General features: G+C 44.6%; 2 protein-coding genes and 1 pseudogene across 2 annotated transcripts in view; all 3 read left to right on the top strand.

Moving 5' to 3' along the window:
- The window catches only part of Sec11c (SEC11 homolog C, signal peptidase complex subunit), a 17,662-nt gene extending 11,552 nt beyond the window's left edge, over window positions 1-6,110 (top strand). Inside the window, exons 3-6 of the mRNA XM_027949092.3 lie at window positions 774-923; window positions 3,085-3,204; window positions 5,195-5,252; window positions 5,918-6,110. Coding sequence (XP_027804893.1) covers window positions 774-923; window positions 3,085-3,204; window positions 5,195-5,252; window positions 5,918-5,971 — 382 coding nt within the window. The 3' untranslated portion in view covers window positions 5,972-6,110. The remainder of the gene's footprint in view (window positions 1-773; window positions 924-3,084; window positions 3,205-5,194; window positions 5,253-5,917) is intronic.
- Window positions 6,111-23,414: 17,304 nt separating this feature from the next.
- LOC139702154 (profilin-2 pseudogene) lies at window positions 23,415-24,190 on the top strand (annotated as a pseudogene).
- Window positions 24,191-45,931: 21,741 nt separating this feature from the next.
- Grp (gastrin releasing peptide) lies at window positions 45,932-62,700 on the top strand. Its single transcript, XM_071602834.1, has 3 exons — window positions 45,932-46,070; window positions 51,527-51,750; window positions 62,620-62,700. Exons 1-3 carry the CDS (start codon window positions 45,932-45,934, stop codon window positions 62,698-62,700), a joined length of 444 nt encoding a protein of 147 aa, XP_071458935.1.
- The last annotated feature ends 8,917 nt before the right edge of the window (window positions 62,701-71,617 follow it).

The raw sequence follows: 71,617 nt of genomic DNA, 5'->3' as shown, positions 1-71,617 counted from the left end.
GTCCAGGCACACTTCTAGGTCTTATTCTTTTCTCATACATTAAAACAAAGCAGGAGCATGTGGAAATGAATCCAGTTTTTAAATTCCAGCTCCCAGTAGGTTGCAGCTCACTTTATATCCACCAAACGCTTTGGCATGAGTTTGAACAGGTAGCGTGGGGATTATCTGTTGACCTCCACATCGAAATCAGTCAGTCCTTATTAACACTGGGCCTTTTTAGGAAGGACCTGGTTGGAAGGGTGCTGCTGCAGGAAGCAAGACCAGGGTTCAAATTTTGTCCCAACCCTCAGCAAGGCTGTAGGACAGGTCCTGCTCCCTAGGGTTTAGTCACTTTTCTGTTTTTCTTTTCTTAAACAAGTAACATTGTCCTGGGTGCTGGGGTATCAAGGAATGAAAGAATTGCCCTAAGGCACTAGCCAGTGGGTCCTGGCCTAAAGTTCTGAGTGAGGAGTCCCCGATTGGCAGAGGTAGGGCTTGTTGAAGGCTCAAACCGGCAGCTTTTACTGTGCAGAGTCCACATTCTCCTTGGTTCTTTTCTTCCCTGATGCAAACTGCAGAGGGGCCTGTTGGGACCCTTGCCTGCCGCAAGCTAGGTAGAAACTGTATCCTCTCTCATCCTGTCTCCAGAGCAGGAAGGAAACCACTGGGCTCCCTTTAGAGTGTCTGAGACTTGCAGACTGTTGACGGGAATTTCAGCTCTGACTGGTAAGTTTGTCATCATTCCCTTTTGGACACTGGGTGACACTGATGTTCACTTTTGTGTTTCTTTCCAGTGGCAGCATGGAGCCGGCCTTTCACCGGGGAGACCTTCTGTTCCTCACAAATTTCCGGGAAGACCCCATTAGAGCTGGTGAAATAGTCGTTTTTAAAGTTGAAGGACGAGACATTCCAATAGTTCACAGAGTAATCAAAGTTCATGAAAAGTAAAGAGGCCTTTCTTCTTCTTTTGTTTTTGTAAATTTTGGTAGATGGTGGATTAAAAAGTAGTGAAAGCATTGGGTTATGTTCCTAGTTCTGCCGTTTACTAACCAAATGACTTTGGACCAGCCGCCTCAGTTTGTAAGGCAAGAGTGATAATATTTTGCCCACAATAACTCATATGGTGATTATGAGAATTAAATGAACTTATGTTCACAAAAGCACCTAAAAAGTCAAATCACTACACAAATGTTAGGTGGAATGTGTTACATTAGTTATTTGAAGGAGTCTTGAACAGGATCAAATCACATTGTAACAGGATTCTTTTGATAAAGAATTATTTTCTGAAGTGCAAGAAAGCTAGCTGTTTCTCTGTACATTTGTCCAAAGTGGCATTTTCAGCAGTATTAATAGCCCTAGATGGATAAAAATTCCTTTCCCCATCTCGCCTCATTATTTGGTCATGGCATACCCTGCACTAATTCTTCTCCTACAGACAGCCTTGCCTTTCCCTAAGGTGCTGGGAGGACTTCAGACCTTAATAAGGTCTGATTTCCTTTTTGGAACCAAACATTTACCTCTAGTTCAAATATAGAAAGTTTCCAGGAGACAGTTGAAAATGTAGCATTTTATATACTTGTTTGTTCATTTCCCTTTTGTAGCTTAGTGTAGAATTTTTATCTACATGATTTATAGAATTATATTTAGGTATTTATATGTGTTTTTAAATAATGGAACATTTCTCTCTCTCTCTCTCTCTCTCTCTCTCTCTCTCTCTCTCTGTGAGAGAGAGAGAGAGAGAGAGAGAGAGAGAGAGAGAGAGAAACTATTTGTGTACTTCTGGTATTAGATTCTCATTTCATTCACTGCTTCCAGGTGTCCCCAAAGACATTGGTACTTAACATGTTCAGTGCACTTTGTGTTGAACATCGGGACCCTCCGTTTTCATTAGTGTCCCTGCACTGGTGCTGTTCAGTGGTTGGTGCTGCCTACTTGTTACTTGCTGAGGAAGAAGCACATTCAGTCATGACGTGGCAGTACTCTCACCTGATTTAAAAATAATTTCTGAAGATGAGACATTTCAAAGTTGAGGAAATGGTACTGGATTTAATTTGCATGAATTGTGAGAAGTGCCAGGAGTTTATCTTCTCAGTTTCCTGTATAACCATGACTGTAAGTCAAAACGCTCTTTTGGACATGGTTTCAAATCTTTGTGGGCTTTAAATATTTTATCTCATTATAATGGTATGTTTTTTCATTTGCCTTATTGAAGGACCACCTTCTTTACAGCACCAGACTGTATGGTTCTGTGTTTTAGCATCAAGGCCACCTAAGCGCCAGTTTAGAATGCCTAACAAATCACATCCATGGTGATTCTCATTTCCTTGCCAACAGGATTTTACACCGGCTTGCTCAGTGGTGAAGGAAGTGTGCATTAATACATCCTGTGCTTGACAAGGGAAAGTTTGAGGGCAGCAAAGAGCATAGTTGCTTTTAGATTTACTTTCTGCTCAAGTCAAGTAATTTTGGGGACCAAATTTATGTCTAGAGTGAAAAATAATATAATCCATGTTGCCTAATTGGCTCATGAGGTCTAAGAAGAAATAGAAAGAGTTAAGGTTCAACCCCTTTTTTAAATCAGCCTCGTGTCCTGACTTCTGACCTAGTCTGACTCAAGATGAGTGACTGGATCAAGCCTGGAGAAGCTCCCCCTGAGCAGCATCTCAGTGTGCTGTGAATCTGGATTTGAAAGAATTGCACAGGGGTTGTTCACATGTTTTGCCCACCGATGAATACCCTTATTACCAGATTGAAAAACAGGTTAGATGCTAGCCTTTCCTTCCTTCCAAGAAGGCGTGAGGCAAGAAGTGTAGCTGTACTGGAAGCCAGTCCTTGCCTTCCCCATCCCTGGCGCTCTGCTGTGCTTCCTGGTTGTCAGGGTTACTTGAGTGTTTTAGAATCTAAACCACAGAATTGTCATTATATTTGTGCTTCATCTGAATGTCTGTCTGTAAGCAGTCATCTTAGATCAATGGAAAATCAAGCATTCCTCAGCTGCTTTCTCATGTCTGCTCATGTCTGACCTTAATGTTATATGTGAACTAATTCTTTTTAATGGTGCTGTGTTAAAAATAATTTTTGAGAGTACATCATTTTGCTTTTCAGAGATAATGGAGACATCAAATTTTTGACTAAAGGAGATAATAATGAAGTTGATGATAGAGGCTTATACAAAGAAGGCCAGAACTGGCTGGAAAAGAAGGACGTGGTGGGAAGAGCACGAGGGTGAGCACCATCTTTTAAGACGTATAGACAGTTCAGGAGCCAGGAAAATATTTAGAAGGAAACTACCTTTAGAGGATAATAGAATCATTCATTGCAAATATGGCGTGTCAGGAGCATTCTAGTAGTTCTGGTGTGTACTGTGAAGACCAAAGAAAACTTAGAACTCTCTAGGATCTAAAACCAAGTACATTATTTTCATCATGGGTTAACTCTCTATCATATCCTCACATAGGGATTAATTATTTGTGAATTTTAAATTACAATTAATCCTCCCAGAGATGACCACTGCTTAACATTTTGGTGAATGTTCTGGATACTTTGTGCCTAACAGGTGTGTGTGGATGCATATATAATTTTACCTAGAAGGAAGTGGGAAAAACTTTTTTGTGTTAAACCTATGACTCCATTTTTTTACATGGCTACATGCTGTGCTATTGATAATGATAGCTTTTATAACCAAGCATCTTTTGGTAGACTTTTTTTGGGCTGGGGTGTGGCAGACATTTAAATGATGTCATATCTATTTTCCCCACTGAAAACAGTTTTTTTGTTTGTTTGTTTTACTGAGGATTGAATTTAGGCGCACTCCACAGAGCCACATCCCCAGCCCTATTTTGTATTTTATTTAGAGACAGGATCTCACTGGGTTGCTTAGCATCTTGCTTTTGCTGAGGCCGGCTTTGAACTCTCAGTCCTTCTGCCTCAGCCTCCCAAGCCACTGGGATTACCACGCCCAGCCTGAAAACAGTTCTTGATAAATCTTTTAATATTAATTTTATATGATTGTTCCAGCAGTGAGTTCTGCTACTAATTGACACAGCAAGTGTGTATCTTTTTTTTTTTGGTGGGGGTGGGAGTACTGGGAATTAAATCCAAGGGGACTTAACCACTGAGCCATATCCCAGCCCTTTTGAGGTTTATTTAGAGACTGGGTCTCACTGAGTTGCTTAGGGCCTTGCTAAGTTGCCAAGGCTGACCTTGAACTTGTGATCCTCCAGTCTTAGGCCTCCCAAGGCTCTGGGATTACAGGCATGAACGACTGTGCCCAGTTGTATCTTCTTATTTTAAAAAAAGGAGATTTTTTTCCCCTTTCAATGATCCTTTTTATATTTAACCTTGTTAGAAATGTGTTCTTGTTTTCTGGGTCTCATAGCTGTGTTATGCTGGAGACACGGGCCACAGTTGTGTGAGAGGTAGCTTTATTAATCAGGTTGTGGCTTAAGACCTCTTGCTATCCCTTTAACCACTCTGTTGCATTACCAAGTATCTGTGGGGAGATGAGGAGAATTTCAGGTCATCTTCCCTGTATTTCTGGTGAAAGGCTCTGGACCAGAGAGAGGTGGATGCTTCTGACTGGAGGGTACTGTAGGTGTGTTAGCTTGTTTCCCATTAGTAGGGATGATGAGACTGGGTGGACCTGATTCCATATTGATATTAATTTGGTCGGCATAATCACCAGCTGTGAACTTGGTCTCTCTGGGATCATAATCATATTTGCATATAGGTTATGGCATTCACATTTGTATTCACTGCCCAGTAAATGTATTTGTTAATCTGAAAAGCACTGAAATGAAAATTTTTTTTTAAAGTACAGACTAATTATGTATGTGCCTTAAAGCTTTATCTAACAGTAATTTTCATATTGGCCACCTGAAACTTATTTTTCCTCTGAAAAAATAAGATTTGTGGAAGTTGCCTATTCTGAATGAACATACGGTTCAACTGATGATCTTAAGTGTAGCAGATGAAGACTTGTGCCATTCCTAGGTCAAATCTGTGCTTGCTTGAGACAGTTGTCCCAGCTATTAGCTCTGATGCGTTTTACTGATAAAACATGTGAGACAGGGGTGAATGCTGTCCCTACAGCTCCAGTCAGTGGTGTGTCCATGGAAGATGTGTTCCTAAGGCTGATACACGGTGTGTCAAATGTCACTATCCTCATTATAAACATAAATTTATATATTTCTTCCTTTTTATTCCCACAACTTAGGTTTTTACCATATGTTGGTATGGTCACCATAATAATGAATGACTATCCAAAATTTAAGGTAGGAATTTATGTGTGTGTCTGTGCCTATTCATTTTTAAATATTGGAGCTTTTACTTGTACAACTGTAAAGAGGTCATCTTCTTTAGCTATTTTGCCATTAATTTTTCTGCAGAGTATTTGTAATTAACTATAAATTAACATAACCACTTAAATTAACATTTAAATTAATTATTTAAAATAGCTGCTTTTACCTTTTAAATTCACAGTGTGTTCTAAAATGGCACTTATATAGTTGTCGCTTATTATGGAAATTTTCAAACATACAAAAAAGTAGGATAATAAACCCAGTGATGTTTATCTAACAACTTCAACAGAAACATTATTTCTATTTTTTTTTAAAAATCACTTGAAAAGAAATAGGAGTCCTGCATTGGTACAAGCACTGCACTGTCTGTGTGTCGAGCGTTTGACCTGTTTGGGGGCCTTTAACCATATCATGCACTGAACAGCTAATTTGGAGAACAAGCCACCAGGGAAGAGGTCATCTTTTGATTCTGTCATCACTCCAGTATTGAACAGACTTTATCTGAATACATTTTATTATTTATTTAGACTTTATCTGAATACATTTTATTATTTAAAATAGCTGTTTTTACCTTTTAAGTTCATAAGCCAAATTTATTTGTAGACCTCAGTAATTTTCCATTTTGTTTCTGTTCACAGTACGCTCTTTTGGCTGTAATGGGCGCATACGTGTTACTAAAACGTGAATCCTAATGTGTGCAGCAGTTCCTGGGACCAGATTGAAATGAATTCTGTCGAAAAACTAATATATTTGAAATGTTCCACTTTCTGTATAAAAGGAAACCCTGTGGAGATGTTTTTGTCTTGTCCAAATAAATGATTCATCAGTGAAGATGGCTTTCTTTGTGGACTGTGATTGGAATCTGCTCAGTCTCTCTGCTGTTGTGGTAGTCACTTGAAGCCGAGTTTGAGGGACAAGGCCCAATCCACGTGCTATAGTCATAATGTCTGACTTTCAATAAACTCCCAGCTTCACCTAGTGGCATTTCTGATGGAAACAAGTAGGCTCATCAAAGGACATGGCTCCGTGTTTATTAAGGTGTCATTTTGACCATAACTCCTAAAACTTTTTAGAAGGAAGGAATCTGCTCTGATTTTCTGGTGATATATCTTGAGATGGATTGTTCCATTATTTGAAAGCATTTAATAAATTGGAAAAGCAGTTTGTACACCTTTGAAAAAAACTACAAAAGGGTGAAGGGGCATTTTCCTTTCCATTTCCCAGGGATCTCTGCTGTTAAGTGAGGTCTTTATACTATAGATAGTCCTGCATCTAAGATAGTCTCTTATTCAAATATTTAGCAAGCACTTACATCCCAGCCACTCACTGTCTTCGGTGCTGGAGGTACAAAGTCCCAGTGTTAGTTCAGGTCACAGTGCAGTGGGTGGAAGGAATAGTAAATCTATGATTCTAAGTAGTGCTCATTGCTATGAAGGAAAATTAATTGGGATAAACAGACAGAGGGTGACAGAGATGCTATTTTTCATATGGAGGTGAGGAAAGATGACCTAAAGAGACATGAGAGAGAGTGAGGCCCGTCAGTCCTGAAGAGCCTTCCAGCAAGGGCAGAGCCCTGAGAGGGGAAGCTGGTGGCAGGCTTGAGTGGCTCCTCTCAAGCTCTCCAGAGTATGCCGATCCCTTGATAACGGTAAGTAGGTTCCAGCTCAGGAGGTCTGGGCCGCCATTCTGCATTTCTGCCTTGCTCCTGGGTGATGCTAAGGCCACTGGTGCCTACACCGCGAAGTACTAGGGGGATAAAAAGGTGGCCAGGGGTGTTTTAAAATAGATTTCTCAGTTTTACAAAAATGTTTTCTTTTCATTGAACTACAGGACATGGACATCCAGCCAGTCAGGCCTCACAAAGCCGCTTCATTCTTTTAGGTTCTAATTCGGTTTCAAAAATTTAGAATCTGTAAAAGTTTCAACTACTGTGCTAGTCAGCTTTCCGTCTCTGTGACAAATTCCTGAGAAAAAACAACTTGGAGGAGAATTGATTTATGTTGACTCATGGTTTTAGAGGTTGCAGTCCATGACCAGCTTGCTGCGTTGTCTGGGCCTGAGATGACCAGAACATCATGGTGGAGGGGCATGGCAGAGGAGAATTGCCCAGGACAAGAAGTACCCTTCCAGGGCTTGTCCTCAGTGACTTACTTCCTTCAACCAGGTCCCACTGTCTACAATCTCCACCCACCTCCCAGCAGTCCAGTCAAGTATCAGTGGATTAATCCACTGATAAAGTCAGAGTCCTTGCAATCCAGTCCCTTTCCAAAAGATCTACCTCTGGACATTGTTGCACTGGGGACTAAGCCTTCATCACACAAGTCTCTGGGGCACACTCTATATCATAACAACTACTTAGGCAGTCTCAAGCAAGCGACTTACCTTCCCTTAGTTTTAAATGGGGGATAAGAACTATATTTGCCAAACTAGACTGTCATGAATAATAAGTAGATAATACACTAAATACTGCTAGCACAGTGCTTGGCAAGTATACAATAAATGTTACCTGGAGTACTTTTTTTTTCCTTTTTGGTGTAAGTCTGTGGCATATTACACACCCATACAGTCCCTTTCCCCAGTGAGCCTCTGATTCAGTAAAAGACCAGCAGGAGCACTCCGCTGGGGGCAGCCTGCCCTCTAATCCTTTCTCTCTACTAAATAGGCTTTTGCAACAATAATGGGCCCCATCCTGTTGAAATCAGCAAAGTGAAGGAAAAAAATATTTACAGAATACTTTCTAAAAACACTATTTTCTTGTGCCCTTTAATAAATGGTTTTCTTAAGAAAAATAGATTTTTTTTCTGCCCTTAACTAAAAATAGAATTTTAAAATGTTGGGTCAATACTTTATTATTTTATCATCATCTTGAGTTCTGTAGTTGGTTAACATAAAAAAAAAGGGCTCTTAACATGGTTGAGCTTTTGGGGAATTCTTTGAACATGCCTAACATTCTGAATTGAGCTTTGCAAAGACACCTGAGTCCTAATGTGGCTCGGCTGGTGCCATTTAATTATGATTGATTAAAAAGATTTTCTTTTTTTACCCCTTTGATGCTGTTGGTCCTTACAAAGTGGAAGTGATAGGAGTTGGTAAAGGCAAGCTCTTTTTCTCTGGGAATCTCAGTTTAGCCTCAATATCTGGAACACAACCAAGAACCATATCAGAGCTGGTCATTTATCCATCAGATAGAACCTCTTACTGGCTGCTTTTGATGCCATGGGACTGGTTTCTCACCCAATTAGGCAACTGTGTTTTCTTCTTTACAACCTAGACACATCATGGTGAGTTGCCTGTTGGACCCCTGCCAAACAGGTGATACCACTGAAAAGTGGACAAAAGCATAAAAATCACATTTCAGGACACCATCTGGTTTAGGGACGGTCCATAGAGACCTCACTGTGTTCTAAGAGGATGCATATAAAGAAATTAAATGGCATTTACTACACCGTGTTTAAGATCTATTTAGATTTCCATCAGAACCACAATGTGTCTACTATGGGATAAGCTTCAGATTTTGCTTTTGATTTTTTTAAGAGGTTAGTGGTAAGACCTCTGAGTTCCTAACCCACAGGCTGTAGCCCTGCCCTTCTACCCCTTTCCTTTTGGCAATCAATGTGTTAATCTTATGCAAAAGCACAACTCTGAGAGTACATGCCTACACACTCCAACAATGGTGCATACACTAATAAATGACTGAAAATTATGGAGCTATCTCTGTCACAGCAAAGCCAGGCAAATGAAGCCCTGATGTGAAGAGGAAGAAGTCTGATCTTTCTAAGTAAACAGGTATGAGAATCTTTAAGTTAAGGGAAGCAATCCCAGGCATTCCCACTCTCCAGAAACTCCCTAGGGAGCTAATGTGCAGGCAGCGTGAAGAACCGGCAAGAAACAGACGTCTGCACAAATTAGTTGGGAATAAATGTGATTAGGATGCTTGGCTGTTCATAGCTTCCTTCTCGTCTTCATGACGTCATCTTCAGATTGCGTGATAGGAAAAAACCAGAAACGTACTGTGTCTACATGCCACCCTCTCCCTTTCTCACCACCATTTCCTACTCGAAACTGATGCTCACCTCTCTATTAGTGGTCATCTGGTTTCTGTTTGAGCACCATATCTTCTGAAGCAGCCTTTGGCCCAGGGCTCTGGACAATCAGTTTAGTCTCTTCCTGAAATTCTGGGCCAAGATTCATCCATCACCACTCTTTGGGTTCAGCAGGCTTCTTCTATTTCAAATAAAAGGCATAGGGTGGATAGGGTAGGAGAGGAAGAGGGATTTTAAGTCCCATGATAGATAGGGCCCTGCCTTCACCTACTACCTAGGTAGTCTGAAACTAACTTGGGCTCAGTTTCCTTATCTCCAGAATTAGCATCAGGGAAAGTCAAGAGTTTATTGGATGCCTGGATGTGAACACAGCTTTACTATTTCTTCTCAAGATTCTCTCGAACATTCTTTCCTATTGTCTTTGGCCAAAAAAAATTCCACCTACATTTTCTCTGAATTTTCAATTCTGCTATACTGTTGCAGGGACATTTTTTTTCCAGAGCTTCTACTTTTAGCCACTTGAAGTTTTAGGATGATATAAGTGAAAAGAAACCCCTTTTACACTGAATCTTGCCTCTGCACCAGTTCTGTGCCAGCACAGAACAGTACACTTCCTCCACATGCTCTCTGAGGCTGGGCCTTCTGTTGCAGGATTCCCTCCGCCTTCCTCCCGCTTCAGTTACCACCCAAACACTCTCTGCCATATGACTCTTTCTAGGTTTCAAGATTTTCCTACAGGTGTGTAGCTTCTTCCATGCTGCAGGATTTTGCTTGTATTTTTTTTATAGACTTTATTTGTTTGAACAGCTTTAGGTTCATAGAAAAATTGAATAGGGAGTAGCTTTCCTCTGTGCTACCTGACCCCACACATGCATAGCACCTCCCATTATCATCATATCCCACCAGCCCAGACATATGTTACAACTGTTGACAAGACATCAGTATCTTTCCAAGTCCATGGTTTATATTAGGCTTCACTCTTGGTAATGCACATTCTGTGGGTGAAATGTCTGTACAATGGCATGAGTCCACCATTATAGTAGTTTTGCTGCCTTTAAAATGCCCTGTGTCCAACCTGTTTATGTCTTCCTACCTCCGACCCCTGATAACCACCGACTAGCTTACCCATGGTGTGCCAGAATGTTATATTTCAATCATATTGAAACTGGAGTTTTGAGATGAAATCAGATTCCCTGCTTCACCAATTTCCTTCTGGGGTCTTGTCTTGCAAATTTGAAGAATAAAATCCACGGACAATAAAGGAAGGGAAGAGTAAATGGAATAGGATTTACTTAAGTGAGAAGAGGGAGAACTTCCGAGTTGCGGGAGGGGGACAGAGGGCAGAAAACCCATTTAGGTGTGCTAGCTTAGGGGCTTACATGGTCTTGAGTAGAGCATGGAGCAAAATCTATGTTAAACAGGCACTGAAAAAGTATTGGCTGCGTCCTTTAGCTTGAGTTTTAATCCTTCCTGAAGCTCCCATCTGGGTTCACTCCCACCCTCCATTTTTCTGCCTCTCTGGGACAAAGGAGTTGGCTGGAGTGTTCCCACAGAGGAGCCCCGTGGTCTTTTACATTTGAAATAGATCTTGCCTTGCACAATAGTATTTCTACCATTAGCTTCCTGGTGTGGTCTCTGCATTTGAACCAAACCTCAACTGGGCCCATCACTTCTGATTGCTGACCATTAACTATTCTTACTCAGTATGTAGGTTCAGGTTGGCTTTTCTGAATCAGTGTGCTTTTAAGTTTCCCTCGTGTCTTTTCATAGCTTGATCAGTATTTTTTTAGTGCTGAATAATGTATTCCACTGTCTGGATATCCATGGTTTATCCATTCACATACCAAAGGACATCTTGGTTGCTTCCAAGTTTTGTCAATTATGAATAAAGCTGCTGTAAACATTCATGTACAGATTTTTGTATAGACATAAGTTTTCAGCTCATTTGGATAAATATCAAGGAGTGTGATTTCTGGATCTTATGATAAGAGTACATTTAATTTTGTAAGAAGCGATCACATCGCCTTCCAAAGAATAAGAATTCCAGTTGCCCCACATCCTCACCAGCATTTGTTGTTATCAGTGTTTTGGATTTTAGCCATTCTAGTAGTTATGTAGTGGGCATCTCATTGTTTTAAATTTGTAAATTCTTAATGACACGATGTTGGACGTCTTTTCATATTTATTTTCTCTCTGTATATTTTTTGGTAAAGAGTTTCTTCAGGTGTTTTACTGGGTTACTTTCTTACTGTTGAGTTTCAAGAGTTCTCAGATCTCTCTCTCTCTCTCTCTCTCTCTCTCCTTGGCAATTATTTTCTCCTAGTCTGTGGCTAGTCTCCTCATTTTCAACATTGTCTTTTACATAGAAGTTATTAATTTTAACAACTCCAGCTCATCAACAAACTCTTTCATGGATTGCATCTTTCATGTACTATCTAAAAAGCCATTGCCATGCCCAAGGTCTTGGGTTTTCCTCTTACATTATTTCCTAGGAGTTTTTAGTTTTGCATTTTACACTTAGGTCCAGGATCCATTCTGAATTAACTTTTGTAGAAGATGTCGTGTGTGTGTATTTGTGTGTGTGTGTATTTGGCAGGTGGATGTGCAGTTCCAGCACCATTTGTTGAAAGTACCATCTTTCCCCCATTGTTCTGCCTTTGCTCCTCACCAGAGGCCCATTGGCTGTATTCGTGGGGTCTGCTCCTGGGCCCTCTATGCTGTTGCATTGATCACTTTGGTTATTCTTTCATCCGTGCCTCCCTCTCTCGGTCGTGGTATCTTTCTAGTAAGCATTGAGTCAGGTATGATAAGCCGCCCTCTAACTTCATTCTTCTCCTTTAATATCATGTTGTCTATTCTGGGTCTTTTGCCTCTCTTTTATAACCTTTAGAATCACTTTATTGATAACCAGACCGCAGACTTTCCCCTAAGTATTCACATTTGGGGGGAAAAAAAAATCATACAACTTTCAGCCTCCGTATTCCTGTGTAAGTTCCAATCTTCAATCCCATGGGTAAGAGAGAATTCTTCCCTTCATTAAAATCTCCCATCGATTTTTACCTCCTTTTCCTGATTTGTGCACTGATGTGGGAACATCTGAATCTCTTCCTCCCCTGATGATCCCTGGGAGCTTCCTCTGTTATTTCTCTGCTTCGTTGTGGCACGCCTGGCTTCATCCGCAGCATCTGGTTCACCTGTTGTGGCTGGCAGACGTTCCCCCTCCCTCTTGGTTATCCCTCTCAAGCCCTCCTGATTGGATCAGTGGACTTCCAGGCAGATAGGTAGATTCTGACTTCTCACTAAGGAAGAAACAGATTGTAGCAGGATCAGCCTGACATTTAGAGCTCCTACCTGGTGGCACAGGGAACAGTTGCTCAGAGCTCAATAGTGGATTAAAAGACCCAAACTGAGCCTGGTGATTCACTCTCAAATTTAACAATTTTTAAGATCAGATGCTTCAGTCCCTGCCAGGGCCCAGCTCTGCCTATGGATGTACGTCACGCATTGTGTGCAGGCCTGATGCCTTTTCAATCAACAGGGGAAACAAAGAGGAAACACAGCATTAAGAGATCATTTTTCACATTCTTATGCTTTAAAGGTTATGTTTTCTACTTTCTAATATTTAGTGACTAAATGAATAAACCACTGTGAAGCATTTATAAATAAAAAGGTGGTCCATAAAAGAGTTCCTTTGAAGGAGTGTAGAAGGCAGTAGCTTACTAAGTACTTGCTTGTCCTTTGCTCTCTGGCCATCAGGAGGGAGGGAGCCTGCTGTGTTAGAAGGTGCCAGAAGTAAAGTTGATGATAAAGAAACTAAGTGGACAATAAATCCCACTATTAGGCATGATCATAGTGTACCAATAAAAAATTAAAGTACAATTAAGTGGCATAAGTTGATTCCATGGAAAATGTCCTCTGTGGTTTTCAATTTTATTCTCAAAGTTTTATTCTTGAATCCATTGCTTCACAGAGGGTCTTTCCTACCATATTCTGCTCACAGGGAGATGTTTCTACACTTTCCCTCAGACTGAGAGTCTAGAGCTGGAATATTTAGACAAGAGGGTCCTTACAGGGTCCAAAGAAGTGGTGAACTCCCAGGGAGTTGTGGATCCCTGGTGTTGAGCACATTGTGACTTCTCACCTCCCAAATGCATTCTGATGTGGTAAACTGCTATATTCAGTGAGTGGAACCACTCAGAATACCAGGTATTTGAATGGGGTAATAAACTGGGGCTGTCCACACAGCTTACTATTTCCCAGAAACAAAGAAGACAGAACCCTGGGTAGCATCAACACTGAAAGAGTAAGTAGAGAAGTTCACAAAGCATGACAAGGAGTGGTTGGAGTGGCAGGAAGAAGCTAGAACAGAAAACTGATGTGGAGGTCAGAAAGAAAGTCCCATGCTGTCATACGCAGCAAGCAAGTCAAGTTAAAGAGAAGGACCTTTGCTTGGTTCCTACCAGAGACCAGAATGAGAGTTGGGTGTTTTTTTTTTTTTTTTTGAGTGCCAGGGGCAGAAGGCATATTGTAGTGGGGTAAAGAGTGAATGTTGCTGGATGTTGATCAATGTTAACGTTTTATTGGGTGTTATATATGCAAGGCATTAAAGCTAGTAATCCAGCCTTGGCTAGAGCCCCACATCCACATCCCAGCACTTTCTAAACAAAGACTCACCTGACAATGCATTTGTATCACTAAACAAACACACTCACAGACTGTTGATGCTCTTGGCATACTGACTTTTTCACTGTGCACAAAGGCATTCAGCATTTGGGGAACATTCCAAAAAGATGAATCTTCCCACTTTGAGTTTCTCGAGAGATGTACCATGATGACAACTATCATTACTGGCCCAGGAACATTACTTGCAGTCACTGGCTGAGGTTTTTCTTTCAGGTAAACTTTGCATGCATGTGTTTCTGCTGTTGAATTCAACTAGAGAGCACAGAGCAAGGGCTCTCATTATTTTATTCATGAAAATAAATGACACAAGAAAATGTAGATTCTTAGGTCCAGGTCCCAAATATTTTGGCAACGTAGGAGATCCCAGGATGCTCATGCAGGAAAAAAAATGCAAAATGAAAGAAGTGGTCCTTATATGTGTTGGTGTCTCCTGTCATCTGAGGACTAGCAGAGACCAAATGGGTGATGTCTAAAGTCTTTCCCAGCTCAATTGTTCTATGTCTTCATTCAATAAATATTCATCGAGCATTTGATGGGTGCCAATCCCTGATCTATGTCCTGGGAACAGATCCGTGAACAAGAAAGAGAAACATCCTGCGTCCATGGAACTTACATTATTAGAAAATTTAAGGGAGGAAGAAAAATAAGCAAAATATGTGGAATGTCAGATAGCATTGAGTATTATGGAGAAAAAATAAAGCAGAGGAGGAAGAAGGAAGTCCTGTGGGGACTGGAATGTTAAAAATGATGGACAGAGAAAGCCTTTCTGAAAAGGAAGAATTTGAGCAAAGAGCTTTAGGAGGTAGGGGAGCAAGGTAGGCTATCAGAGGGGGGAGGATTCCCAGGCAGAAGGAACAGCAAGTGCAAAGGCCCTGGTAAGTTGGAGGAGCAGCAAAGGTCAGTGTGGTTAGATTTGAGGGACCACAGAGCTGCTGAGGAGGAGATGCAATCCAGGCAGAGACAAGGTCATGACCTTGAAGGTCATTGTAAAGGATTATGCATAAGAGTGGGATTCACTGTCCACTTAGTTTCTTCGTCATTCAGCTGCTGTTATGAGATTGGAAGAATTTAGAAAGCTTTGAGCAAGGAGGGAGTGTTATAAAAAGACTTCCAGAGAAGAGAAGTCAGAAAATGGGAAGAGTTAGGAGACCATTGCAATAATTTAGGTAAGGTGAGATGGCGGCTTAAACCAGGGAATAGCAATAGGGGTAAAGATAAATGGTCAGATTCAGAGTTGACCTTGAAGGGTTTTAGGAATGAGAAATACGAAGGATAATGTTGTCATTCACCCTGATGGTGAAGACTGGGAGCAAATCAGCGTGGGACACATAGTCTGCGGTGTCATTAGACACTCACGCTCAGATATTGAGGAGGCAGTTGTGCGTACCAGGCAGGAGTTCAGGGACGAGTCTGGGGCTGGAGACGTGAATGTAGGACTTGTCAATGATGCTCTTTAAAGCCATAAAACTAGATGCATCCATCAAAATGAATGAATATAAATATTTTTGTGCCTGAAAAATTTTTTTTTGTAGTGCAGGTCGCTGACCGTGAATTCTCTCAGCTATTATTTGTCTGAAAAAAGTCTCCATTTGCCTTGGCTTTTGAAGGGTATCCTATGGGTAAAGAAACTGAGGTTGAGAGCTTTGTTTTCTTTGGACTCTTTAAAGATGGATTTCCATTATCTGACGGCTTGCATCCTTTCTAACATAGAATTTACTCTTCTGCGAATGTGAGACTTTCCCTCCCACTCCAGCTGCATTTCTGTTTATTGCTGCCGTTCAGCAATTTGAATAGGATGCTCTCTGACACGGGTTTCTGTCCATTTATTCCTTTGGGGTTTATTTGGCTTCTTGGACTTGCAAGTTTATTGTTTTAATAAAATTTGGACCCCCTTTGGCCATTATTTTTTCTGTCCCTTGTCCTCTCTTTCTGGGACTCCAATTGCACATATATTAAATGTCACAGATGCTTTGGGTGTTTTTGTTGGTTAAATCTTCTTTTTCTGTGTTTCATTTTGAATGATTTGTATTACTATATTTCTAAGATTATTTGTCTTTTCCTCCGCAGGGTGTAATCTTCTGGTAATCTTATCCCATGTGGTTTTTACTTCAGTTATTTTATTTTTCACTTTTAGATATATCTGTCCATTCTAAGTTGTAAATAACAAAACTGATTCTCATTCATCCAGAAAAGCAATTTTCAGGAGGGTTGTTGGGTAACTCATCAATTTTCTGTGGATGTTGGAGATTTAGGCTCAAAAAAAAATAGTAGAACTGAGGGAGGTTCAATTTTAAAAACTTTAAAAAAAATCAGGCTACAGGGAGATAGTCCTGTGAATATAATGTGTTTCCCTGCATCACACAACTATGATGCTCTCATTCCTAACCCTGGCCCCGGCCCATGGATGCTGCCAGAGGCCTGGCTGACTCTAGAGACTAGATGTAATTCCCTTGGCCACATCTGTCTGTCTCTGCTTCTCCAGAGGTAACCATTCCCGATAGATTACCTTTGATGAACTGAAATCATGTTTTTGCCTTATGGAAAGGGAGGCCAAGAAGAAAATATCTCATGTTTTCAGCTTCTACAATGGGAAAATGACTCTACCTCCCACCAGGACTCATAATCAAGTCATAGGAAGACAGAGTAGGTTCCAGAAATGAAGCACATGTGGTACACCTGCCCCCTCGCCCCACCCGACGTGTTCTTCCAAACAACAGAGATGATATGAAGATGAAAGGTGACATTTGTGTGTTAGTGTGTGTGTGTATTAAGGTTCAAGCACATACGTCAGATAAACTGCTTTTCATTCTGTTATCTTTTGAGCAGTTTAAATGTATCAGTATACCTGATTTCCTTTTCAGTGGCTTTCTTTTTCTAGCTCAGCCATTAGCTGTTAAGGTCACAGGGTTGAGTCTTTCTTTGTGTCCCAGAGGACCCCCAACCCTTGGAAGCAGCTCAAGTCCTTTCTCATATGATCAGAATTCTCAGCAACCAACTCAGCAGCTGCTTTTGAGCAAGCTTTTACCTAGAAGAGACAGGCCCCCCCCAGCCTGGGCCCATGCAAGACCAAGACTCCCCTCTCCTCTCCCTCTGACCTTGTGAAGGAGTTCCCTTGCTTACGGCTCATGAATACCATCTCTTTGAAACTGATTTTCATGCCAGGATGCTTTCATTCTTCCAACACCTTATCTTCATGCCACTTTAAGTTACTAATCTCCAACTCTAATATTTTGAGGGTTGCATCAGTTTGAAACAAACTTCCCAGGACCCTCTGGAGGTCTCTGAGAGCTGCATCCAAGGGTTCCTAGATGATCAGACTGTTAAGGGAAGATGATCCATGGGCACACGTGGGTCTGCAGAGCCTATATCATTGCTCTTCCGGAGTCTTGGAGATTCCTCCAGCTCAGAGCTGCCTCTACCCTCTCTCTTCCAAGAAGCACTCCAGAACCAACTCAGCTATGTGGAAAGAGCGGCCTTTCTCGGTCCTGTTAATTAAGCCATATGGGCATGGACATTGTTGAGTCTCAATGGCAGCCACAGCCAGCCTCAAGGGCTAAGCTTGAAGTAGAAGGACATGGGTGGTGACAGGAGCCTTTGCCTGGTGTTCTGCACACAGAAGGCAGGGCCCAGAGCCTTCCAAGGGTGCAACATAACACACTCTTCCGGCTCTACCTGTGTACTGGGTGCACCTGCCATTTATTGCTGACAGTTCAGTTGCTTGTCCTTTAGGCTCTCAGCACCCTGCTAAGATTGTGGGGATTGATTCAGGGTCAGATCTAGAAAAAGCTGAAACAAAATAACAAAATAGAAACCTCCTTGGGCACCCTCTCCTCCATGCCTATTGTTCCTCCCAGGAGCTTGGGATTGCCCCTTCTGAGTAGTCTCATGACTTAAGAGTGTAGCTCCTAAGAAGCCCAAAGTAACCATTTACTGAAGCTTAACATCTACTCCATGGTGGTATTTACATAGGATTTTCATTTCAGTGGGAAACTTGTAAAGGGAACTCCCCCAATCTCCATGCGAGTATCATATAAATGGGGTCACTGTGGATACCTTGATAGGGGAGGTAGGGAAGTTTAGGGTGTGAAGCACTAACTCTTTATGCCAATGGAGTCACACATTTGCTCTCATTGAACGGTGGGGACAGTTTCTAGCTAGGTGACAATGCCATGCACAATCATACACACCTGCAAGCTATGCTTCCTATGGCCTCTGGAAAATGACTTATGTCAACACCTTCTTCCCACCCCTCTGCCACCGTGTATGCACACATGTGCACCTGCTCTCACCGGCTCACACCCCATATATGTGCAGGTACGTTGTTTTTGAAGCATTGCTTAGTTTATGATTTTGGTCCAAATTTGTTACATATAAAAATAACATTTTTATCATTCAGGAGACTGATAGGAACTTAGAAAAATGAGAAATCACAGGAGGGCCTCTGACAGGTAAGATGTAAAATGGTGATTAAGGGTTTTAAGAGGAAATTTGAAAACCAAATATCTAAAGATAAAAAGTAACAAATTGTCTGAGAGAGGATCCAGTCAGCCTCTAATTCTTCTTGACTATAAGTTCAACCACCCAGGTCCAGCTCCGGCAGGGAAGAGCCAGGCCATGTCTGTGTGATAGCTTTCCCATCAGAAATGCCTCCCACCTGCGGCCACCCCTGCAGCCATTGAAGACCAGACAGGGCCCAAACTCTGGGAGCTTCCATTACACAGAGAGCCAGGGACTCCTCCCTCACCTCTCACCAGTTCCAACTTTTGCCAGGTGAGGAGTTTGGGAGAGAAGGGAAGAGACTAGAAGTGGTCAGGAAGCAGCTAGAGGAGGCCTGGGGTTTTCCAGCAGGGACTTCATTTTCTAAGAGTCTCCAGTCACCAGTGGTTTTCAGCCCTGGCTTTCCCACTGGAGTCACCTGGGCACTTTGAACATGGCATTTTTTTTTTCTAAAGTACCAGGGAACTCTAATAGGCCACCGTGGTTGAGCATCACTAACAGAAGAGCAGCTTTCTTACCCCTGGGTGGGAGATGCCATCTCCATTAAGCATTAGTGCAGTTGGGCTGCTATGACAAAGTACCGCAGACGGAGTAGCTCATAAACAACAGGAATCAGGTTCTCACTGTTCTGGAGGTTAGGAAGTCCAAAGTCAAGGTGTCAGCAGAGGCTGTGTCTGATGAGGGCCTCTTCCTGGTCCATAGACTGCCATCTTCTCACCGTGCCCTCTTCACCTGGTAGAAGAGCTAAAGAGCCCGCTAAAGCCCTTTTTATAAGGATAGTAATCCCATTAATGACGGCTCTTCCTCATTACCTAATCACCTCCCAAAGCCCCACCTCCTAACATATCACCTTGAGGTTTAGGTTTCAACGCATGAATTTGGAGGGACACAGACATTCCATCTATAGCAGGTAGAGAGGTTAGCACTTTGCTTCCCACACATAAATGCTCCCAAATCAGTGCTTCTCAAAATTTCACTGTGCATAGGAATCATCCGGGGATCTTGTTAAGATCTGATTCAGAAGGTCTGGGGTAGCGTCTGAGATTCTGTGATTTTGAACATCCTCCCAGGTGATCTTGAGGCTGCTGGCTGCTGGACCACTTGGAAGAACAAAGCCCTAGACACTGTTATCTTTTCCCCTTATTCTGAAGTTTGGGGGCTTAAATTTGAACCTATTGGGTTAGATGGCTTCGTAGATGATTCAGGTGCCATGAATGAGAGGAACCTGGGATCCTTGCTTGGGGGTGGATGTGGCTATTGGTTTGACTCCACCATGGCAACAGGGCCAGGAGACACTCACAGAAAATCACCACACCCTCACGGAGACCTGGAGGACAGCCTCTCTCCTGTGCATGCCCTGCTGCTGTGACACCCACCTAAGGACACCCCTGCACTCAGCTGACCTGCTTTTACTGGTACACACAGGCTGCTGGCCTTCCACCACCTGCCAGTTCCAACCCTGAGTGTTTCCAGGAGAGTCTGCAGCTGAGAGTGAGTCCTCATTAATTAGATTTGTGGAGCGAGCATGAGTGAAATAATTTGCTCAATCTTGCACTCCCTATTTCCACAGCGCCAGCATCAGGAAGCAGGGGTGTCATTTGGCAGGAACTGTTAAGCAGGAGCCCATTCTGCAAACCCTCCATGACAGCCACCACTACTAAGGGGATTCATTTCCCCCTCAAACTCGGCCTCTCTTAGCTGCCCAGTTTCCAGTCTCTTGCCTTCCCAGCTTCCCTGCATGGAACCTGCTCCCCAGAAAAAGGATTAAAGAGGGCATTGGTGACCCTTTGAGGAAGGCTGGGCTATATGCATCTCTAACCATGAGGAAATTATTCCTTACAGCCCTAAATAAAGCACAATGTTAAGAATGACAATTGGTGTTTCTATACCAGAAGAAAAATGGAACATTAATAAAAAAAATTTAGAGGTCAGAGCATAGCTAGCTGTAAATGGTGAATTATGATCACATAGTTAAAGTCTGTATGAAAATCAGTTATCATTGTTCCTTGGAATATGCAAAAGTGTCTTAGGTCTCAGTTGGCTATTTCAGAATTCTTTCATTATGATAGCATAACACTTCTAATTTCCTTATATTATTATCCTTCAGAAACACTGGCCCCATCTGTATTTTTTAATTCTGCAAAAAGACAGGTAAGGAGAACATTTAGGAATTAATCACCCAATCTGTAAATAAATGGTTCAGATATTTGAATTTCTCTGCCACCTGCTTCTGGCTGATATATGCAAAAGAAGAAAAATGAAGGGAGATGAAATGCAAACCTGTACATTTTGTACTGATTCATTAAAAGTTCTCATGAAAAAAAAACCATGAATGGCAAAGAACACCAGGGTTAATATGACTTCCTATTCGACCCCAGGGCCCTTGGTTGACTGTGTTGGGTCAAACCTTGTCCTTTGCCAACTATTGGGTGAAGTCTGTGACGTGTACACATGATGTTAATTTGTTGGAGGTAAGGCCACTGATGAGCACAATAATAAATACTACGGATTAAATTTAAAAATCCATCCGCTGGTCATCAGGTCCTATTTTTATGGCCTAGTACAAAGGGCTTTTTGATGGCTTTTCCTGTGAGCCTGTGAATTAATTAAGGGTCAGCACTCAGAAAGACCAGCTCCTGATCTCGGCCACAGGTGAAACTGAAACATGGGAACTGAGATAGGCTCACTTGCTGAGGGGGGAGCAATGACTTTCATGAAGATCAAAAGGGTTAAGACCCACAAATATCCTTACTAAAATGTCTAAGACATTAATTCATGAATATAATCTTTTAGTTCCCCCAAAGTTTTTAGCTGTGGCATATTTAAGTAACTGAAATCAAATACGATATGAAACTCTGCAAGAAGATAAAATGCAAGTTCAAATATCTGTGGTCTACGACACTGAAGCCAGCAGCAACTCTCTGTCTCGTTGATGATGGAGTTGGCCTTTAAAAATGATTTCCTTCATCTTGGAATGCCAACTACAAACATAAAAATTGCACCTGTGTCTACCCCCTCTAAAGTATAATCTCCCCCAGCTTCAATAGAGGTAGGATTAGGGGAGTTGGTTAACTGTTGCACTGAGAAGACTAAGGGATTGGACCCAGCGGCCTTAACCACTAAGCCACATCCCCAGCATATATATAAAATGTTGAGACTGAGTTGCATAGGATCTTGCTAAATTGCTGAGGCTAGCTTTGAACTCGTGATCCTCCTGCCTCAGCCTCCTCAGTGCTGGGATTACAAGTGTGCCTATCTAGAAAGGGTATATTTTGATGGAGGCCTGGGGAGCCCTGGTCCAGTGTGAAGTGCTATGAACTATTCCTATCAACCTGAGTGTTGGGAAAGAATCTGCCAAAGTAAGGTGACACTTGGACTATAGTGGCACTGACAGTTCATATTTGAAGCCATTCCCCTTGTTAGCACCACCTCTGCACCGAACACTCTCAGATGCTGGCCTGAGGGGTTCTAAGTCATAGCAGGCAGGATGGATCTTGGGTACGGTTTCTGGGGAACCACAGGGATTCAGAATGTAGGAAAGGGAAGCAGCATCTCTGTCTAAGCCCAGTTGGGTGCGGCTTTCTCCATGTTAAAAAAAGAGCTGGGAAAAATTGCAGCACTAGCTGATCGGGTTTTGTTTTTCACATAGCTGCACACGCAGGGAGCAGGATTAGAGCACATGGGCCCATCCTTTCAAGCAAGACCTGAGTGAAGTTGCTGCCTGCTTCCACGGTGGTTTCTGCAATATCTCTCAGGTGTTTCATTTATTTATTTATTTTTTTGGTACCAGGGATTGAACGAACTCAGGGGCACTCAACCACTGAGTCACACCTCCAGCCCTTTTTTGTATTTTATGAAGAGACAGGGTCTCACTGAGTTGCTTAGCATCTCACTTTTGCTGAGGCTAGCTTTAAACTTGCGATCCTCCTGCCTCAGTTTTCTGAGCTTCTGGGATTATAGGCGTGTGCAACCACATCTGGCTTCTCTGAGGTTTTTATAAGAGCTGGTTCCATACTGTTTGCTGGAGAGATGTGGAGTGTCAGTGGAGCAAAGCACAGAGAGACTGACTTCCCACACAAGATGAGCCTAGAGGCGCAAATTTGCAATTTGAACTCTGGGTAGGAAAATCAATATCAGGAAGAGCAATTTAATGAATTGATTCCTTTTGGAATTAGATAATATAACAAAGTAAAAGGATTTTTAAGTAACTACATTTAGACTCATTAAGGGCCAAAGAAGGAAAAATCATATATAAAAATGAACAAAATGTCATGCGGCAACATAAGCAACATAAGTGAATGAAGAATGGAGTATATGATAAATAAGCAACCGGAACCCTTAGAAGTCAAAAGCACAGTCGTTATAATCGGAAACTCGATGGACAGGATAAATTCTGGAAACAGGAGAAGAAATGGCAAGCGAATTGAGGGGCCACAGAAGCTGAGAGACTTGGAAAGAGAAAGAGAGACAGACAGACAGACAGACAGACAGACTCAAAAGCTCCAAGATGCAACAGTAGAAATTCAAGGAAGTACAAAAGAGGAAACGTCAGAGAAGCCTTACTTGAAGATCTTATAGGTAAGACTATTCTGGAATTGAATGAAGCCATGAGGCCTCATATTAAAGACATTGTCTTGGTACTGAGAAAGATAAGTAAATTAAATCCATATTAGACACAAGTTGTCGAAAGTCAAGAACCTTGAGGGTAAACAGAAAATCTTTGGAGGTATCAGAGAGAGTGACCTGTAACCTAACCAACAAAGGAACATTTAGATAGAAAATAGACTTCTTACCAACAGCTGTTGAAGCCAAATCTTCAAAGTTCTGGAAAAATACCTGTAGAGCCAGAATTCTCCCCAACTTTACTATCATCCAAAAAGAGGGGTACGGCCCGCTGCAGTGCGAAGGGCTGAAGATGGCCGGGTGGCAGAGCTACGTGGACAACCTGATGTGCGATGGCTGCTGCCAGGAGGCCGCCGTTGTCGGCTACTGCGACGCCAAATACGTCTGGGCGGCCACGGCCGGGGGCGTCTTCCAGAGCATCACGCCATTAGAAATAGATATGATTGTAGGAAAAGACCGGGAAGGCTTCTTTACCAACGGTTTGACTCTTGGTGCAAAGAAGTGTTCAGTGATCAGAGATAGTCTATATGTCGATGGCGACTGCACAATGGACATCCGGACAAAGAGTCAAGGTGGCGAGCCAACATACAACGTTGCTGTCGGCAGAGCCGGTAGAGTCTTGGTCTTTGGAATGGGAAAAGAAGGGGTCCATGGAGGTGGATTGAATAAGAAGGCATACTCAATGGCAAAATACTTGAGAGACTCTGGGTTCTAGCTGCTAGGCAGACTGTTAAGTATTAGGGGAAATTGCTCTTAAACTTTCCTAGCGGTAAGCTTAAGTCTTAATTCTGGAAATTTTATTAGCAATGCAGGGTGATGGGGTATGAACCTGTGTCTCCTGTGTATCCCTCTGTTGGTGGGGAAAGGTGTCTTTCTTTCTGCCCGCCCCTCCTTAAGTAATGCTGTTCACTTTTGTTTTGTTTCCCTGTGTACTCCAGCCTTGGTTATAGTCATGGGAAATGAAGGTGTCCACGGAGGCACACTTAACAAGAAAGCCTATGAGCTCGCTTTCTACCTGAGGAGGTCTGATGTGTAAGCAGCCTCTCCCCATCTACCTAGCAGCTGTCTGCATTGCCACCCCAATTGTGGTCATCTGCTACCAGACTAGATAGATGGTAGCTAGTTTTCTTTACCTACTTTCTAATGTCATGGTTCCTATTTGCCCAATGATCATTTGTCTGTTAACCACTGTATGTAACCAACCCCTACTGGCAACATAATTGCAGCACAATAATGATTTGCATGATACCTTGAAATTGGGGGGAGGGGCATGCCAAGTTGGGCATCACTTTGTCTTAGCAATTAATGGGATATTGATTACTAAAATAAGTTAATATTAAGCAAGGTGCCGGTTGTACAATCTCTAATTTGATCGATGTCTTTTCAGCACTTTGAGCTTTACTTGGCTCACTTAGTCTTCCTTTTGTAGCGCATGTTTGGGAGGAGAAAGTGCATGCATCTCTCCTTCACTCCTCTTTTCTCTTGCCCTCCCTTTGCACATAAGGGATTTGGTTTGCTTCCATTCTCTTTTATGCAGTGCCTGGTTTATTTAACCAATTAATATCCCCTTTGTTGACGAGCTGTTGAGAGCTGCAATAGTTTGCTTTTAGTATTGTGGTTGCACTTGAGTAGACAGATCTCTTCACAGTTGTCTGCAGGACATGTGCAGAGTGCAACTGCAAAACAAGAGCAAAAGTCACTCCTCCCACGACCTCACAGTAACCACACTGACGAACCCCCAGGGACATTCCATCACCGCAATAGCTCACATTGTTGTTCCTGTCTTTTTCTTTGCACACCAGCTCTACTTGTTTTAGTAAAACTGTAAAAGGCTGCCATTATGGACATTAGGTCTCCCAACATAACCATCTGGAGTGTGTCCAGTTTGTTCTTCATAGGACCAATTTTTATTTGCAGCTTGAGTTTTTATATGAAGTTGCATTATTGTGGACTTGGCTGTCTTGTGATGAATTTTTTCATATGTATTCTGTGCCATACTATTGTTAAAATGAACTGTTGCTATTGTGAGATGGATTTTAACTGACCTATTAAGGGTTTCTTTCGAATGGCACTACTTTAGGGACATTCTAGTATTTGCTTCTATTGTTTGGGCCTTATGGATAATGTACAGATTTAAAACAAATCTTGTTGCTGATTTGTCCATTTCTTTCCCTGCACTTTGTTACATCTGGGATACAGTCTAACTCATCTGATTTAATATGCATTTAAAAAAATGCCATAGCTATTAAACACCTTGTTTACAGACAGATGAAATAAATTTATTCCAACCAAAAAAAAAAAAAAAACCAAAAAGAGGGGTACACAGATGATCCTTGGAGACATCCAAGACCAGTTGAGTTGACCCTTAAAACCTTACAGAAGAGCCACCAAGCAAGAAGAACAACAAATCCAGGCAACATAACAAACGGACTCAAGAAACAGCAACAAAGACAGAAATGAAAAGGGCAAATGGGTAAATTTAATTAATTACTGATTTTAAGAGATGAAAAATAAATGAGTGCATTTTATTTTATTTTATTTTTAACATGAAGCTCTGGACAATAACAAGAAGATGTAGGCTTGGCTTCGTCAGTTCCCCATGGAATAGACGTGCCCTCACACAGGATTTTCCTTTGCTCCCTGAGCTACCTCGACCCTAGCCTTAGCACCTGTCACCTTGGAGGTGTTCAATAAATACTTGTTAAATGACTAAATGAACAAGGGAGGGTAGCAGCAAACACTTAATGGGTAAGTACACTTGGGTTTTTGCTTCATTTTGGAGAAGACTAGAGATGCTGATAAGCTTGGTACATTGTCAGAAAAAAAATGCTCAAAAGAAAAGTTCATGCTCAAAGAAAAGAAATACCATCAAGAATTTCCAGTATCGAAAAGAAAAACTAAGAGAATATAGAAAACTCCATCATCCCAACAGAAACCAGAGAAGAAATAAAAGAGAAGTAAAAAGCTGGTAAAGAGAAACCAGATGATAGAAATAGATTCAAATATATCAGTAACCATAAGGGACGGAAATTGAATCAACCTACCTATTAAAGGACAGAGACCTCCAAATAGGATTAAAACAAATGAACAACAAACTAAATTTTTAGAAAATTTCTAAAAACAAAGTTACCAGTGAAAGGTTAAAAAGAAAGTTTTGAGAAATAATATTCAAGGTGCCTATTAATCAAAAGAAGTTTTTACAATATTAATAACAAATATATAGAATTTAATTGAGAAAGGAATTACTAAGGGTAAAGAAATATACGACACACTACAAAACAATTGACCAGAAGGTGCAGCAAGCATTGTTTTGTACTCACCTAAGATGCAACCCTGAATTATGTAAAATAGAAACTAAAAGAATTAGAAGTTAACCAAAACCTAGAGTGGAAACCTTGAAATTTCCAAGTTCAAGAAAGCCATAATTAGAAAGTTTATAGAAGACTTATTCAGTATGATTTAAAATTTGATATAAGTCATAGATGTGTAGGTCTGCATCCAATAAAGTAGAAAATATTTCTCATTTAAAGAACATGGAGAACATTTTAAGAAAAGGATCACATATCAAGACACAAATTCCAAACAAGTTTTGACTATTGAGTTTCTATTAAAAAAAGCAGCGAGGTGAAAAATTAATTTAATTGTCAACATGTTTGGAAACTGAAATACACACTCCTGAGGAACTCACAGGGCAATTCCTTAGCAGAAATGATAAAATAAATAAATAGGACTAGATATCAATAACAGAGCCACATCTTGTGAACCATGACTTGTGATATATACTTGTAGCACTCTTAAGAAAATGAAGAAGCTGGGCATGGTGGCACACTCCTGTCATCCCTACAGCTCAGGAGGCTGAGGCAGGAGGATCGTGAGTTCAAAGCCAGCCTCAGCAAAATCGAGGTGCTTAGCAACTCAGTGAGACCCTGTCTCCGAATAAAATACAAAATAGGGATGTGACTCAGTGGTCGAGTGCCCCTGAGTTCAATCCCTAGCTCCTCTCAGGAAAAAAAAAAGTTCAGAGGTAAAATGATTAGATTACGAGAGGTGTGACCTAATCAGTGGATTCATTCACTGATGGGTGGTAACCATAGGCAGGTGCACCTTTGGAATTATATTTTGTCCCTGGTGAGCACAGCGTCCCCTCCCTTCCTCCCCCCTTTCACTTGCCATGTCCTGAGCTGCTTCCCTCCACCAAACCCTTTCACCCTGATGTTCTCCAGGCCCTCTCTCAGGCCTGGAGCTATGAAGTGGGCTGACCATGAACTGATCCTCTGCAACCAGGAGCCAGAATAAACTTCCTCTTCTAAATTGTTCTTGTCAAGTATTTTGGTCACAGCAATAAAAAAGCTTAGTAAAACAAAGGGACTGCTTTTATATGTTTTATCTGTGAGTAAAAATGCATACGAGGGAATTAAAGGAACATCATGTTATGGATCAAAGAATTTTAAAGTGCAGTGGGAACTACTGTCTACCCTCTCTCCCACAGCAGGGCTGTCTTTTGCAGTGTCCCTGACAGGTGGTGAATCAAGCCTTGCTTTAACACCTAGCAGTGACAGGTGCTCTGTCTTTCACGGAGCAGTGTGTTCTGTGGAACGGCATGGAAAGTGCTCCACTCCTATTGAACAGAAGTCCCTGAGACTCTCACCCACTGCTTCTAGCTTCTTAAGCAACACATAAAAAGTTTACTCATTCTACATGACAGCCTTCAGATGTTTGAAAACAACAATATGGTCCCTCTTCAGACCCTCCTCCTCCGGAGAACACATTCTCACTTCCTTCAGAAAGGGAAGAATCTAGCAACTATCAGTCATGTATGCCAGGTGCTTTATATATAGGGTTTTATGCAGTCTTCAAATTCCCTGTGATTATCCAGGTAACAGGTAGGGAACCTGAGACTCGGGAAGCTTAAGTAACTTGACCTAAGGTCACAAGGCTAGTAAGGCTGCAAAGCTAGTTAACTAAAGCTAGTTAGCGGGACAGCTAAGCCTGCGGGTTTTCTCCTATTTCATGCGGCTGGTGAGACATGGAAATTTGTAGGTCACCCCAGCCTTCCCCACTTTCTCCGCTCCCTAGATGTTCTACCATGATGTAATAGGTACCATCCACCTACCAAGATGCAATGCTGAGAACTGGATCCATGTCAGGATTTATTATAAATAAATAATATTTTTTATTATTTGAATTTCTTTGGTTCTTTCTCCAACCCTTTGAGATATGCAAGAAAGGAACAAGAACTCACATAATACAGATCAGGAAATGGAGGCTCAATAAGATGGATTGTCTAAAGAAACCAGCCAAGCCTTCAGGGGAAGACCTGGGAGGCAAACTCAAATCTTCACCCTCATCTTCAGCCTCTTCCATTGCACCACAATGCCTCTCTGTGACCCAGTGTCTCATCAATAGTAGGACTCAGTCCCCTGCCTCCGCATCAGTTAACAGAGCCTAGTCTCGCCTCAGCCTCTTTAGCAGCCACAAGACCCTCTTGCCTTAGACATATTCTGTTCCTAAGGAATCCCCCATCTCTTTTTCTGTTTTATAAAAACTGCTGTGAAACCATATAGTCTCCTTGTGCTGCTGAATTTACTCTGGTCCTTGTAAAACTCCTTCTTCCATCGACCCCAAGGGCTCATCCCACAGCTCCATCCCAGGAAGGTCATTGGAATTACTGCTGAGTCAACCAGTGTGGAAACTACTCCTGTTAGAACTGGGCCATCTGCACCCTGGAGAAGCCCATGACTGCTCTCATCATGGAGCCCTTGATCACATGGCTGGAAAGCACATACCTGAACTGAACTCTGGGGTGTGGATTCCAAGTGGAGTTCCTGAGGAAATCTGATGGCAGAGGTGGGAGGTGAATGCATGCTCATTGCCATGGTTGCAACAGGCTGAGCAAAATCTGGGAGTGTGAAGGCGGGGTGTATGGTGTCACCCCCTGGAGGTATAGTCTCTCCAGACAGCAGGGGCTGATAGACTGGGAAGGAGTGAGGTGAACATGGGACACCCCCCACACCCTCCTGACATAGTCATTCTCCAAATTCATTACTGACCACCCTGAAGATCTCAGCAAACATTATTCAATGTCATTGCTTTCCCCACCTCAGCCTCATTGGTGGGGAAAATACATAGAAAAATCCCATCCCAGCCTTGGAGCTTCCTCTTAACTGAAGCAGATCCTCCTTCAACACACACACACACACACACACACACACAGCTTGCCTCTCTAATTGCTTAGCACCCTCTCCTTTTCCTGTTACCATTTTCCCCCAAACAGATGGTGTTTATAGACATGAAAGAAATGGAAGTTATTCAGCTGCAAGCCTGGTGATCAATACCCAGAAACCCACCCTCGGACGGCATCAGCCACAGCAGGACTCTCATGGATGCAGCAACTAGAATAGCTCTGAGCAGAGACCAACGTACCCGGCCTGAGCTGCGCCGCAGGGTCAGGATGCAATGCTGCGTGCTTGCCATGGGTTCCGTGGGAAGTGCTTAGGTGTCCTGGCTGGCTTTTTCTTGCTCCTTTTGGACTTCCAGGACTGTATGTGTCCATTTTATGTCATGCAGCCAATAACAAACAGACCCGCTCTTCCCTGCACCCAGGGGCCACGTGGCTAGGAGGTTTCCTAGCTTGATTTGCGTGTTCTACTCTCTCCTCGTTGCTGTGGGAGACCCAGGAGAAATGCCAAGGCCCTTAACTTGACGAGCAAGCTGCTCTGCCAGGGCTCTTTTTCCTTTTGCAAATGTCTGGGCAAAGGCAGACAGGAGATCAGAAGCAGGGAGGGAATGAGGGAGAGGATATGTTTGTGTTTACACACTGGGAACAGGGATAATCATTAAATGTGGAATAACATGCACGTGTGTGTGCACGCGCACTCCTTCAACTGCATCAAAGTGGTATAGACAGCCATGTCCCTCAGTATATGATTAGATCCCATCTGTCCTGTCCTTTGGAAGACACTGTAGCTACCATGCTGTAAGCCCAATGATGACAAATAGGTGGCAGTTCTAATCTTTTGTTTTTGTCATTTCCATACATACTACTTTAACGACAAAGCAATGAGATTACTGGCATTAATGTCTTCCTGTCCCCAGGCTCATTCCTGGATCATTTTGCCTGAGGTTGAAAAACAAAACAAAATAAAACAAATCAGTAAGCTTCCTTCAAATTAGGGGGCTCTTTCTTGGTATGCATATTTTAAAAACCAATTAAAATGGGTTTATCTGGTTTCTTTAGCATATAAGAAAGTTAAAAGGTGATAGCAGCGGGGAGGGGACTCAAATGGAAGAAGTTCCTCAGGACCACTGTGACTGTTAATTTCAACCTGCTTAGGACATTTAGGCTTTAGGTAAAGAATATAGACCCAGCACCAAGGGAGGATTAGAGGCTGAATTGTGATTACATTCACACCTATCCTCATGAATTATGGAAGATGATTGGGATCCCCTCTTGTCAAACTGAAGCCAGGTTTATCACACCCACGCCACTCATAAGGATTAACAGTTAATTTACTTCAACATTCTCAATACATGGAGGTGCTCCAGGGAGCCTCCCCAGCCCCACGGGACCCTCCCCACTAATTTGCTCTCAGTCATTAACTGGCTGTTTTGCCTGAGGATTCAGGACGTGGTGAAAGGCCAAGTGTTTCTGGCAGAAGTAAACCAAGCGAGGCATCCCCCGGCCCCAGTCACACAGCAATATCTTAAAGGTGTCCTCTGGGTCCTTTAATAATGACCAGCACTTGAGTCAGATGGGATATAATTGTCAAGATCATTGTACTGTCATTTGTAACTAATTAAAACAAATCAAAATAAATAAGAAATTTAAAAAAACAATGACCAGCAAAATCTAAATAGGCATAAATTTTGATACCACCATTCTACTTTTAGGACTACCAAACAGAGATGCAAATGTGTATGAAATCCTGTAATTAGGAGCTCATCACGACACTGTTTGCACTGGCAAGAAGTGGGCAGTAACTGAAATCACCGTCAAGAGGATCAGGGTCAAACAGGCGAGAGGTAACACTCCTTCAGAAGAACAAGGTGGACTTACGTGTTGACAGGAAAACAGCCTTAGCCTATTGTTTGGTGAATCAAGCCAACTTCTGGATAGAATGTGACCCTGACTAAAAAGGGGAAAATAAAACCGTTCGCACAGGCCATTGCGGGAAAGAGCAAACGCAGTCAGAGAGCCTGGGTCTCCGTCCTTGTTCCCCAACCTGCCAACTGGTCACCATGCAAATGGGAAAAGGCCTTGGTCTCCCCTCCTGGAAAGTGGGGTAATAATACCAGCCTCTGAGGCGCATGATAAGCTTTCATAAAGAACGTTAGTAATGTGTTTGTTTGTACTGGGGATTGAACCCAGGGGCCCTCTACCACTGAGCTACACCCACTGACTTTTTAATTTTTATTTTAAATTTTGAGATAGGGTCTTGCTAATTTGCAAAGGCTGGCCTTGAATTTGTGATCCTCCTGCTCAACCTCCAGAGTTACTGGGATTACAGGCATGTGCCACCGCACCCAGTTAGGGATGATCCACTCTGGGGAATTGGGCTTGGAGAAAAGGGGACTTTAATTTTTTACCATAGTCCTTCCCTGGATACTTTACATTTTTGACAAGAAAGTTCAAACGGATTTTTAAAAGGTGTTTCTCTGAACTAGAACCTGTCTATTAACAGATGACAACATCTGCCACACCCTCAGGAGGCTGAGCAATAATGAAATGTGAAGCTTTTTTTCAGGCCCAAGATAAAGAAAAAAGATACACCAAGACTCCTCTTAGGAGAAGGAAGTCCACAGAAACCCATGACCATGGGCAAGGAGGACGAGGTCCACGGGAGAGCCTACCCATCAACCACTGCAAGCCTCTGGGCACAAATGACTCCATCCAACTGCTCCACACCGAGGCTTGACCAAATGCCACCAGAGCTCCTACCAGCCAAGACTGTGTCCCTAGAATGGCCCTTAAACTGTCTGGTTGAGAAAGTTCAAAGGTTGCCAGAACTTACTGTTTGTTCCAACTGAAACCTGACTATATGCCCCCGACTTCCCATTGCTAGAGAAAACTTACTTTAGAAAACTTTCAATTATAAACTCTTAGAGGTGTAGGTCTTCTTCCATCCAGAAACATTTCCCGGAGGACCTGGGAGTTGTCCCTCTGAAACACAAACATGGAGGAAGAGGGCTCTCTGGCCTCCGCCTCTTCGGGAGGCTGAGTAGGCACCTCACCCAACCTGCAAAGCTACCTCTTGTCTAAAAAATATGAGAAGTTTGTTTCTCCCCAAGACAAGAACAAATTAGCAAGCACAGAGGGCCCAATTCCATTGGTGACACCCTCACTTACACACCTTTCAGTGCTTTTCCTTTATCAAAACCCAGGGGTTAAGAAGTCTCCTCTTTTGTTTCAGTGGAATTGAGTTCAGTTCCACAATGACATCAATCTCCCCGGCTGCAGCAGTCTCTGAATAAAATCAGTCCCACCACCTTTAACATCAGTGCAGCGGTTTCTCATCGACTCCACTGGTGGAGGACTTAGATAACAGGAGAGTCAGGATCAGGGGGGAGAAGGGCCAGGTGTCCACCCGAGTGGTATTTAGTAAGTCTCTGTTTCTCAGTATCCACCAGGGGAAGAAGTGGGCAGTGGTGGTTCATTGCAAAGGATAACATATGGGCAGGAGGATTCTTCTCCATATGGACATTATAACAGCTCCTTTATTGAGAATTTACAAAACGCCAAGACCAGTGCTGAGCCCTTAATATACACTATCTCTTTTAATCCTTAGAACAACTGTGCGAGAGAGATGTCATTACTTTCTTGGGAACTAAAGCTCCAAAAGATGAATAAACTTGCTGATGGCTACAGAATTCATGAGTAGAAAACCCAGGAGTCGAACTCCAGAGTCTGTCTCCGGAAGCTTCTGCATGGCCCAGATGAGAGGCTGGGTTTGGGGCCACTAAAATGAGTGGTCACTGTACAGATCAGAGAGTGCTGCCTTCTCTGAAGCACCTACACGCCTCTGAAATGCCTGCTGTGGGGCTCTATCTCACTCCCCCCTGTGGGCAGGGATTCTGTCTGTTTATGAACTTCCGCATCTGCAGTGTCTGTGACAGTGCTTGGCCTGTGACTGGAGCCCAATAAATAGATTTTAAAGAAATCAGGAAGCAAGAAAGAAGGGGAGGGAAAGAGAGAGGAAGGGAAAGAGAAAAGGTGGGTGGAAAGAAGAGTGGGAAGGAAGGAAGGAAGGAAGGAAGGAAGGAAGGAAGGAAGGAAGGAAGGAAGGAAGGAAGGACACAGGAGGGAATGGAAGGCAGGGAGTGAAATGGCATTTAAGAATTTGCAATCTCTACTACCGACCTGACTCCTTCCTAGATCTAATGGGGAAAGAGAGGTAGCCAGAGGGGGGAGGTGAAGAGCCAGTGGGCAGCAGATCTCTGCCTCTCAGTTAACTGCTCCCTCTTCCTTGGTGGCAGTGACGGGGGACAACTTTGAGAATGGCTTGGATTTTACAGGATCTCTCAATTTTAGCACTATTGGCATTTTGGGCCAGAAAGCCCTTTGTTGTGGGGTACTGTGCTGTGCGTTGTGAGATGATTAGAGATCCCTCCCTGGCCCTGCCCCAGTTGATACCAGTAGCACTGTCCCCCACCACTTGAGTGGTGACAACCAAAACTCCCTGCAGGCATTGCCGTTGCTCCAGTGGGGAGTGGGTGTGGGAGGGGACACAATTGGTCAAGACTGGGAATCCTGGACTAGAAGATAATGGAATGACTGACCACTAACTAGGTAAGGGGTACCTAAAATTTGGTGCTCAAGCAGAAGAGGGAGACACCTCAGGCTCTCAGTACCCAAAAGCCACAGCACAAGCTGGGGAGACAACAGGAACCTGGGGCCTGGAGGGTTCCAAACTTTAGAAGCAGAAGAGCATCCATCAATGCGGTAACTCAGGAAATGAGCGTTTGGTGGTCTGCCGTCCTTCCAGGTAAGAAGTTAAGAAATTCAATAAGAAAATGGATCTCTATGCACATGGTGAAAGAGAATCTAATGAGCAAGAAGCCAGGCAGATTCAAAAGCCTCCAATTATTCTCTCTAATATAGGCACAACCATTTTTGAATACAATTACAGCCTTGAAACCCCACAGGGGAATTCAGTGGAAATCATTTCAACATTTATTTGATGTGAAACCTCTGACCCAAGCAATTCATAGAGCAATTAAAGAAGTAGAGCCTGGAAGATTTGACTGTAATGTCATCTTGGGTTTTGTTGACAAATGGCCAATACAAATGATAATTGGTGGCATCTTAAATTAGATTCGAATGTGAATAGGAATCAAGAGAGATCCCATAGGGCTCAATACCGGAAACCGTATCATCCAATATACAGTGCTCATTAATAACCTGGAGGGAAAGTAAACTTGACTTAGATTAAATTTGCAGATGATGCAAAATGAATGAGAAATGGCAAATACGGAAGATGAATCAAAGTTTAATTTACCAAAGGACCTGGATATGTGAGAACCTTGGTCAGAACTCAATAAGATGAAATGCAATGGGAGACAGGTTCTGCAGTTAGGTTTGCTTCTGTGCGAAGGTCTGAGTAATCAATAGCACCCCTCCACGGGGGCGGGGCTGTGGTGGAGGCACTGGAGGGACAGCTGGTATCCTCCAACACACCTTGCAAGGTGGCCTGATATCCCAGCCTACTGCATGGTGAAGGGGATTTTGCAGCAGCAGGGGCAGGAAGTGGCAGCTGCAAACCTGCATTTCCTGTGATCTTAGTTTAGAGGTCCCAGCTTTGCTACAGGATAGTGGGGATGCAGGAAGGGGGTGTCCTAGTGCAGCTTCCACATGATTCCGAGCCTTGCACACCTTCCCCCGTCTTCATTGTCATCACCCATGGGGTTCCTGCAGATCCAGGAGAGGCTGTTAGGAGAACTTTATTTTGCTGTTCTATTTCCTTTAGATCCTCAGAGCAACCAGGTATTATTATCCATATTTCAGACAGGAAGAAATGCAGCTGCAGAGAGGTTAAGTGTTTTTCCCAGGGACACACAACAAATGGTAGAGAAGAGAAGACCCACTTACATTCTCTGGGAGGAAAAAAGAGGGCAGAAGGAACCAGAAAGAAAACCTAGGAGATTACTAGAAGATTTGAGAAGAGGTGAGTTCTGTTTGTAGGTAAGATTGGCCCTAGTCAAAGAAACATGACATTTATCTTTCATCTGCTCCAATGTTCCTTTTAGAACCTCCATAAGCTGGGCACAGGGGTTCACACCTGTAACCCCAGCGTCTTGGGAGGCTGAGGCAGGAGTATTGCAAGATGAAGGCCAGCCTCAGGGATTTATAGAGGCCCTAAGCAACTTAGTGAGACCCTTCAAAATTAAATAAATAAAAAGAACTGGGGATGTAGCTCAGGGTGAAGTACCCTGCATTTAATCCCCCAATACAAAAAAACCCAAAAAGCAAAACAAAACAAAAAAACCTTCCTATATAGTCCAAGGACTTATTTGGCTATAACAAAAGCCTTATTAATAGTAGCTTAAAGGGCTCGGGCTGTGGCTCAGCAGTAGAGCACTCGTCTCACATGTGTGAGGTCCTGGGTTCGATCCTCAGCACCACATAAATAAAAGGGTATTGTGTCCACCTACAACTAAAATATATATATGTGTGTGTGTGTGTGTGTGTGTGTGTGTGTGTGTGTGTAGAGAGAGAGAGAAAGAGAGAGAGAGAGAGCTTAAAGTAATAGGGGTTTATTTGTCACATGTAACAAGAACACAGAAGTGGACAAATACCAATGATGATTTCCCATTTCATCAGGGCTAAAGTTTCTCTGTGTTTCTTGGCCTGTCCCCCATTGCACAGGAAGGTTGCTAGAGCTCATTGGGAGGTCTACATTCAAGGCAAGGGGAAGGTAGAAGGGCAGTATCTTCTATATTTGTGCTCTTTATCAAAAAGGCAAAAGCTTTCTCAGAAGCCCCTGCAAGCTGACCTCCACTTAGCTCTAGGTCTCATGTCCACTTCTGCCCTTGGAGAGACCTGGAAAGGAGGAAACAGGATTGCCACCATTGAGCTGAAGCCAGATCGTTGCTTGAGTCTGGGCTTCAGGTTCTCTTTGCAAGGAAGAAAGGTGCAGTGGGTGCTGGGTAAGCTAGTAACAGTGTCTGCCACAGCCTCTTTCTCCACTTGCCTCAGCCAAGTACCCTGGCCCCTACTGTCTGAGCAGTTGACGTTCCAGCTGAAGTGTGGGCCAGAGGGAGTCAAACTGGGCTAAACCAGTTGTTGTGTTCAGTGGAGTTCATCCAAAGGAACCGAAATCACAAACCTGTAGGAGTGGAAGCCATGCCTTTCTGGAGGTGAGCACTCAGGGAGGAGCTTGAAGATTCACTGGAGTAAAGATCCACCAGGAATTTCTGTGTAGTAAACATAGAATTAGACCCATCCTCAAATATGGAGGAATAACTTGATAGAGTTTTTCAGACAGGGAGGATCAGTTTGTAGTATCAGAAAAAGAGTCTAGCCAACAAAACACAACAATAACAACACAAAGGTGACAAAAGAAAAATCACAAAAAACTGGAAACAACCCAAATATACATCAGTGGGCAGATGAGTAAACACATTGAGAGACAGCCACATAAGGGGACACTATTGCTCAGTAGAAAGAAACATACATCTGATAGATGCAGCAGTCTCTGAATCTCAAAAGCATATGGCACCGAAAGACACCAGATGCAAAAGATGACAGACTGTAGAACACCATTTATACGAAATTCCAGAAAAGACAAAATTGGTCTGTCATAGCAAAAGCCTATCAGTGATTTTCTGAAGTTGGGAGAACTAGTTGATGTGACAGGAATGTTCACTATCTTGATTGTGGTGGTTGTATGCACTTGTCAAAACTCAATAAAGCAGCCTCTTAAAAAGGATGCATTTTAATATGCAACTTATACCTCAATAAAGTTGACATATTTCTAAAAAATCCTGTCTACATCTCCATTTTCATGGTTTTCTTTTTCTTTTCACTTCCTCTATTCCTCGCCAAGTTCCTTCTGGAAAATTCCAATTTTGCTTTGGCAGAGCTTCAGGAAAAGTGCTATTTGCCTAATACCTAAAGGAAATGCAGAATGAATCAGGGGCTATGGCAGCATTGACAGCAGGTGCCCCCAACTCGACAAATAGGGGGGACATCATGATGGCTAATTTTATCTGTCAATGTGGCCAGGTCCCCATACCCAGATATTTTGGTCAAACATTATTCTTGATGCTTCTGTAAAAGTCATTTTTAAAAGATGCCATCAGTAAGCTTGAGTAAAGTCCATTACCCTACCAATGTGAGTGGGCCATGCCCAATCAGTTGCATGCTTAATAGACAAAGACTAACCTGTCAGGCAATAGGGAATTCTGCCAGCAACCTGTGTTTGGCTTGAACTTACAACATTAATTTTTTCCCAGGTCTCCACTGCTCACCTGCCCTCCATATTTTGGATCTGTCAGGCCTCCAAAATCACCAGAGTCAATACCTTGAAATAAATCTCTAATAAATAGGCAGAAAGATAAGTAGGTAGACATGTCCTGTTCATTCTGTTTCTCTGGAGAACCTGGGATAAAGCAGACAGGTCGTGCTTGAGATTAGAAAGAGTATTACAAGGTCCAGGCCTCTGTGAACCTGTTGTCACTCAGTGCTTAGCACTGAAGAAGAGTGTTTGATGAGAAGGGTCTATACCATACTTCTAAGGTTCTAATGCCAGCTGCTTGGCCATGAACACATGCTTCCCTTTTCTCAGCCTCCCCTTCCCCAAGAAAGGGACAATAAAATTACCTCTCATCAATAAGGATTAAATTAGATATCAATACAAAGCACTTCTCACTCTACCATAAGTGATATTTACTACCAAACCCTGTGCACTGTGCATGTCCCTGTGTTACCAGCAGAGCCCCTCTCTGTCCTGAGCCTTCCCAGGTCACTGTGAGGGGGCTCTATGTTCTTGTCCTCCCAGACACCCCCATTTCCGCCATAATGTAATACATTGGTCTGAATATCTGGGTGCCACCGTGCTGGGCGCCACCAAGAGGGAGAACAAGAGAGACTGATAGATGTCTCTTGATTTAATAAGTCAAATCAGGTTAAGCTAATGGCATTTCAGAGAATTTTCTGCATAATCTTTTCCTTAGGAACTTGCTACTAAACTTGGTTTGCAACTTTGCCTGGCCAGAGCTGAGAGGGTCTGGCCAGAAGCCATCGAGCCAGGAGGGTGGGGATTCACAGACCATTGAACTTCATATTTTGTGTTTGTGCATTCAGCTGTTCCAGTGTCTACGAAGCGGTTTTACATTCATGGTCTTCTGTGCGGAAGGTTCCTTAGAAGAAAGAATGAGTTGTTCAGCTCAGAACTGTGCCAGCCCTACCTTGGCGCCATCGCCTGCTCTGCTCACGCTCTACATTACCTGAGGAATGGCTGCCCTGGTCCTCGCCTCGGCTTGATCTGAGGAGCAGTCATAAGATCTGAGACCTCTCAGCCTTCCCGGCAGTGTAGACCTGGAGGACACAATGGCTTTCGTTTTCCAAGGTCTAGGTCCTTCAATTAGGAGTCTACCTGACATGAGAATAGACCTGTAGAAAGTTCTGGAAAATCATGCCCCTTGCTCACCAGATCTCTGGATCACTGCTCAATTCCCTCTGAGGATGGTCCAAGGCATCCTGGGTTTGTGGTCAGCATTCCTGTCTCTCAGCTTTTTAATGGAGAAACCATGACCTGGACAGTGTCTAATCTGATCGTCCAGTTTGGTCAGGGCAAGGAGGGGAGGTACAGCCCTTCTGTGTGAGGAGCTGTTGACGGCATGGAGAACTTCTAGTACCAAGAAGAAGCCGAGTGTGCCATGATGGCATCTGTAGGCATTGGAGACCCTGCCACGAGGCCCAGTGGTCAGGGGAGACCAGGAAGGGGTGATTAGGGAGCTGGAGAGATGCATTAAAGTCTCTAGAAGAGTCTCTACAAGGTGGACCAGAAGGAGGTGTTTTCTAAACTTAGTTTTCTCCAAAGCTGAGAACAAGTGAGTTCTCTCCAACCCTAGAGCCGTCCAAGCATGGACATCAGGACTGTCCAGCAAGCATGGGGTCAAGGAACCAAAGCAATTAGATGAGACCAGTGGGGACATTTGGCAACTTGGGACATTTGGCAACATTTGGGGATATTTTTGTTGTTACAACTGAGGGGGGCCACTGGCACCTAGAGGCCAGGACTGCAGCTTGGCATCCTACAGTGGGCAGGACGGCCCCCACAGCCAAGAGCTATCTGGTCCAAAATATGAATGGTACCAAGGTTGAGAGGCCCTGGATTAGACCAGCTGTCATCTTGGGTCTAGGGTACTCACCCCCTCCAATCTGCCTGGTAATCTGGAAGACCGTGGAAGGCAATGGGTGACACACGGAGAGCATCTACAACTCAAGGAACAGCGTGCAGTAAGATGTGCAAGTAGGAAAATCTCGAGATACATTTTCAGTTTCAAACACTGTGGGCTATATTTTGGGACTCTGGCCATCCTTTCTGTAGCCAAAACTATGAGCCTGTTATTCTCCAGAAAGCAAATTATATGCTCCCACTACTCCCGCCTACTTCCACCTGCAGGCTGGGAGGCAACGCAGGCAAATCCAGAGGCAGGGTGGGCTGGGGGTGGGGAACAGCACAAAGTGGGCAAGCAAAGGGGCCCACAGTGGGACTTCCCCCAGAGGATCGACCTCACCCCCAACTTCTGAAATTATCTTTTAAAATTCTTTTTCTGTTTTCTGGCTGGCAAAATTTATCAAACCCTGGAATAGCTCAACTACAAAGAAGTTCATTCCTGTCATATTTACTACACTCAGAGCTTGAGAATCATATAGCTCTGAGGTCAAATCTTGGCTCTGCTGATTGTCATCTGAGTATTGAGCAAGTTATTTAACTTTTCTGAGCCTCAGTTTCCTTATTTATAAAATGGATGAATAACCCTGGCTTCATAAGACGGCTGTGCAGATGACATGAGCAAATGCACCTAACAGCCACACAGTCCCTGGGACCTAATAGATACAAAGTGGCAATTATTATTGGCATGATACAATATCATGCCTCTATTTCTTCAGAAGACTTGATACGTGACATTGGGTTAGGCACTGAACAAGGACATTATGCCATCTTGAAACTCAAAATCAGACTGAAAGTCTCTTGCTCTATTGAGAGTTCTCCACTATTATTAATTACAAAAACTAAGTAGCTGTCAGTCAATAGATGCATATGGTCTCATTTAACCCTCTCAGTACTGGAGTGGGGAAGGCATTACCAACTCATTTCCCAGATGGAGAAACTGAGATGCAGTTTTGAAGTGGATGGCCTGAGGTCACACCGTACCTCCTAACTGGTAGAGTGAATGGACTCCAGGTAAGCCTGGGTCCTGAGCTTCAATCATTGCTCCTGTTCCCGCAGTTCTTCTTTGCAACTGCCTACTCTGCTCTAGCCTGAGCCTGGGAATCTGGGGACATCCCACTGCAGCAGACATGCCCCCAGACCCTTATTGGCATCAGTGTGCCCATGATCAGGGATGGCTTAAGTAGTCCTCTCACTAGGCTAACTTCATTTACAAAATAGCCTTTTAAACTTAAGCAGGGACTCCAACCTGTCATCTCCTAAGGCAATGGTATAGATGCATGAGCCATTTTCAATATTTCAAGAAGTCCCTTTAAACATATTCAGTTACTCTTGACACAGCTGCAAAAACCTACTACTATCAGTGTTTCAGTGATTTGGGTTGGAATTACATCAACTCTGGGAATACTGGTTATTTCTACCTACTTAGAAATGCTAATGGACAATTCCTTATGCTCCAGTAAATTGAAACGGGAAATTAAATAGGACCTTTTTCATAGTAAAAATCTTGAACTTCAAAACTTGAACTTCATAGGAGAAAATAACAAAAATTGCCCTGAGAGATGAAATGTGTGGGGCTTAGCTAAAGGATTCAGCACAAATCATGAAACATCAGGCCCAAGACGACACACCTGAGGGTCTAGGGAAAAGAATGTTGTGTAAGAGACGTCTGGGTGCCTGCCTCACCTATGCACAGGAACACAGCCCTGCCCAGAGTCCTGTGGAGTGAGCGTGGCCACGGCTACCATCATGCATTGCTAGACCCTTGCCAGAGGCATCCACAGGACTCATGCATCTGTAAGATCTTGGGCAACTTAAACCTGTGTAGCTGGACCAAAACAGATAGGTTGATCCTATTTCTCTTGGAAACCTGGAGATGAGAAACTGAAAGACAGAGGCAGTTTCCAGTGGAAGCAGAAGGTAGGAGGCTATGGGGAAGTTGCTCCATTACAGGAGCCTGGGGTAGGTGCAGTGGGCTGCAGAGCAGGCTGAATTTATGTGGGAATGAGAATGCGTGGAGGACCTGAAATTAAGTCTACAGAGAGGAGAAAGGAGCAGATGCAAAGAGGAGGGAACACAACATGGAGTAAGGCTATGGGGGACCTAAGGACTAGTTGTGGTTTCACTGAGACTCGGATGGACCACCCAGTTCCTGTCTTTGGGCTCATGACATTCCCAGTGTGTCCTTACAACAAATCCCACTTTACTTGAGCTAGCTTAAGTGGGTCTCTCTTCTTAGCATACAAAGAGGCTTGATTAAATTAGACCATCCAAGTCTGGGTGGGGGAACCCCCTTAAAAATCACATCATACAGCCATGATTTCTGGAAGAGAAAAGTCATGGTACAGAGACCTGAAACCTACATAAACATAAAAAGAATGTATTTCAGGCTGGAAGCCATAGAGATTGCACAGGGAGAAACCAACATTGGATTTCCTGGAAAATACCACATGGGGTTGGAGAGAAAGGCCCCCAGGGGTATGGCCCTACACACCCTCCAACCCCAGAGATGCCAAGCCAAGGGTGAATAAACATCTTCCTTTGGGCCAGATTCTTTTGCAGGATGTCACTAAGTATCTGTTTCCCCCTACTCTGCATGGCCATAGGGACCCCATTGTTTACTTCTCCCTGCAGCCATCTCCTGGTCCCTGGTGCATGCTTCCCCACATTTTGGCTGTGATCTTGCCCAGGTGGCTTGCATGTGACTTCCAATAGCACCAGGGAGAAATGACAGCATGTGAGCCCTAAGTTCAGGCTTCAGGAGCCCTGCTGATTGTACTCTCTGCCCTGCCAGAAGAGGAACATGCTCTTGCCAGCTGGCTGATTCCAACAGGATGAAAAACATGTGCAGGCACCTAAACCTAAGCCCAACCTTGGCCTGGAGCCAAAACAGAGGAGCCCACATGCCACTGCTGAGCAGCACCAGCCCCACTGCACACACAGGAGAAATAAACCTCATGTTGTCTGCTGCTTGTTACACAGCACTTTTGTACTAAATGGTACAGTTACTTGAAAAAAATTTAGATTAGATGTTTCTGAATGGAAGATTCAAGGAAGGGGTGTTCTAGTTTGGGCAATAGCAGCCCAATGAGCCTAAGGGTTACTGCCCATGGTGATAGCAATAGAACCCCTAAAGGACTATTATCTTTGGGGTGGAGGAGGTGGCTCAAGGTCAAGTTGCTCATCTCTATGAGGGAACTCTCCTCCTAACTAACCTTGTAGAATTTAGTTTTATTTTATTAAGTAAAAGTTGTAAGCTTCCTCCAGGCCTTCGACACCCTTAGGCTGGTTCTGGCAGATTCTTAGCTGTCCATCAAACTTCACTGGCTCCTTTCACAGTGCAGCAATCAGGGCTAGTATATCACTGACCGTCAACTGCAACCACAACCCCTCTTGCAACTACCTGTGGCCATGTGGCTGACTTTTACCCAAAGGAACATGAGCAAAAGAGATCAGAGCTATGTTGGAACTGGTATAGCAAGACAGTGGGCATGCCATCTTCCCTGTCCTGCCAGCTGCCACCCAGGCCATGCAGACAGGGACAGTGCTATAGGACAGAGGGAATCTGTTGGACTTGTGGTCCAACAGATCAGTTACTTGTTATCCATTCATAATGAGTTGAGGGCTTGTTCCAGACCACGAATCAACAGGCCATTGTTTAATTCAGGTGACAGTTTTTTCCCAGCGCATGACATTCTGGATGAAGAGCATCCGTTTGCATTCTGACACACTCTTCTCAGCTCCCTGTGGGCTAATCCTCTGGGGAGCACTGCTCTGGGGAATGGGAGAGGCACAGGATGGAACAGTTACTTGAAAAAAATTAGATTAGATGTTCCTGAATGGAAGATTCAAGAAAGGGGTGAATATCCATGAGGAATAGACCTGCCCGCCAACCTGGAATACCTGCCCTGGATTTAAAAAAAAAAAGGAAACCAACTTCTCTTTCAGGTGGGTCCCTGCAGTGAGATCTCTTTCTCATAGCAGTTAAGTTTCCCCTAACCAAGTCAGTGGGATTGATCATCTCTACCTGACACACCTTGGTGAGAACTTTAAAAGGCATTCATTAAGAGAGGGCATCCAAACAGGATCTGTTTGGGTTCATCAGGGGTTCTCTGCAATTCGGGTTCCAACACCTTCAGCAAAGCTGAATCAAATGTACATGGTTCTGTTCTCTGAAAACAAATCATTATCTTTTCTGGCTAGGGAACTAGAGTCACATCCTATACCTGCAAGACGATGTATCCATTTGCATCTATTGAGTCCCTTCTCTGTGCCTAGGACTGGGATGCACACTGTGAGTGCAGTTCTGAACAAGGCTGATGCAGTTGCTGTCCTTACAGGGTGCCAAGCAAGTCACATGGCTCAGCTTTAGTTTGGTGGCAGAAATCTTGTGGGCTGGGAATTTTGAGAGCAAGAACTGAGGTGAATGGAGGGACCCAGATACATCTTGCCCTGCAAGGGACACACACACACACACACACACACACACACACACGTGTATGTGTGTGTGTTGCCTGCATTAGCAGAAAAATTGTGCTTTCTGTAGAACTGTTCCTATACTTGAATGTCTCTACAGTGTTTTTTTTTTCCCTATCAATTTCTTGATTGAACTAAATGGGAAGGACATTTTTTTTTCCTACAAGTTAATGTGGAGAGAAAAGAATTTAGTGTTCCTTCGAAGACTTGGAGTTGGAGAAGGCATCAGGCCTAAGCATATCTTAGATAAGTTGTTCATTCATCAAATACTTGTTGAACACCACTGTGATCCAGGCACTCTGTGTGGGTACAGAGAAGCAAGCCCAAGTCCCCGTGTTGAAGCAAGCTCACCCAGTGGGAGGGAGCAAGCTATGGATGATCAGTCACCTGTCAGTGAACATCTGTTCACAGAGGAGTTGGGGGGGGGGGCTCACTGCAGAGGCTGGTAACCCAAGAGAGATGGAATCAAAGCCAACTGTAGACTCTTTCCTTTTGATTTTCACTTGGATCACTCCCCAGAATAATATTATTGTATTTCTTTGGCTACTAATAATGATCATAAAATCAGCCTTACAGGCAGACACATGCACAGAAAAAAAAAAACATGTTTTAATGTTCAGTCATGCAATATGTTGTGTGTGCTCACCTAAGAAAGGCAATATGCATTGAATCACCAGATACTCAGACCAAAGTGTACATTTTCAGCTTCAATCTTGTCAACACCATGTGGATAAGGAACATTAAAGACTCACCAGGGAGGCAAGTCACCAGCCCTTGGTGAGGAAGGACTAGCCCTCAACTATGACAAGCACAACCACACGAGCAGCTCTGGCGGCCAAATCGTGGGCAACAGCATCCTACCAGCTTCTATTTATTGTCCCATTGCTATGGCGCGAGCCCCTTTCACATTCATGGCATTTAACTGTTCAGGAATAGGGCGGGTGAACGGTCTTTAGACCAGAGAACAGAAAGACCAGAGGGAAGCTGAGCACCTCTAGAGACCTGTTCCTGCGGCAGTAGCAGCTGAGGGACAGTTGGAGCTCTCTGGCCGGCGCAGCCTAGGGAAATCAGCAGAAGGGCAGTTTCCTTCTCTATTATATGGAAGAAGTGTGCTTATGGAAGGGGCCCTGTGTTTAGTCCAACTAGCATTCTCGCTGTTCTCAAAGCGGGTCTTCCGTTCAGTCCTCCACCTCGCGGTGTGAGTGGGCAGGTGCGCCCGGGAAAGCCGCGGTGGAGGGAGTGCTGGGGGCGGGGCGGGGCGGGGCGGAGCGGAGATCTGCGGGAGGGAGGCCAGCCCGGAGGTCTAAGGCTGGGATGCGGGGAGGATGTCCCTGGAAGGGAAAGGTTTGGAACATCAGGAGTACTCTGCAATCACGGTTCCAACACTTTCAGCAAAGCCCAGTCACAAAACGTCCATCCTCCGTGCTCTCCCCTTTCTACCTCTGAGATCAGGCTGCCGGTCGCTGCTCTCTACCCCTTGCTGGATGCGAGCTCAGTAAAAGCGGGAGACCAGTGAGGCCAGAGAGGGGGCAGTTCACGAAATTGTGTTGGCGTCGAGGATGGGCGGACCTAATCCGGAGTGGGGAAGGCGGGCGCGACTAGGAGGGGAAGGGAGAGGGGGCACTGTACGCCCAGCCTCTTTATCACTCGAGGGGAGATGGATGGTTTTCCGGGCCAGGAGTCCGGGCGCCCCGGCTCGCGATAGGGAGACGTCAGAGCGCTCTGGTCGGTGGTGGAAGAACCCCCCAGCCCCCCCGCCCGGCTTCCATATAAAGTCGGGGCCCTAGTGGAGGCTGCAGCAGTGGCGCGGGCGGCAGCGGCGGGAGCTCCTTGGAGGTCCAGTCCTCCTTCGCTGCTCCGCCGGGGGCAGCGCACTCTCCGCCCGGCCTCGCCCAGCCTCGCGGCTGCGATACCAGGGCTTCCCGCCGGCATCATGGGCGGCCCCGAGCTCCCATTCGTCCTGTTGGCGCTGGTCCTCTGCCAGGCGCCCCTGGGGCCAGCAGCCCCGGTGCCGGTGGGCGAAGGGACCGTGCTGGCCAAGATGTATCCGCGCGGCAATCACTGGGCGGTGGGTGAGTGTCCTGGCCGCAAGAGCCGCGCGCTTTTGTCCCCGGAGGGATCAGCCAGCCCAAGGGGACCTGTCTCCGCATCTCAGCGTTTTCGCGGCCGGGCTGTGGGGCTTGGGCTTGCTCCGACCCTTCTACTAAAACACCGACCCCGATCTCCCAAACTCCACCCCACCTTTCCCGGTCCCGGGAAGACTGGGTCTCTAACTAACCGGAGACTGGTCCCTGAATCCTTTCCCGCTCGCTCTCTGTGGGTGCGCACCCGCTTCCTCCTCAGGGCGCAGAAGCCAGCGCGCAGCTCTCCAAAAATCCCAACCCTACGCTTCAGCGCATCTTCCCTCCGCACAAATCCGACACTTCCTTTTTTTTTTTTTTTCCCCACCTTATCTCAACCCGCTCTGGCATGGGTCTCTCCTGGAACAACTTTGGGGAGCGAGATCTCGCGATCGTGTCTCTGAGCCTAGGTCTAGCCAGGTCCAGGCTACGACTCTTTCGAGCTTGGGCTGGAGCCCCTGCTGCGAGGTTGCGCCTCGCAAAGCCACAGGTGTGGGGTCCAGGGACGCTGCGCTCCCGCCCCGGGTTCCAAATCTGTTCAGCTAACAGTGCCGGAATGTATACTGTTTGTGGCTCTCCTGAGTTGTCTGGGTCCTGCTCTTTCCTTTACAGATCTTATCCCCCACCCCGCCTTTTGCCCACCCTCTTTCTTTCCAGCCGGCGGGCTCCGCGCTACAGGAATCGCGCGTGCTCTTAGCGTTCACCCTAGCCTCTCTGTTCCTGGAGCCCCGCTCTTTCTCAGTCTCGGTCTATCTAAACGCACGACTTCGCCCTCTACCTTAGCGTCTTTCCCATCACCTCTGCCAACCTCCTGCTCTCCGACACCGGCGTGGTGATTCGTCTCGATTCCCGGAAGCAAGGCGGAAGAGACTGCCTGATGGCGGGCGGAGCCGGGCGGGAGGGCGCCTGCCAGGTCAGGGGTCTGCCGGGGGCACACCCAGGACAAGTGGTAGTGTGCAGCCGCCGCCAGCTTCGCGATCACCCATCACCCGCGGGCCTTTGGGCTTCGCTAAGCATAGCCTCTTGCAATTGCAAGGGGTTCAACATCCCCAGATGTACCCCACCGCAGCTCACTGCACCAACCTCAACCTGGGAGCGGGCCCATCTCTAAAGAGATGGTGTGTGTGAGACAGAGACAGAGACACAGAGTCAACCACTTAGGACCAAACAGTGTGTTGAAAAAGTACTTATTAATTCAAATATCAACCTCCTGCCACGAAGAGGAGGAATTTGGGGGAAGGGGTGAGGCTGAAACTGGTTTCCTGGGCCTCTGTGTTGCCTTTGGTTTTGTCAGAGGAGAGAGAGCCCGGGATTGCCCAGGGCAATTTTTGTCGTTGCTATTAGTATCATCCTCCCCCCAGGGTTGAAAGGATTTGTGATCTCCCAGGACCTGGAGGAACCCAGGAGAAGTTGGCCTGGGTGAGGCTGAGAAGCCCTGCACTTCCAGAATGAAGGACACTAACAAGGGGTCAAAGAACCCAAACTTAGAATTAGTAATTCTTAACAAGGATCTCTGGGAGCTTAAGTCCAGTGGCCATTGTCTGGTATAGCCACCATTCAGGAGGAGGAAAGGTGGAGTAGCCTTCGGATTTCCAACTTTTTTCCTCAACTGTATTTTTATACCAACGGGACTTTCTATGAGGTAATAAGCCTTGCAGGCCCAAAGTAGAAGAACAGAGTTAACTGGGGAGCATGGTCATTATTTCTGGTGCAAGCCAGGCCCAACCTGTTTTGCTGTAGTTCTGCAACATGACTGTCCCCAGGTACTTAGGGTGTCTGCATTTATTCACCCTTCCTAGTGGTAACCCCAAAGTACACAGACCAGCAGCAACCACAAATGCCACTTTGAAATTTATTATTAAATGTACCCTTTTCTCTTCCCCCTGTTTGTACAGGGTGTGAGGAAGAGCAAGGGAAGAAGGAAGTCAAGAATAATATAAATTTCAGCCTAAAATTACATTGTATATTTTAAAAGTTTGTTGTATGTACACATACCAATGTTGGAATAAGAAGTGTTGGCAGGGACAAAGGATGTCAAGTTTCAAGTTTAGCTTTCAGTTATCCCAAACCAATGCCAATCCTCTCCAATCACAAAGACACACAGTTTAGTTTTAATTAGTGCAAAACTAAAGACACATATTGCTGTCTACAAGGAAGCTGTCAGCTTCATTGCAGGCCTGTTAACTGATTTGCTCCTTCCACCTGACAAAAGCAGAGTGTAGCAACGGAAAAGGAGATGACAGCTAGAAAATGTAGCATGCTCCTCTGTGGCTGGATGTCCATGAAAATGTGTGTCAACACACACTATTCTCAATGCTTCCATGCAAAGTTCTTAGTGTTGGCTCTTTGATGTGATGCTTGTCCCAGAAGGTGGAATTGGAAAGCACCACTATGAAGCTGCAAAGTGGCTTGACACTGCAGTGCTGACTCAGAAACTGGGGGATTTAAAGTGTGGCTCCAGGACTGGGGGGTATAGCTCATGGTAGAGCACTTGCTTAGCATGCACAAGAGCCAGGATTCAATCCCAGCCCCACAAAAGCAAAACACAAAAACTCCATAAAAACTAGTTCTTAGAAGTACTCAGTACTTTAATCTACATGTTGATGTATATATTTTCTTAAGTTAGGATAATTTTCAAATTTTGACTTCAAGGAAATTCAGACCTGTCCATTAGTGGTTTCTTTAAATGATTCAAAAGAACAGAAGCTCTTTTCTCTCTGTCTTTCTGACCAAGGTTTTGTTTTGCAAATGCCTGTCTTTTGTCTATGCTGAGATCTCCATTATTTTGATATGGACATGTGACAGATGATGATGGGAGGAGAGGTAGAAGTGGGCATATCCTCCATGTTGCCATGGAGACAATGATTTGGTTGACAGTAGCCAGCACAAAAGTGAAATAGGACCCAGGAAATGAGTGCTTCCCTGGGATGTTATAGATGGTGTGCTTTCCTTAATAACCAGCTTGTAGATCTAGTGATGGGGAGCTGAACATCACACACCCACCACACATGAAATTCAGTCCAGCGTCACAGGATCTGTGTTAAATTGATCACAGAATGGGTGATGACTTTATCCTCCCATTATAGAAAGTCCACAAAATTATTTGGCCATGACAAAATAAAGTTCTTGTTTGTAAAAATAATATCTCCATCACCCCTCTGTTTCAGAGCCAATAACTCCTTCCTCATTTCCAGCATCCTGACTAGATGATAGACAATTAGGGAGGGCAAGAGGGACTGAGGTCATTACTGGGAGCATCAGGGTTCCAATCCTGCCTTCCAATCATCATGATTCAATTTCCTCTGTATAAATGAAGCTGATGCATCAGAACTTCCTGGGAAGTTGTTCAACATAATCACTGTTATGGCCAAGTGCAAGGTTATTTAGTGGATATCCAGGCACCAAGTTGGCCACGCATATAAGTGAAGAGCCAAGCCTTCAGGATCCCAGGGCTTCAGCTTGGAAACTGGTCTCAGTAGGGTCTTAAAATCATGTGAAGTCTCCTGTTGTAAGTGACTTAGCAAGGACTTACACTGAAAATCTCATTCGAAGTCTCCCTCATATTGAATTAATTCTTCTCATTTACACAATGAGCCATTATATACTAATATACAGTCTCTGTGCCTTTTTATAACATTGGAAGGCTTTTTTCAGATCTTACTCTTTTTTCCAGACCCGGAATGATGTGTTGCTACCTTGTAGTTTTAGGAAGTTAAAAGGCACTTTGAAACAATATAATGGAATTTGGACTCTGAGCTGACTTTAATCCTAGGGGCCTTTGCTAATATCTGTGTGACCTCAGGTAAGCCTCATTTTCACAAAACCTATTACAGTAAAACCTACTGTGGTCTGAATCAAATGAAATAATCCACATTTAAACATTCTGGAAACTGTCAGTTGCAGTATATATGACAGTGATGAAGTTATAATGAGGCTTCTTTGTTGGTGGACAGTGCTCTGGGAAGGGGCCTCTTTTAAGTGACTGAAGGTCTTTCAAATATTGTTCCCATGATATTTGTCTTGAATACTTCTAATGCCAGTCTATGTTGTGACCATAAGGACTTTATCCAGTATATACTTTAAATCTAAAAAAAACTTTTATTGGTGTTGGAAATTTCAAAGAGGTAAAGGCCTAATTTCAGAGAGATGGGGTGAGAGAAAGCAGAAGAAGACAACACATGTGTGTAGCTGAAGCAATGGGTTAAAGTATTAAGACCGCAGACCCTGAATTCCCTGCCTGTTTCTTATCCTGTGTTAACTTCGCTTGCAAACGCGAATTTCCCTGTCTTTAGCACTTTGGCCTCCTTAATGATGGCTTTATTTGTACAGCAGGTGCGTGTCCCTGAGGCTACTGAGAGACACTCACTGACCATTTCAGACCCAAGAGAAAACCCTGCATTTATGTGGTTGCCAAGTGTTAGTCAGAACTTGTTTCCAGCTTGTTTTTCATCACGCTCTTAACTAATAATGTCCAGGTGAAGTTTCCTAGATTCAATCTCAGCTAAAATTCTGAGAAAGTTTAAGTGAAAAATTCCTTTGGTACATTTGTATTAAAGATAAGAGGAAAGCAACACTTTTCTTTTCTTCTTCTTCTTTTAATCACACAAAGAAACATACCAAGGCTTTTATTTTCAGAAGCAATTCAGAATTGGCTGAGGAAGATGTTTAAAGCCCATTCTTCTGTTGGGAATGGAATTTGGTGCACACAGAATTGATGATAGAATTTGAGATTTAGAGGGTTCCTTAAGTTTAATCTAGCTCACCCTATTAATTTTATAGCTGAGAAAATTGAAGACCAGGATATTAAACTACTTGGCTGAGGTCACCTGGCTAGTTCATAGAAATGATGGAACAAAAAACCAGATGTTATGGCTTGGATGTGACTTGTCCTCCCCAAAGCCCCTGTGTTCATGCAGGAATGTTCAGAGGTGGAATGATTGAATTATGAGAGCTGGAACCTCTCAGTAGTAACTGCAGACAGATGGGGTGTGCCTGGAGGAGGTGGGTCACTGGGGTGTGCCCAGAGCAGTGTCCCTCTGCCTTGTCCTTCTGCCATGATACTCTAGAGCACTAGAGCCTAGAATGTGACAGACTGTGGACTAACCTCTGAAATCATGAGCCAAAATACACCTTCACTCTTCTAAGTTGTTCTTGTAGGGTATTTTGGTCACAGCGATGAAAACTGACTCCCGCGCCAGGACTCCTGGGTTACAGTTCTGAATTCTGTCCACCTTGTTGCACATTTTTAACACAGAGCAAAATCTGTCAGAGTAAATAAAATGCTATTTACGCTGCATATAGAAGGAAACAGCACACACATAACTGGTTTTTTTTTTTTTTAATCTTTCTTATCTACTCATTCCCATTGGTTAAATGTGTGGCATTCTGATCTGGTTTTGTTTGTGCAGGGCACTTAATGGGGAAAAAGAGCACGGGAGAGTTCCCCTACGTGTCCCAGGGAGATGGCCTGAAGCAGCAGCTGAGGAAACACACTCTGTGGGAAGAGGCTGCAAGGAATTTGCTGGACCTTATACAGGATAAGGGGGACCGAAGCCATCAGCCACCTCAACTCCAGCCCCTGGGCAATCGCCAACCCACTTGGGATTCAGAGGAGCGCAGCAACTTGAAAGATGTAGGTGAGGCCAACATACTTGAGAAGTGGGGTGAAAGGTATTTGAGAAGAGTTGGAAAGAGAGGAAGCACAAAAGTGCTTATGATGTAAGTCTTAATAGCCACTCTGCGAGGCCAACACCAACATATGCTTACCAAAACAGCAGACAATTTCCATGCTGTCTTTTATTTTTGCCAGAATAGATTATTTTTCCTATGGTCCCATCAAAATGTTGTTGTTTCAAAACTTCCCTTTAGGAGTCCTATTAGCAATTGTGTGTATTTGAAGTTACTCATTGATGGCCCTACCAAAATATTTTGATAATGAGGCCATGGACTCTATTCGAGTAAATCCCTGTGGGTCTGCAGATGTGTTTATTTTTGATAAGTACCATGGAAGAAAGAGCCTCTTCCTAGATGTTTTTCAGAAGGGGGCATTTTTTGTTTGCATTCCTGTTTATATGCAAAGTAGTATTTCTTCTATTGGTTCCCAGATCATCGAGTTCAGGTTTTATCCTCATATTTCAAAACTTGGTGAACATATCTGAAGTCAACTGATTTGTCCTGCGTAGGATGTTATAGAGGATGGGGGAAATAATGATACCAAACGGTCAATGTTTAGATGCAAAGACAGTAAATAAAACAGAGAATAAATTTTATGGGACAAAAGCAAGACAACTGAAAATGAGATGATGATCACTTTTATGAAATTTCCACAAAATATACAAGAAAAGGTAAAAATATTTGCAATTACAGGAATGGCTAGTTTATTGAATGTTCTCCATAGTTCAAATACTGGGCTATACAGTTTACCTCCAGTTTTTCAACTTAATGCTCACAGCAGTGTTAGGGGGAAGATTCTTTTACTCTCTCATATTGGTGGGGGCTGGGGTGTAATAGGAATTGAACCCAGGGCCTCACACATGCTAAGTACATGTTTTGCCACTGAGCTATATAGCCCCAGGCTTTCTGTTTTGGAGATGAGGAAACAGACCTAATCACACAGCTTTTCACTGGTGAACTTGGGACAAGAGCCTGTCCTGTGCTTTGGTCAGCCCCAGACAGTGTGTGTCGTGCAGGCCATGTTCCGGGTAACGGTCCTTATTGATCTTAGATACACAGGATACAGGATGCAGCGGCAGGCCTTGCTCCTCTCTGTTTCTGACAATAAATAATATTGCTTTTCACTTATGGAGCTTGGAGACCTCCCAGCTTCTCTCGTTCATGGTGGTTAGCTCTTTGATTGATGGCCCCCTTGCAGAGGCTCTGGCTGGCTTTGCCAAGCCTTAGTCAGCCTCTCTGGAGGGAGACTTTCTGTTCCACTGCTCTTCCCTCTACTGGGGATTTTTCATGCTAAATGCAAACTAAAAGCTCATCTGTTGCAGGAAGCACCTGGAGAGAAAGTCTTTATAGTAGCTTTTGTTCAGAAAGAAAATCTGGATTAAATCAACCAAGTCAGAGATAAGTGCCAACTTTGTACAAAGCCCTGAGTGAGTCTCTTGACAGATCTGTGTGATAGATGTTAGGTGATCAGCCCTCCTCTTTGCTGAAGGATCACATGCTGAGTGCTCTGGGAACTTGTGATTGGCTTCCGAGCCCTACCTAGCCATGCCCCACTTCTTGGTCAAGTGCTTTGCCTTCTCATTTGTTTGAAGAAAAAAAAAAAAAAACACCACTGCAAATCCCTCAGAATCGATTTCTACAGACACTGAAATGGACTTACTTTTGCAGTGCATTGGAAAAATACTACTCCCCAACACACCCACCATGTAATCAATCTACTATAGTGCCTCATTTGTTGAACCAAACAACAGTTCTAGTTCAAGTTGCTTATTTTCTGAACTTGGTTCACATCTTTAAATCTTTTGAAAAAATTCAAATCCTTCAGGGATCAAAACTCTTATATTCAGAAAAATTTCGGAAGCTTCCAAGACAATTGTGAAAGAAAATCTCCAAAAAGGTCTCTGAGTGGTAGTATTATAGGATTCATGGAGTGGGCAATAGTGGGGAGTAACTGCTTAAAAAGGGACTTCTAGCCTAGTGGGTGGCACATACCTATAACCCCAGCAGCTCCAGAGGCTGAGGCAGGAGGATCATGAGTTCAAAGGCAGCCTCAGAAACTTAGTGAGGCCCTAAGCAACTTGTCGAGACCCTGTCTCAAAATAAATAATAAAAAGGGGTGGGATGTGGCTTAGTGGTTAAGGGACCTTGGGTTCAATCCCTGGTGCCAGAGAGAGAGAGAGAGAGAGAGAGAGAGAGAGAGAGAGACTTCCCCCATCGTGAGCTAAAAAAGGTAATTTTTTCCTAGTCTGGCCTTGCTCTCTGTTTTTATGCGTTGCTTTTATTTTTACAGGTTTAGAAAACCCATCCCATTTGATCCCACTTCAGGTTGAAAAATAGCAACTGCAGACCAGTCGCATAGCCTTTCCCTGGTGAAACCAGGGCAAGAGCCTGTGTGCCAAGCTTTGGGCATATTTTCCAGAAATATGAAAAACAAAACAGAGACCAAGACAGTGTATCACTCCCCTTGCTTTGGAGATTCTGCCTCAATGAAAGTGTGTTGTTATGAAAACTGAAAACGTCTTATAATTATCTTATTCAAAAAGAAGGGGTGCCAAGAGAATAATTCTATTAGAAATCCATATATCTCGTGATGCTGGAGAGAAGCTTAATAACTTAGCCAGAATTAGCAGCAGGAGCTTCAGAAGCTGAAGGACTTTGCTTAAAATTAAAAACTACCCACATATGCTCTCTTCTCCCACCGTAGTAATAAAGCACCAAGTCCTGCTGCCAACTCTCCCGGAGCTGGAGGTAGACATCCAGAGCATTTCCTATGTTCTGATGACAAAGACATTTACTTAATTCAGGAAGATGTGTGGGAATCTGCACTGGCTCTGGATTAGGGCAAATGGGCACCATTTCCAAGCATAACTTTAAACTTTCGCCTGCACTTTCCCCATGAATCTTCTCATCCTATCCTGAAATCAGTGGAAATTTTACCCCATGGTTTCTAATAAAGCCAGACAGCGTCGGGGTCGGCTCCAGGGTGTGGCTGTAGATGGTGCTGACTTCCGGTGCCAGTATTAGTTAGCCTTGGGGGTCTCTGTGATTGGGTCCCAGGCCACTGTTTTCGGTAGCCTTGGGTTTTTCTTTTTAGTGGACATGAAGAAGGGGTAGAGGGAGGGACTCCAGAAGCCGTTCTGGAAAGGAAGTAGAGGTGCAAGTTTGTCCTCACTTATAAGGGACCCCTCTCACTGTCCCATCAAATCAGTATGAACAGGATGAAACTTTTCTTAATCTTTGCAATGCTCTGAAGGAAGCTTGGCACACAGAACAGGCAGCATACAATCAGGAATAACTGACAGTCCTGGCTGTTTCTATGGAGGAAGAATGAAGGCAGCCCCCATCTCCAACACAGCTCCTCCTTACCCAGCCGCCTCTGTCCCGGGGTACCCTGATGGTGCCAAGCCACACAGCTCTTCTTCCTTTCCCCGCCTTGAGCCAGTCCTCCCAGTTCAATATTTTGAGCCAAAGGGGGACATCTGTGTCTCTTCCCCAATGTCTCTGACTCCTCCCATGGACAGCAGCTCGCATGGCAAGATGGATGGTCTCATCTCCAGCAGCCTGGCAGCTCTCGGGCCCTTAGCGCCTGGGCTCTGGGAGGAAGGAAAAGCTAATTGGCCTGTGTGGGAATTGAACCCAGCCCTGGGCTCATTAGTACCTGCTTTCCAGTGGAGCCACAGGGCAGGTAACCGTTTGCCTCAGAATAGCAGTAGTGTCTTTATTAGGAACAAATGGCCCGTCTGGAAGCTGGGGAATCTGAATTGCCGGGGAGCCTTGGGAAGAGGAAGGAGCTCTAGTTTCTCATCTCATTGGGTAAACACTGCTATGGGACCAGAGAAGTGTTTTTAAATTCTAACTTCTCTTTCTTCAGTCTTAGTTAAATTGAGCAGAAGCAGCAGCAAGCAAACCACACTACATTTAGAGTGCTGGCAGAGACCCCGACTGAGCTCCCCTTCCCGAGGTGCCCCACGACTACCAGTTACAGTCTAGGTTTGGGAGCGTTCGATGGTGCAATTTGGAAACTGGCTTTGATTGGTGTTACCAGGCTCTGCCAAAGTCAGCCAAGAAAGAACGAAAGTGCCTGTCCCCACCCCCCACGCCACCAGCTGCTACCCTAGGGGTCAAGTCCTGGGGATCACACTTTTCACTTCCAACACTGGTTGCAACATGCCTGAGAAATCACAGTAGGGACAAGGTAGGCAAATGCAACAACAGACCCCTCCCCAAATACAGCAATTCAAAAAGCGGAGGTCAGTTTCTCTCTTGGGGGTGTCTGTGGTGCTCAAACACTGCGTGGTCAGAATCATCCCTAGGGCTCACACGGGCAGGTCGAGGCCTCTCCCCAGAGTTTCCGAGCCAGGAAGGCCGGGCTGACCCCAAAATTCATCTGGTTTTCTAATGAGCTCCCCAGTGAGGCCAGTGGTTTCTTGCAGGAGGATTTGTCTTCAGGGTTGATAGTATGTCCGCTTCACTCTCTCTGCAGTTTTTCCAGTTGGCAGACTCTCTGTTCCAGCCTCTCCAGGGGAAGGAAGGGATGCCCAGCTGAGGGACAATGACGATGGCCTCAGAGGAGCCAAACAAAATCCCTGAGAGACTGCCTTCCGCAAGTGTCACCTCGGCTGGATCGGCACCATCTCCTTTGTGCAGAACATCTAACCGTCCTCGTATCTCTCAACCTTGGCTGAGTCCGCGATTTCCCAGCAGCATCTTCTGGTCTGAACTTGTTTGCTGTAAGATTGTCCCAAATGAGTCTTCCAATGAAGCTTTTGCCATCTTGGCTCTTGGTTGATTAGGTCCAGGGCCCCGATCTGTCATCGTTCACAATAAAAGCTTAAACACCTTGTCTGAGAGGCAGGTTGCTCTCTTATTTCAAGTCCAAGTGGGAGGAGAGGGGGCAATGATGAACGGGACAGCTAGCGCGATTGCGTGCTTCTGGGTTTGCTGGCTAAGTCAGGCCGAATGGTCAGCTCTGCCTCTGAAGGCCACTTACCGAGGCCTTGGAGTGACGAATGGCCTTTCCAGGATCTCACCAGTCTCTCTATCATTGCCAGCCGCTGGGCTAGGTTGGAGATGGAGGCTGGCTGGCCCTCCTTGTCTCTTAGGAAGCCCCTTATAGTCAGTCCTTATCACTACCCATCAGGTAAGTTGCTGATGTCATCGATACATTCCCCATCCCACTCCTATAAGCTGAGACTGATCACCCTCATTTAATAGATGAGCCAACAGAGGACTAGAGAGGGCAGGTGACTTTCTCCAGGCCACACAGCAGGTGGAACTGGGATCCAAATGTCCATAGTCACAGATTTTCCCCAGCACCACATTTTAAACCTCCCGTTCATCATGTTTACCAAGTATCACTGGTTTTGTTTTTGTTTTGGGGTTTGTTGTTGTTGTTTTTTTTTTCCTCAAAACTTCTTTGCCAATCTTAGAGAAGTCATCCCCAACGCCAGATTTGGTCAGCAAAAGGCTAAGATGAACTGGAGAGCTTGCCTTCCCTTTGCCTGGAAGGTGGCCCCGCAGGCCACTGATGCCCCTGGGCTGCATTTTATCAGGGTGTTTGCACATCAACAGGTTGAGAAGCTTCCTGACAGAGGTTTACTTTCTTCATTTAGGAAAATCACATTTGAAACCTTAGAGAGATTTATCTTGTTCTGGTTTTGATTGTTGAAGAACCACAAAGAGGTGACGTGTTCTTTCTCATTTCTTCTAAACTATGTCGATTCGAAACTTCCCCAAAGTGAGGCCTGGGGAACTGGGAAGACGAATCTCCTCTTCCAGGCCCCTGTTCTCTACCTCGGGGTCCTCCTGGGCCTCTCTTCCCAAGAACTTGATCCTGGGTTTTGTCAACTGAAGCCCACGCAGCTGCTGATGGAGGGTAAGCCCTCGGGAGGATCCACCCTCCTGCAGCACACACCCAAAGATGAAAACATCTTCCAGAACCAGGCTAAGCTTTCTGTAACCGTGGCCTTGCAGGTAGGGAGGACAAGGCTCCCAGACAGGTGGAAACCCCATCTAGACTGTCACTGCTTGCATCATCTCCAGAGAGCAGACGCCCGTGGGACGTTTTCTCTGTGACATCAGGCTGGGAGCTCAGAATAGCTCCCTAGAGCTTCTGACCCTTGAGGACTCCCCTGTGCCCAGCCCAGGTCAGCACTAGAATCCCTTCATTTGAGAGAGGCTCTTCCTGACCAGGAGAACTGTCTTGAACTTGTTTGTAAGTGGAGTGACATCACTTATCTGTGAGGTCTGGTGGGTCCTGGCACCCATCTGGGGTAGCTGGAGTAAATGTGAATGGACATGAGATGGGAAAGGCCAGGAATCTGGGCTCAGGCCTTGAGCCTACACTTTGGTCAGTTGATGGGATGGTGATGCCAGAAGCACTCTGCAGAGCTGCCCGGGGGGGACAGTCCTTCCTCCTGCCTCTGCCACCAGGTGCCCCAGCCCTGAAAACCTCTCCCTGGGGGTCACTCCCAAATCAGTCCAGAAGGAGTGTGGTCTGATTGGTGGGATCTAGATCACATGCCCATGGCTAGCTGCAAGGGCAGCTGGGAAATGTAGTTTTCAGGATTTTAGCTTGGGAATGTGGGACCCTATCAAAGCTGAGAGATGGTCACATAAGAGGTGGTGAACACAGGTGACAGCTGTCCCCTCCTCCGCTGGAACAAAAAGAATTTCCCCTTTGATTTCTGCCCATTCTGCCTTAGAGAACAGTTGGCACCGCCTGGGAAAGCAGGAGCCCAGTGACTTGTCTCCACAGCAGGTCGGCCGGTGTGTACCCAGCAAGGAGAGGGACGGCATCTAAGAGGTGACGATGTTTAGAAATCCTGCAGCAAAGCAGGATAAGCAAGAGGAAGAATCCAAAAGGAAGAAAGCAATAATAGACTTCAAATTTGGTCTTTTAAAAACAGTCTCTCTTTTTTTTAAGTGCTGCGGGGTGGATTGCTGTGGGTGATTGAGCAATCTTTGTTGATGATCAGAGGTTCACTCACACACTAATGGGCATTTCAAACAGCACAGTACAATTTCCAGCCTCAGAATGCCCACCTTTCCATTCCTACTGGGGGTGTTTGATCATCACAGAGCATTTTAACCAAGCTCGGATACATGGGGAGTCATCTAGGCAGAATATGAGGATTGCACTATTCACTTCCTCAGCCACGGGCGGCTGTAATCAGAACACCTCAAGAACTCTTTGAGGGAGATCCACCACGATGAACCGTGGCCCCTCCCCCAGCAAAAGAGAGATGTTCGCATGGGCACCAAAAAGTCTCCTAGCTCCATGTCTCAGGTTTTGTGTCTTCCAATTAACCATCTTAAATGAGACCCAGATAAAAACTAGAAACCTCTCTCCATTTTCCTTGTCTTCCCACCTTCTCTGTGTGGCCCACATAAATTATACAACATAGCCAGGTGGACAGAGGCAGATCATTATCGTATGATAAAGAGAGCTGGCAAGACAGGCCAGAGCAGTGATCCAAAGATTCAGAGCCAAGGTCTCTGTGATGTTCTTAAGATTGCCTTCACAAAATGGCTGCTGAAGCTCCAATCAACACACCTTGGCTTCCTTCAGGAAAAATAACAGAAAACAGAAAAGAGAGGGGCCCATATGGTGAAAATAAAGCTTTCTCAGAAATCCTCAACCTTTGTGTTTTTATCATAATATGTGACATGGCCTCTTCTAGTAGCAAAGGAAGTGAGAAATGTCATATTTCAGCTGAGGACAGTGCTACTTTATCATTCTATCCACCTTCCCACCCCCCAACCCCCCAAGAAACAAATCCCCAAACATCAAAACTTCCTTCTCTTAATAAGTAAAAGAAGAGGAAGGCGTTGGGTAGGCAGCTAGCAATGTTTGCCATGTGAGCTATTGTGAGATTAAATCCTGGGAAAGAACCAGGCTGGACACAGTGGGTCTTAAGCCACAGTGACCAGGAGGCTCCAGGACAGTATTACTCAGAAGCTGCCGGGTCTCAGGCCTCCTGAATCCCGAGGACCAGGAGGACCTCATGGCCACAGACACCAGGACACTTTCTCCACGGCCTTGCCTTGCCTTTATTTCTGGAAAATAGTGACGGCAACCAGGTCTTGTAGGCTGGGCGTCACCTTAATTTGTAAAATAAACCCCGAGACATGATGCTTCCCAGTACCTGTTTACATGGGCCAAACCTCCTCCTGCTCCCTCTGCATGTGTAGGGACCACGCGTGTCTGATGCGCATGTCTGGGGGGCAGTTTTCACTCCTCATTCACAGCACCCCCCCCCCCGTAGATAAACGGCACCCCAAGAGCAAGATGGACTTCAGCCGAGGGGACCCACACACGGCTCTTCTTTTCCTTGAGCTCAGACTCTACACTAATTGCCAGATGATGAGTGAATGCTTCCACATGACTCTTCATTCCGTAGTCCTTCAGGAATGAACATCAGAGTGGTTAGGATTCCCGTGGCTGTTGATAACAGCAAGCTCTCAATTCAAATTGGCATACAAGATAGATGGAGTATCTCATAAAAAAGAACTCCAGAGGGGACGGGGGTGCTCAGGTTTGTTTAGTTCAGTTTAATTCTCTGACTTAAATATATCTCCAGGGGCATGCGGGTCTTTCTCTTTTCCCACTCAGCCAGCAGCAGTTCAGATTTGTCTTTAAGTGGACTTTTCTCACGGTCACAAGATGGCTGCTGGAGTACCAGATATCACATCCAGACATGACAACATTCAGAGGAAGAAAGGGACATCTCTTTTTAGGCTTCACACCATAGTGACCAAATCAGTTACACATTTTCCCTAAACCTGTCACTAAAATGGGACCAGACCACTATGATTAGCCTCACCCAATGAGGATTTTTCCTGAGCAGTCCTATGGGAAGAGGGCAAGCATCTACAAAACTAAGGCTCTCAGTAAGGAAGGAGGGTGGCATTGATCTGGGTCGGACCCTTGACGGCATCAGCCGTTTGCATGAACTTCATTTCTGATGACCTCTCACAACCCTGTTTCTATCACTATCAGCAACTTTAAAAAATCAGTCACTGCAATTCAGTGCAAATAGTCTAGGTTTTATTTCACTCTCAGAGGCTCCCAGGAAATCCTTTTGGATAGTGTTTAAGACCTCAGGACTTTCAGAGCAAGCAGCAGCCGTTTCCCTGGCCCCAGGTGCTGACAGCGCAGCCAGGGTGGACAGGCACGGCTCTCTGCCTGGCGGTGTCTGCCCTGCGCCTCTCTTTCCCTGCAAGACGAGTGTCAACTTAATTGCTGCCTGAAGGCACCGCAGACATCTACAGACATGAAAAGGAAACACAGCTTCCGATTGGGCTTGCCTCCCCCTGGCAGGGTCCCAAGATGCCTCCGTATCGACAGCCCGAGTGGACAGGCTGGAGTTGAACTCAAATTAAAAACAAAACCAAAAAGCAAGCCAGATTGCAGAAGGAACGGCTTTCTTCTCACTAACGCCTGGGGACGGAGGGGAGTGGAAGGTGGATAACGTGAAACTGATTTCGCTCAGGAGTCAGAAACTGGCAGCCTCCTGCTCGGATCTGCTCCTAGATATGCTGGTGGCCTGAACAGTGTCTTAAAAATTAGAATTAGCAAGAGACATTTTGAAATCAAGAGAAGTCATATAAAAATCCACCTTTTGCAAAAGAAGACCTGCCATTGGGTCTTCTTTTCTAGGAGACTCCGTGACTTAAATACATCTTCAGCACCCACAGGGCGCGTACCCACCTTGCCACAGACCCCACCCTGCCCTAGTGCTGCCCCTGCTGACGTTCACATCACCCACCTGCCCACTCTGGACACTTGAATTTGTGAGCCCAGTTGAACCCCTGTATGTGAAGGGCAATGAGACTGCCCTGTGGTTGGTTCAAAAACCTGGTTTAAACTGCCCTTCCTGCTGCCCGCCTCCAGTGGTGTGCACCGTGTCTTAAGGAAGTTTGCTCCCCTTGCTGGTTTGGAAGATCCACTCCTTCCTTGGCAGGTCAGTCTCACCACGGAAAGAGGTGTGACTGCAGGACAAGGCGACCCACCCCAGAATGCTGCTGGTGAGCAGCTCCCAGCCAGTGAGTGGACAGGGCCCTGACAGAGCCGGGGAGGGGTAGGGGTGGACCCTCTGCTTCTGGGGGTTCCTTTGCCAAGAGCACTCACTGGATCTCAAAAGGAACCAGGAAGCGGGACTTAGGTAGAAGTTTGCGCGTCTGCGTGGCCCAAGCCCCACTTGGCCCCTCTGCTCGGCTCCACCTGATCTTGTGGCACGGTATGTGCTTGCGACGGCCTGATGGTGCTTTCCTCACGGAATAACCATCATTATTTAGGGATTTTAACTTTCCAAGGAGAAAATGTTACTGTTCTCTGGATATAGAGATGGAGAGAGAGAGAGAGAGAGAGAGAGAGAGAGAGAGAGAGAGAGAGAGAGAGAGAGAGAGAGAGAGAGAGAATTTGATTTGGTTTGACTTCAAGAGATTCCATGATTTTTCTTTTTTGTGGAGTGGGTTCTGGGATTGAACCCAAGGATGCTTGACCACGGAGCCACATCCCCAGCCCTTTTGTTTATTTATTATTTATTCATTTTGAGACAAGTTCTAAGTTGTTTAGGACCTTGCTAAGTTGCTGAGGTTGGCCTCCAACTTTCAGTCCTCCTGCATCAGCCTCCTAAACCACTGGGATTACAGGTATGAGCCACACCCAGCTCTCCATTGATTTTGATGGGTGATACATTTTAAGAAAAAGTGACATGAAGTGAGAAGCTCTCTGCCAAGTTTTGAAGGTGTCAATAAATGTCTCACCAACCTTGGCCCCCATGGGGCTAGGGCCTTTCCACGATCTCTGACTCCTGTCTCCTAGCTGCGGGGACGGCTCCAGCTTCCTGTGCAGCTAGAGGACTCCCTTTCTTCATCTGGGGTTGGCCTAGAGCACAAGATGTGACCCCAACCAGCTGCCACCTGAACCAGCAGCCATGGAGGGCTCCAAACGGAAACGACATTGTTACAGGCTTTCTAGCATCAGGAGATGCCTGCTGTGCCACGGGGGGCTGTTAGGGTCACCCTGACGCCCCCTCACTGTGGAACTGGTGGATAAGCACTGGTTCCAGAGGACCAAGGGAAGGAAACCCTGGTTAGTGGGGTGACGTGGATTTAGTGTCCGGTAGACCCCCAACCAAGATTTCCCAGCTGATTGATACTTGCTGCGGAACCAGAAGGTGACATTCAGAATGAGCCCTTAATTTATGGGTAAGTCCAAGACTCAGATCTAGCATCCCTCCCCCCACCTCCTTTCCCTCCTTCCTCCTTTCTTTCTTCTCTTTTTGTCAGATTAAGGTATCGGGGTAAGGCTGACCTCAAAAAAAAAAAAAAAAAAAGAGAATTTTTCTTTGATTGTTTCATGGAAACTATGTGAAAATACTGGTTATTCTTTAAGTGCTTGATAGAATTCTCCTGGAAAAACCACCTGGGTCTGGGGCTTCCTTGGGGGAGGTGGGGGGTTAAACCTTGAATTCAGGTTCATGAACAGTCATGAGGCTATTTCAACTTGATGGAGGTGGGTAGTCTGTGGATTTCAAGAATTAGTTCCCGTCTTACAAGTTGTCAAATCAGCAGCACAAAGTTGTTTGAATTATTCCCTTATTACTTTAATATCTGCAGCATCCATAGCAATACCCGTTTCATTCCTGATGCGGGTGACATGCATCTCCCCATCTTGTGCTTCTCGTTGGTTTTACTAGAGGCTTTGGAATTTCATTGAGGTGGTTGCTGTTGTTTTAAGGGAACAGCATCTGTCAGTCCCTCCAGGCTGCTAAAGCAAAATGCCTTAGCCTGGGGAATTATAAAGTTACAGCTCACAGTTCTGTAGGCTGGGAAGCCCGAGATCAAGGTGCCGGCAAATATGGTACCAGGAGCGGGTCCGCCTCTCCCAGAAGGTCCCTGTCTGCTGCCTCCTCACTAGCAGAAGGACAGCCACACTCCCGTCAGCCTGGTTTACAGGGACACTGGCTCTGGGGAGGGTGGAGCCCTCCAAAGCCCCTCCTCTTACCACAACCACCTGGGCAATAAGTTCTAACTGTGACATTTGGGGGGTCACAACCAGACCACAGCAACCACCATCTGGTTTCACTAATTTTCTGGATGGTTCCTCTGTTCTCAAGCCATTGATTTCTGCTCTTGTCTTTATCACTTCCTTCCTTCTCTCTGAATTTTACACTTTATAGAAAGCCCGTCGCCTTCAAAGGCGCTTTCTGAGATGTGCTGCTATTATGGGTTTCTTTGTGGGACTTTCTCCCAGGGTGGTTCCTGGGCACCTTTGCCCCACCTTCCCTACGTCTCACAGAGGTGATATACTCCCTGTTAAGAGGTGGGTTTTTGCTGGCACATTCTGAGGTCTACCTCCGTGGATGTCTCTCTAGCTCCTTTCTCCCATGAAGCTTCCATGACAATCCTTTTTATTGTTGGCAGCTGTTTTAGTCAACTTATTTATTTATTTATTTTTGCTGCTGTGACCAAAAGACCTGACAAGAATAATAAGAGGAGGAAAAGTTTACCTGATGCTCACAGTTTCACAGGTCTCAGTCCACCAATGGCCAACTCCATTCCTTCGAGCTGGGGTGAGGCAGCCCATCATGGTGGAATGTGGCAGGGGAAAGCGCTCAGGACCTCACACGAGGAAGCAGGGCATGGATCCACTGATTAGCTGAAGGGTCTCCACCCAATTGCTTCACCTCTACACCCTTTTGCATTGCCTTGCACATGAGCTTTTGGGGGACACCTAATATCCAAACCATAACAGCAGCAATTATCCATTTTCTCTTGATTTTTGAGTCACAGGTATCTTCTAGTTGCACCGACATTGGTGATCAAAGGTTTTGTTTCCTTTGAACGGCAGCTAAGGAAAGAAAAGAGGAGAGGGAAGATGCAGTCTCATAGAACTATGTTTTTACAGGAAGTCCACCTTCTGCAACTCTTTAAGAAAGAGCTTGTGAAGGATGTGTCTGTGGCTTCCCCAGGAGGAAGAGACCTTGTTTTAGCATGAACTGAAGTTGCACCTGGACTCTCCAAATTGATGATGCAGTTGAGGATTTCAGAACAACCCTGAAGGTAGATGACAATATGCAAATTACAAGATTAGTAATCTGAGATATACAGTTTAAGAACCAGCATCAGGGCACCTTGGTTATGAGTTGGAAAACAGGAATAAAATCAATTTGTTTAACTCCAAGGCAAGTTGCAGTTTACTACACCACAGCAATCCTGAGTCAAAAAGGTAATTTTCTTCTTGGGATGGTTCTAGAAGCTGTCTGTTATAGGAAGCAGGTAAATAACACCTGTTCCCACCTAGGATCCTGAAGAATCAACAATATCTCAGTAACAAATATGCTAATTGGAAAGTGATTTTAGAAGTTACTGAACAATGGAATATTACTCAGCATTAAAAGAGAATAAAATCATGGCATTTGCAGGTAAATGGATGGAGTTGGAGAATATTATGCTAAGTGAAGTTAGTTAATCAAAAAAATGCTGAGTGTTTTCTCTGATAAATGGATACTGATCTATAATGGGATGGTGGGGGGGAGCATGGGGAAGAGAGAGGGCAGGGAGGTAGGAAAGATGGTGGAATGAGATGGACATCATTACCTTAGGTACACATGTGAAGACATGAATGGTGTGGCTCTACTTTGTACAACCAGAGACATGAAAAATTGTGCTCTATATGTATACTGTGAATTGAAATGCATTCTGCTGTCATATATAACAAATTTGCATAAGTAAATAAATGATACAGAGTAAATTGACTTAAAATGTAGATATTTCTAAATGGGTGGTGTATTGGAATACTTAAGCCATAAATACCTCAATATTATAAAATATTAGAGACTAAACTGAGTGGAAATCCTGTAGTCTGTATCAGCTGATATTGGAACTAAACTTACTACTTAATAAGTAGTAACCTTTGAAGGTTTCACAAAGGGCTACCATCTATCAGGTATATATTTTTTACTTCTCAGGCATCTAAAATTCTACATTTTGTAGAATTTTTTGAGTATATTATTGTCCTACTCCAGGGTACATTTTATTTTATACACATTTTTTTTAATGGTACATTATAGTTGGGCTTCTCTTATTTAAAAAAATGCAAACATTCACTCACAAGATATTTAAGAGGCTAAGTCAATTATATTCTCAATAAATCAACTTAGAACCAATCCTTCCTAACGGGAATTGTGGAGCAGCATGAAAACACAAGAGCGTAGGTTCCCCCACACTCCTGATTTCTCCTGGAGTGACCTTAAGAATTCCTGTGGTTGCATTGACTGCCTGGGTGAGAATCCGAATGGAAAGTGAAGGAATCCACCTGAAGGGAGGCCTGAAGTCCAAGAATTGCAGGTGGGCTCCTAAAGGAAGGTCAGTATTTGGCTGAGGAAAGGTTGTTCCTGGAGCTGGTGACCCTGGGAAGTGGGTGGACCTTCTATGAGAAAAGTCTAATGCCCAGGAGGCAGGTGAAGTTCTCCAACTGGCCATCAGGTGGCACCCTTGGCCAGATGACTGAAATGAGCTTGTCCCCAGATCTGAGTTTGAGGCTGGAGTTTGTTTCTGGTTAGGACATACAGGCTGGCAGCCCCAGGCAGGGTCTGCCTAAAGCCACCTTATCACATCAGTAGGACTGGGCTCCTGCCACTGCCTAAGAAATAATATTTGAAGGGATTGTTCCCTCACCCAAATAAAAACAAAGTAAGGTGTAGAGAAGACAAAACAGGCTGCAATTTGAGTGCCCTGAGAGCCAGTGGAAATTGAGCACAAAGTGTCACTGGCTGAAACTTGAGCCTCTAGCAGAGTTCTGGTTAACTTTCAGGAGGTCACATTTACTAAGGGCCTGTCTGCTTTAAAAGAGAATGAGTGGGGGGTGAGGGGTGAGGCAGGGGAAAATCAGAGAGGACCTAGGGGTGATGAGCTTTGAACCAAGAAGAGGAAAATCCAAGGCAAGAGAAAAGGCACCCCTCCAGCAGGACTGGCTCTGCAGTGGGAAGGAAGCTGAGCTTCCCTGGGCCTCGGGCCTCACACAGGGCCTCCACTCCACCACACCTCACTCAACTATCAGGGCTGAAGAGTCTGACATCATGGAGCGAATCTAAGTGAGGGTTCTTTTCCCCAGGAGACCTGGCATTCTGGGCTTGTCTCTACCATTGGATAAAAAGGCACTGTCCACATGGAGTGACAGTACCAGGGAGGACCTGGGGAGGCCAAGAAGCTGGGCAGATCAGTGGTTTCCGAGCAGAGGGTCTCTAAGAAGATGATGGGGCATGAGGTGGGTGAGTCCTTCAGATGAGCCTTGAAGCTGAGAGGGCAGTGGAATTGTGTCTGTATCATCACTGCACCTCCATATGTGAGGTGAATTGATACATTTTTTGACTCTAGTAGACCCAGTGGGCACAGGAGCTACAAGATGAAGATGGTAATTATTCCAACTCGAGAGCCCAAAGTGTGTGGAAGCAGCGAGAGCCTTGGGGGAGGCCTAGTTTTGTCTTGAGTAACTTTACTGAGGTCTAAATCACATACCATACACGTCACCCAGGCACAGCACCACCTGGTAGCTTTTAGATTCACAGGTACGTGCACCCAGCGGCACAACTGGGAATGTTTTTATTGCTTCAAGAAAGTGCATCTTTTACCTGTCATCCTCCCTGTGTCCCTATATGCTGGTATCCCAGCACTGAGCAAGCATAAATACTTTGCCCCCATAGATTCCCCTATTCTGGACTTTCATTTCAATCTTCACTCATATAACATGTGGTCTTTTGTGACTGGCCCCTTTCATTCGGCAAACTGTCGCCAAGGCCCGCCACCTTGCTGGAGCATGTATCAGTACTCAGTCTTTTTACGGTAGAACAATGTTCCGTTATATGGATACGTGTTCTGCTTATAAATCATCTGCTGACGGACATTTGGATTGTTTCTGCCTTTTGGCTATCATGAATAATGCCATCATAAACATTCAAGAACAAACCTCTATGTGATCACGTGGGTTTAATTCCTCTTGGGTTTATAGTACCTGAGTCACGTGGTAACTGTTTAATCATTTGGAGAACTGCCAGGACATTTTCCGAAGCAGCTGGTTCATTTCCCATTCCCACCAACAGTGTCTGGGGATCCTAATTTCTCCCTATTCCCATCAACACTTCCTACAACCTTTGTTAATTCTAATTATCCTAAGATGTGTGACGCAGTATCTCATTGGGGGTTTTGTGTTTTCCTGATTTTTTTTTCATGTGCTCATTTGCCATTTGTATATCTCCTTTGAGAAATGTCTATTCAGATCCTTTGCCCACTGTAAAATCGGATTATCTTTTTACTATCAAGTTGCAAGTGTTACGGTCTAGATGCAGGTACCTGCTCAGATGTGATTTGCAAGTATTTTCTTTCATTCTGTTGTCTTTTTACCTTATCGATGGTGTCCTTTGAAACACACAGTGTGACACTTTGATGAACTCTAATTCATCATTTTGCTGTTGTTCTTTCTTTTGGTATCATATGTTGGACTCTTTCATCACATTCACGGTCATGAAGGATTTCCTTGTTTTCTAAGAGTTTTGTGCTTTTTGCTGTTGCATTAATGTAGTTGATCCACTTAGTTAATTTTTGCGTGTGGTCTGCTATGCTTTGGATCTCAAGTGTCCTCCAAAGACCCATGTGTGAAAAGGTAGCACTACCGGGTGGTGGCAGAAACTTAAGAAGTAGTGTCCAGTGGGAAGTCCTCATGTCCTTGGTGTGTACTCTTGAAGGGGATAGTGGGACCTCAGCCCTCTCCTCAGTCTCTCTCTCCCTGGCCACAGGGAAGTGGTTTTTGCTCTGTCACGTACTTCTGCCACGATGTACTCACTGCCTTGCCACAGGACCAAATACAACAAGCCCATCAGTCTATGGGTGGATACCTCCAAACCTGAGAGCCACAATAAATATTTTCTAAGTCACTGCCTCATGTATTTGTCACAATAATGGAAATCTGATTAACACGTGGTATAAGGATCCAACGTCCTCCCTCTGCATGTGAATATCCAGTTGTCCAAGCACCACTGTTGAAGAGACCATTCTTTCCCCCACTGAATGGGGGGAAAGCACCAGATGTCTAAGACTTCCCCTCCTTCCTCATCAACACCATAGGTACCTGCAATGCAGCTCCTCCTCCTAGAATCAGTTTTCCTCTGCTTTGTTCTTGATAGAAAGTAGGTGTGTTTATGTTGGTGGGTTCTGAGTGAATGACATACAAGGGTGTGCCCTGTCCAAAGCTGTGAAAGGCTCTCCAGGTCTAATGGTGGCCTGTTAGTATTTTTTGGCATCTTTGTCAAAAACCAGGTGAACACAGATGTACAGGTTTATTTCTGGACTCTGTTCTATTCACTTGATCTATATTTCTAACTTTAACCAATACCCTACTATTTAGATTATGGTTGCTTTGTAATAGCTTTCAAATCAGTTGGTGTGTATCTTTATTCTTTTATTCGGGATTGTTTTTGGTTATTCCTATTCAGGGTTTCTTTAAATTCTATGTGGATTTTGGAATCAGCTCCTTAATCTGTACTAAAAAGTTAGCTGGGATTCTGATAGGGATGGTGTTGAATCTGCAGACCAGTTTAGAACTTTTGACCTCTTAACGATGATGCTAAGCTATTGGATCCATGCATGTGGGATGTTTTTCTATATATTTAGATTTTCTTTCAACAATGTTTTATAGGGTTTAGAGTATAAGTTTTGCATTTTGGGTTAAATTTATTCCTAAGTATTTTATTTATTTATTTGGTGCTATCATGGATGACATTGTTTCCTTAATTTCATTTTTTTTGGATTGTTCATTGCAAATATTTTGAAATCCAACTAATTTTTTTTTGCATATTGACCTTGTATCTTACACCCTTGCCAAACTCACTTATTAGTTCTGAAGTTCAGAGCCGCAAAGTGAAAAGGCGCAGGATGGTTCAGTGAAGTGCAGAGTGCCTTGGTGTCACCTGAACAGAGAGCCAGGAGAGAGAGAGGGCTGTGGGGGTCAAGCCTGAAGGACAGGTGGGCTCGGATTCAGTCTCAGGAGACTGCTGCATGGAGTTGTTTTTAAGCACAGGAATTGATGGAGACGTTTGATTCTGGAGATTGCATGAAAGGTAAATTGAAAGGACTGAGGAACAAGGACACCAATATGGAGGCCGTATCTGCACGGCTCCAGGGATCAGGGGGAGAAAAAGGACCCCGTGAATGTTTCTAAATGAATCAATGATGGAATGACTACTGTATGAAATGGGACCAAATAGTAAGTGACATAACAAGCACTGCATGTCACAGATGAGTGATGATAAAGTCTTGAATTAGCAAACAAGCAGAGGAGGGGAAATAGGGGTAGGTAGAGCAAAGTCAATGTTTGGTTTTGGTTTCTTACTAAGTCAAGTCATTTAAGCTTAAGTAATCAACTGTACATAGGGGTTGAAGGAAAGGAATGATGAATTAGGTTTAGGTTTGGCTGATAATGACCAAAAAAAAATTAGATTTAAAACAGAGTCCAGGGGCCAGGTGTGGTGGCACACACTTTTATAATCATAGTAGCTTAGGAGGCTGAGGCAGGAGGATCACAGGTTCAAAGCCAGCCTCAGCAATTAGTGAGGTGCTAAGCAACTCACTGAGACTCTGTCTCTAAATAAAATACAAAATTGGGCTGAGATGTGGCTCAGTGGTCAAGTGCCCCTGAGTTCAATTCCCAGTACCACCCCCCCCCCCAAAAAAAAAAAAAAAACAAATCAAGGCAGCAACCCAGAGCTAGTACAATACAAAGTCAGGACTGGGGTCCCTTTTATCCTGTGGCTGAACATCCTCAACATACTGTCTCATGACACAGGCCAACAGAGCTGCTGCAGAACCCACATCACATCTCTATCACAGCAAAGGGACTGCAGGAGGGGGCAAGGGAAGGGCATGTTCTCAGTTGTAAAAGAACTGCTTCCTCCAAGTGTTTTCTTTTATACACTCTCATCATTATTCGATAACATCTACTGGGAAAGGGAGGCTAGGAGTGTCTTTATTCTGGCAATCAAGCGATCAGCTAAAATGTGGAAGATGTATGGCTGAGAAATAAGGTAGAAAAGAAAATGGAATGTAACTTGACTTCAGGGGTCAAGAATGATTCTTATAATATCCTTGGTGGATAGGAATGCAGAAAGGGGGAGGACAGTTTTAAGGAGGTTTTGGGAGCCATATGAAGGATACTTTGATTTGAACACATTTGTTTTGGGTGGCCTATGGGATGTGTGGTGGAGAAAACCAACAGGTATTTGGAAACATGCACAGAGGAATCCTTATTCCTCTCCCTTGGCCATGTGTGGAGACTACCATTACACACCCACCATGCCTTAAAGGTCTCCAGATTGGGCAAAGATAGAAAGTGGAAAAAACACCCACCTAGGGACAAATTTAAAAAAAAAAAAATACTAACAGGCCACTGTTAGACCTGGAGAGCCTTTCACAGCTTTGGACAGGGCACACCCTTGTATGACATTCACTCAGAACCCACCAACATAAACCCACCAACATAAAGGTACCTACTTTCTATCAAGAACAAATCAGAGGAAAACTGCTTCTAGGAGGAGGAGCTGCATTGCAGGCGCCTATGGTGGTGATGAGGAAGGAGGGGAAGTCTTAGACATCTAGCGCTATTGGGAGAAGTACGTACCTTGTTTAAAGTCACACCACCAGGCATGTCAAAGCCATGACCTGACTCCAGATCAGGTTTGCCAGGCTGAGGCGGGTCGCCACTGCACCGGCCAGTAAGAAGCTGACCTGCTCAAGGTGGCAGGGAATAGCAGTCTCCACGCCTTCCA

The sequence above is a fragment of the Marmota flaviventris genome, chromosome 16 (genome assembly GCF_047511675.1).
Source record: "Marmota flaviventris isolate mMarFla1 chromosome 16, mMarFla1.hap1, whole genome shotgun sequence".
In the NCBI taxonomy this organism is placed as follows: Eukaryota; Metazoa; Chordata; class Mammalia; order Rodentia; family Sciuridae; genus Marmota; species Marmota flaviventris.
This window is presented reverse-complemented; position numbering and strand designations above follow the sequence as displayed.

Bases quoted from the DNA above. Each gene is read 5' to 3' on its own strand.
- Grp (XM_071602834.1), top strand. From the start codon at position 45,932: ATGGGCGGCCCCGAGCTCCCATTCGTCCTGTTGGCGCTGGTCCTCTGC. The intron at 46,071-51,526 runs GTGAGTGTCCTG...TTGTTTGTGCAG, and splicing joins CGGCAATCACTGGGCGGTGG to GGCACTTAATGGGGAAAAAG. The intron at 51,751-62,619 runs GTAGGTGAGGCC...CCTGTCTCCTAG, and splicing joins AGCGCAGCAACTTGAAAGAT to CTGCGGGGACGGCTCCAGCT.